Source organism: Homo sapiens, chromosome 4, assembly GCF_000001405.40.
Source record: "Homo sapiens chromosome 4, GRCh38.p14 Primary Assembly".
NCBI lineage: Eukaryota > Metazoa > Chordata > Mammalia > Primates > Hominidae > Homo > Homo sapiens.
This window is the reverse complement of record NC_000004.12, coordinates 12,214,427-12,286,515: the sequence shown is the minus strand read 5'-3', so window position 1 is coordinate 12,286,515 and position 72,089 is coordinate 12,214,427. Positions and strand designations below refer to the sequence as shown.

Genomic DNA, 72,089 nt, shown 5'->3' with positions numbered 1-72,089 from the left:
AATGCTTTGAGATGTGTGTATTCATCTTACAGAATGAAACCTGGAATTTATTCACCAGGTTGGAAACACTCTTCTTGTAGTACCTACGTAAAACATTTCCAAGTCTATTGAAGCCTATAGTGAAAAACCAAATATCCAGAGATAAAAATTTGAAACAAGCTACCTTTGAAAATGCTTTGTGATGTGCAGATTCATTTCACAGAATGCAACTGCTTTTTTTTATTCACAAGGTAGGAAACACACTTTTTGTAGTATCTAGGAAAAGACATTTTTCAGCCCCTTGGGTCCTATAGCGAAAAACCGAAATCTTGTGATAATTAGATACAAGCAATCTGAGAAAATGCTTTGTTAATATATGGATTCATCTCATAGAATGGAACTTCTGTTTTGAGTCAAAAGTTTGGAAACACACTTTTTGTAGTATCTACATGGGACACTTTCGAGCCTGTTGAGCCCTATAGGGAAACACTGAACTGCCCGCGATAAAAACCAGAAACAAGTTGTCTGTGAAAATGCTTTGTGATGTGTAGATTTTTCTCACAGAATGGGAACAGTTTTTTTATACATCAGGTAAGAAACAGTCTTTCTGTAGTATCTGCCAGGGGACATTTCTGAGCCCATTGAGGAGTACAGTGAAAAAATGATTAGCCCGGGATAAAAACCGGAAACGCTCTGTGAAAATTCTTTGTGATGTTTGGATTCATCACATAGAATGGAACCTTTTTTAAATTAATCAGATTGGAAACATTCTTTTTGTAGTATCTACGTGGCACCATTTCTGAGTCCACTGAGTTCTAGAGTGAATAATCAATATCCCGTGATAAAAACTAGAAGAAAAGCTATCTGTGAAAATGCTTTTTGAAGTGTGGATGCACCTCACAGAATGGAATCTCTGATTTAATTCACAAGTTTGGAAACACTCTTTTTATAGTATCTACATGGGACATATTCGAGCCTGTTGAGCCCTATATTGAAAAACCGTGATAAACATTAGAAACAAGCTATGTGTGAAAACGCTTTGTGACGTGTGACTTCATCTCATTTAATGGAACCACTTTTTTTATTCACAAGATTGGGAACATTCTTTTTGTGTAAGCCACGAAGGGACAATTCTGAGCCCATTGAAGACTGCAGTGAAAAACCGGATATTCCATGATAAAAACTAGAGGCAAGCTAACTGTGAAAATGCTTTGAGATGAGTGGACTCATCTCACAGAATGGAACCTGTGATTTGATTCAACAGGCTGGAAACATTCTTTTTGTCCTATCTATGAATTTGCGTTTTTGTGCCCATTGGATTCATCTCACAGAATGAAATTGCTTTGTTTATTCACTAGGTAGGAAACATTCTTTTTTCTAGTATCTATGAAAAGTCATTTCTAAGCCCATTGAGGCCTACAGTGAAAAACCGAATATCTTGTGATAAAAACTAAAAACAAGCTATCAGTGAAAATGTTTTGTGAGGTGTAGATTCATCTCACAGAATGAAACACATTGTTTGATTCAGCATGTTGGAACACTCTTTTTGTAGTATCACGTGGGACATTTCTGAGCTCACTGTGGCCTGTAGTGAATTAAAAATATCCATGATAAAAACTAGAAACAAGCTATCTGTGAAAATGGTTTGTGATGTCTGGATTTATCTCAGAGTGTGGAACTGCTTCTTTTATTCTCCAGTTTGGTAACACACTTTTTGTAGTATCTATGAAATGAGATTTCTGAGCCCATTGTGGCCTACAGGGAAAAACCGAATATCTCATGATAAAAATGAGATAAAAACTATCTTTGAAAATGCTTTTTGAATTGTGAATTAATTAATTAACCAGGTATGAACAATCTTTTTGTAGTATCTACGTGGGACATTTCTGAGCCCACTGAGACCTATAGTGAAAAACCGAATATTCCACAGTAAAACCTAAAAAGATATCTGTAAAAATGCTTTGTAATCTATAGATTCATCTCAAAGAATGGAACCTGTAATTTGATTCACCTGGTTGGAAACATTCTTTTTGTAGTATCCATGAAGGGTCATGTGAACCCACTGTGGACTATTGTGAAAAATTGAATATTTTGCAATAAAAACTAGAAGCAAGGTCTCTGTGAAAATTATTTGTGATGTGTGGATTCAACTCACAAAATTGTGCCATTACTTTGATACACCAGGTTGAAAACCCTGTTATTGTAAAATTTGCTAAGGGAATTTCTGAGACCATTTTGGCCTATAGTTAAAAACCAAATATCCTATGATAAAAACTAGAAACAAGCTTTCTGTGAAAATGCTTTTTGAGGTGTGGGTTTATCTCACAGAATGGAAACTGATTTTTGATCCACTATGTTGAAACACTCTTTTTGTAGTATCATGTGGGACAAGGACATTTCCCATCCCATTGAGGCCTGTAGTGAAAAAGCAAATATCCAAGATAAAAACTAGAAACAAGCTATCAGTGAAAAATGCTTTGTGAGGTGTGGATTCATTTCACATAATGGAACCTGTGATTTCATTCACCAGATGTGAAACACTCTTTTTGTGGTATCTACGTGGGGCATTTTGGAGCCCATTTAGGACTATAGTGAAACACCGAGTATCCCAAATAAAAACTAGAAAGAAGCTATCTGTCAAAATGCTTTCTGATGTGTGGATTCATCTCACAGAATGAAACCTGTGATTTGATTCACCAGGTGGGAAACACTGTTTTTATGGTATCTACATGGGAGATTTTCAAGCCAATCGAGCCCTCTAATGAAAAACCAAATATATCATGATAAAAAAATTAGAAACAAGCTATCTGTGAAAAAGCTTTGTAATGTATGGGTTCATCTCACAGAATGAAACTGCTTTGTTTATTCACCAGGAGGTAAACACTTTTTCTGTAGTATCTACGGAGAGGCATTTATGAGTCCATTTAAACCTACAGTTAAAAACTGAATATCCTGCAATAAAAACTAGAAACAAACTATCTACAAAATGGTTTGTACTGTGTAGATTCATCTCAAAGAATGGAACCAGTGATTTGATCCACCAGGTTTGAAACACTCTTTCTGTAGGATATACATGGGACATTTTTAAGCTCATTGAGACGTACAGTGAAAAACTGAATATCTTGCAATAAAAACTAAAAACAAGCTATCTTTGAAAATGCTTTGTGATGTGTGAATTCATCTCACACATCATGGAATCAATGTTTTGGTTTACCAGGTGGGAAACAAACTTTTTGTAGTATCTACGAAGGGACATTTCTTAGCCCTTTGAGACCTACAGTGAAAAACAGAATATCCCGAGATAAAAACTAGATACAAGGGCCAGGCATGGTGGCTCACACCTGTAATCCCAGCACTTTGGGAGGCCGAGGTGGGTGGATCACGAGGTCAGGAGATCGAGACCATCCTGCACAACACGGTGAAACCCTGTCTCTACTAAAAATACAAAAAAAAAAAAAAAAATTAGCTGGGTGTGGCAGCGTGCACCTGTAGTCACAGCTACTTGGGGGGCTGAGGCAGGAGAATGGCATGTACCTGGAGAGCAGAGATTGCAGTGAGCTGAGATTGTGCCACTAAACTCCAGCCTGGGGAACAGAGCGAGACTCCATCAAAAAAAAAAAAAAAAGAAAAAAAGAAAAAAAAAAACTAGATACAAGATGTCTGAATAAATGCTTTATAATGTGTGGATTCATCTCACAGAATGGAATCTGTGACTTGATTCACCAGGTTGGAAACACTTTTTTTGTAGTATCTACCTGGGACATTTCAGAGCCTACTGAAGTCTATAGTGAAACACTCACTGAGTGTCCTGCAATAAAAACTAGAAAGAAGCTATCTGGCAAAATGCTTTCTGAGGTGTGGATTCATCTCACAGAATGACACCTGTGATTTGATTCACCAGGTGGGAAACACTCTTTTTATAGTATCTACATGGGAGATTTTCTATAAGAATGAGTCCTATAGTGAAAAACCAAATGTTCTGTAATAAAAGTTAGAAACAAGCTATCTGTGAAAATGCTTTGTGATGTGTGGATTCATCTCACAGAATGGAGATGGTGATTTTATTCACCAGGTGAGAACCACTCTTTTTGTCATATCTAAGTGGGATATTTAGAGCCCATCGAGGTCTACACTGAAAAACTGAGCTCAATGTGGCCTTTAGTGAAAAACCACATATCTCTTGATAAAAACTGGAAACAAGCTATCTGTGAAAATGTTTTATGATGTGTGGATTTATCTCCAAATGGAAGCTGTGATTTGAATCACCTGTTTTGAAACACTTTTTTTGTAGTATTTATGAAGGGACAATTCTGAGCCTATTGTGGCCTATAAAGAAAAACAAAATATCCCACAACCAAAACTAGAAACAAGCTACCTGTGAAAACACTTTGTGATGTGTGGACTCAACTCAGAGAATGGAACCACTTTTTTATTCACCAGGATGGAAACACTCTTTTGGTAGAATTTATGAAGGGACATTTCTGAGCACATCAAGCCTATAGTAAAAAAACGAAAATTTGGCTGGGCATGGTGGCTCATGCCTGTAATCCCAGCACTTTGGAAAGCTGAGGCAGGTGGATCACGAGGTTGGGAGATCGAGGATTACAAGGTCAGGAGATCAAGACCATCCTGGCTAACATGGTGAAACACCATCTCTACTAAAAATACAAAAAAAAAAATTAGCTGGGTGTGGTAGCGGGCGTCTGTAGTCCCAGCTACTTGGGAGGCTGAGGGGGAATGGCATGAACCCAGGAGGCGGAGCTTGCAGTGAGCCGAGATTGCGCCACTGCACTTCAGCCTGGGCAACAGAGGAGACTCCATAAAAAAAAAAAAAGAAAGAAAAAAAAACTCGAAAATTTTGCTATAAAAACTAGAAACAAGCTATGTGTGAAAATGTTTTTTGAGGTGTAGATTCATCTCACGGAATGGAATCTCTTTTTTTTTAATTTACCAGGTTGAAAACACTCTTTTTGTAGAATCTACGAAGGGACATTTCTGAGCAAATTGTGGCCTTTAGTGAAAAATGGAAAGTCCCGCAATTAAAACCAGAAACAAGCTATCTGTGAAAATGTTTTTGTGATGTATGGATTTATCTCACAGAACGGAACCTGTGATTGGATTCACCTGGTGGGAAACAGTCTTTTTTCTAGTTCTATGAAGAAACATTTCTGAGCTCATTGTTGCCTACAGCAAAAAACTGAATATTCCGTGATAAAAACTAGAAACAAGCCATCTGTGAAAGTGCTTTGTTATGTGTGGATTTATTTCACAGTATGGAACTGCTTTTTTTCTTCACCAGGTTGAAAACTTTTTTTGTAGTATCTATGAACGGACATTTCTGAGCCCATTGAGGCCTACAGTGAAAAACCAAATATCTCATGATAAAAACTGGAAGCAAGCTATTTGTGAAAAAGCTTTCTGATATGTGGATTCATCTCACTGAATGAAACTGCTTTTTTTGTTCACCAGGTTGGAAACACTCTTTTTGTAGAATTTACAATGGGACATTTCTTAGCACATTGAGGCCTACGGTGAAAAACCAAATATCATGTGATAAAAACTAGAAATAAGTTATCTGCAAAGATGCTTTCTGATGTGTGGATTCATCTCACAGATGGAACATGTGATTTGTTTCTCTGGGTGGCAAACACTCTTTTTGTAGTAACTATGAAGGGATATTTCTACACACACTGTGGTCTGTAGTGAAAAACTGAATATTCCGCAATAAAGACTAGAAACAAGCTATCTGTGAAAATGCTTTGTGATGGGTGGAGTCATCTCACAGAATGGAACATGTGATTTGATTCACCATGTTGGAAACACTCTTCTTGTAGTATCTGTATAAGACATTTTCAAGCCCATCAAGGCCTATAGTGAAAAAACTAATATCCTGTAATAAGAACTAGAAACAAGCTATCTGTGAAAATGCTTTGTGTTGTGTGGATTCATCTCACAGAATGGAACCTGTTATTTGATTCACCAGGTTGGAAACACTCTTTTTGAAGTATCCTCATAAGATATTTTTGAGCCCATTGAGGCCTACAGAGAAAAAAATGAATATCCCACAATAAAAACTAGAAACAAGCTATCTGCGTAAATACTTTTTGATGTGTGGATTCATCTCACAGAATGGAACCTGTCATTTGATTCACCTGGTGGGAAACCCTCTTTTTGTAGTATCTATGAAGGGACATTTCTGAGCCCTTTGTAGGCGATAGTAAAAAAACGAATATCCCACTGTCTGTGAAAATGCTTTGTGATTTATCGATTCACCTCACAGAATGAAACCTGTGATTTGATTCACCTTGTGGGAAACACTCTTTTTCTAGTATCTACGAAGGAACATTTCTGAGCCAATTGTGGCCTACAGTGAAAAACCGAATACCCTGTGATAAAAACTAAAAACAAGCTATCTGTGAAAATGCTTTGTGAGTTGTGGATTCATCTCACCTAACCGAAACACTTTTTTTCTTCTTCTGTTTGAAAACACTCTTTTTCTAGTATCTACGAATGGACATTTCTGAGCACATTTAGGCCTTCAGTGAAAAACCAAATATCTCACAATAACAATTAGAAACAAGCTATATTTGAAAAAGTTTGGGATGGGTGGATTAATCTCCCTGAATGGAACAGCTTTTTCATTCACCAGGTTGGAAACACTCTTTTTGTAGAATTTACAAAGGGACATTTCTTACCACATTGAGGCCTACAGTGAAAAACTGAATATCTTGCAATTAAAACTAGAAAAAAACTCTGTTTGAAAATGCTTTCTGATGTGTGGATTCATCTCACAGAATGAAACCTGTGATTTGGTTCACAAGGTTGGAAACACTCTTTTTGTAGTATCTATATAAGACATTTTTGAGCCCATTGAGGCCTATAGTGAAAAAACTAATATCCTGCAATAAGAACTAGAAACAAGGTATTTGTGAAAATGCTTTCTGATGTGTGGATTCATCTTACAGAATGGAACCTGTGATTTGACTCACCAGGTTGGAAACATTCTTTTTGTAGTATCTACGAAGGGACATTTCCGAGCCCATTGAAGCCTGCAGTGAAAAACCGAATACCCTGAGATAAAAACTAGAAACAAGCTATCTGTGAAAATGCTTGGTGATGTGTGGATTCATCTCACAGAATGGAGGTGCTTTTTTCATTTGCCAGGTTGGAAACAGTCTTTTTGAAGAGTCTTGGAAGCCATATTTCTGCTTTCATTGAGACCAATACTGAAAAATGAATATCCCTTGATAAAAACTAAAACCAGATATCTTTGAAAATGCTTTGTTATTTGTGGGTTCATCTCACAGAGCATAACCTATGAATTGATTCACCAGGTTGGACACTTTTTTTGTATTATCCACTTGGGACATTTCTGAGCTCATTGAGGCCTATAGTGAAAAACTGAATATCCTGTGATAAAAACTAGAAACGAGCTATCTGTGAAAATGCTTCATGATGTTAGGATTCATCTCACAGAATGGAACCTGTGTTTTCATTCACAAGATTGGAAACACTCTTTTTGGAGAAGCTACAAAGGGACTTCTCTGATCCCATTGATTCCTATTGTGAGAATTCGAGGGTCCCACATTAAAAGTGTAAACATGCTTTCTGGGAAAATGCTTTGTGATATGGGGATTCATCTCACAGAATGGACCCTGTGATTTGATTCACCAGATTGGAAGCACTCTTTTTGTAGAATCTACAAAGGGACATTTCCTAGCCCATTGAGACCTACAGTGAAAAACCAAATATCCCACGATGAAAAGCAGAAACAAACTTTCTGTGAAAATGTTTTGTGATGTGTGATTTCATCACACAGAGTGAAACCACTTTTTTTATTCACCAGGTTGGAAACACTCTTTTTGTAGAATCTATGAATGGATCTTTCAGAGCCCTTTGAGGTTTATAGTGAAAAACTGAATATACTGCGGTAAAACTAGAAACAAGCTATCTGTGAAAATTCTTTGTGATGTGTGGATTCATCTCACAGAATCGATCTGCTGTTCTGATTCAACAGGTTGGAAACACTCTTTTTGTAAAATCTACGAAGGGGCCTTTCTGAGCCCTTATAGGCCTATAGTAAAAAACTGATTTTCCAGCAATAAAAACTAGAAAAAGCTATTTGTGAAAATGCTGTGTGATGTGTGGATTCATCTCACAGAACAGAACCTGGTTTTGATTCACCAAGATGGAAACGCTCTTTCTGAAGAATCTATGAAGGGACATTTCTGTGTTCACTGAGGCCCATAATGAAAAACTGAATATCCCACAATTAAAAACTAGAAACAAGCTATCTGTAAAAATGGTTTGTGATGGGTGGATTCATCTCACAGAATGAAACCTGTGTTTTGATTCACAAGGTTGGAAACACTCTTTTTGTAGAATCTACAATTGGACATTTCCGAGCCCACTGAGGCTCATAGTGTAAAACTGAATATCCCATGATAAAAGCTAGAAACAAGGTGTTGGTGAAAATGCTCTCTGATATGTGGATTCATCTCACAGAATGAAACCTGTGATTTGATTCACGAGGTTAGAAACAGTCTTTTGTAATATCTACAAAGGGTCGTTTCCGAGCCCATAGAGTCCTATAGTGAATAATCAAATATTCCATGATAAAAACTAAAGATGTCTGTGAAAATGCTTTGTGATGTGTAGATTCATCTCACAGAATGGAGCTTGTGTTTTGATTCATCAGGTTGGAAACATTCTTAATGAATAATCTACAAAGGCACATTTCTGAGTTCATTGAGGCCTATAGTGAAAATGGGATATCCTGTGATAAAAACTAGAAACAAGCTCTCTATGAAAATGCTTTGTAATGTGTGGATACATATTACAGAATAGAACCCATGATTTGATTCATTAGGTTGGAAACACTCTTTTTGTAGTTTCTACATGGGACAGTTTTGAGCCCTTTGAGGCCTATAGTGAAAAACAAATATCCCACAATAAGAACTGGAAACAAACTCTCTGTGAAAATGCTTAGTGATGTGTCGATTCATGTCACAGAATGAAACTACTGTTTTGATTCAACAGGTTGGAAACATTTTGTTTGTAGAATCTATGAAGGGGCATTTCTGAGTCCTTAGAAGCCTTTTGTGAAAAACTAAATTATCTCACAATAAAACTAGAAGAAGCAGTCTGTGAAAATGCTTTGTGATGTGTGGATTCACCTCACAGAATTGAACATATGTTTTGTTTCATCAGGATGAAAATACTCATTTTTAAGGATCTACGTAGGGACATTTCTGAGCTCTTTGAGCCCACGAGTAAAATACTATATCTCACAACAAAAACTAGAAACAAGCTCTCTGCAAAAACGCTTTGTGATGTGTGGATTCATCTCACAGAATGAAACCTGCATTTGGCTTCACCAGTTTGGAAACACTCTTTTTGTAGCATCTACGAAGGGACATCCGAGCCCATTGAAGCTTTCAGTGAAAAATAGAATATTCTGCAATAAAAACTAGAAAGAAGCTAATTGTTAAAATGCTTTGTGATGTGTGCATTCATCTCACAGAATGGATCCAGTGTTTTTATTCACCCATTTGAAAAACCTTTTTTTGTAGAATCTGCGAAGGGACTTCACTGAGCCCATTGATTCTTATAGTGAGAAATTGATTATCCCATGGTAAAAACTTGAAACAAGCTACCTGTGAAAATGCTTTCTGATGTGTGGATTCATCTCACAGAATGGAACCTGTATTTTGATGCACCAGGTTGGAAACACTCTTGTTGTTGAATCTGGAAGGGACTTTTCCTTGTCCTCAAGGCCCATAATGAAAAAATTGAATATTCCTCGATAAAAACTAGAAACAAGCTATCTGTGAAAATGCTTTGTTATGTGTGGCTTCATCTCACAGAATGGAAGCAGGGTTTTGAATCAGCAGTTTGGAAACACTTTTTTTGTTGAATCTACATGAGAAGTTCTAGGCCCATTGAGACCCATAACGAAAAATGGAATATTCCATGATAAAATCCAGAAACAAGCTGTCTGTGAAAATACTTCATCATGTGTGGATTCATCTCACAGAATGGAACCTGTGTTTTTATTCAGTAAGTTGGAAACACTCTTTTTGGAGAAGCTATGAAGGGACTGCTCTGATCCCATTGATTCCTATTGTGAGAAATCGAGCATCCCATGATAAAAACTAGAAACAAGCTGTTTATAAAAAGCTTTGTGAAGTGGATTCATCTCACAGAATGGAACCTGTATTTTGATTCACCAGTTTGAAAACACTCTTTTTGTAGAATCTACAAAGGGACTTCTCTGAGTCCATGAGGCCTAGAGTTAAAAATCATATATCCCATGATAAATACTAGAAAGAAGCTATCTGTGGAAATGCTTTGTGATGTGTGGATTCATTTCATGGAATGGAACCCCTCTTTTAATTCACAAGGTGGAAACACTCTTTTTGTATTTTTGTAGAATCTATGAAGTGACATTTCTGAAGCCACTGAGGCCCATAAGGGAAAATCATATATTCCACGATAAAAACTAGAAACAAGCTTTCTATGAAAATGCTTTGTGATGTGTGGATTCATCTCACATGATGGAACTTGTGATTGGATTTGCCTGTTTTGAAACACTCTGTAGAATCTGCAGGGAGACATTTCTCAGCCATTGAGGTCCATAAGGAAGAATAGAATACCCCACTATATAAACTAGAAAGAAGCTGTCTGTGAAAGTGTTTTGTGATGTGTGGATTCTTCTCACAGAGTGAAACCTGTGTTTTCATTCAGCAAGTTGGGAACATTCTTTTTGTAGAATCTATGAAAGGACATTGCAGAGCCCATTGAGGCCAATAAGGAAACATTTTATATCCTGTGATAAAAACTAGAAACCAGCTATCTGTGAAAATGCTTTGTGATGTATGGACTCATCTCACAGAGTGGAACCTGCATTTTGATTCACCAGGTTGGAAATATTCGGTTGTATAATCTACGAAAGGACATTTTGGAGCCCATTGAGGCCTATAGTGAATAATCAAATATCCTGTGATAGAAACTTGGAATAAACTATCTGTGAAAATGCTTCATGATGTCTGGATTCATATCACACAATGGAACCTGTGTTTTGAATCACCAGGTTGGAAACCCTCTTTTTGTAGATTGTACAAAGTGACATTTCTGAACTCATTGAGGCCCATAAGGAAATGTCAAATATCCCTTGATAAATACTAGAAACAAGCTATCTGTGAAAATTCTTTGTGATGTGTGAATTCATCTCACAGAATCAAAGCAGTGTTTTGATTCACCATGTAGGAAACACTCCTTTTTTGAATCTGCAAGGGAATTTCTTAGCCCATTGAGGTCCATAAAAAAAAAATCGAATATCCTGCGATAAAATCTAGAAACAAGCTATCTGTGAAAATGCTTTGTGATGTGTGTTTCATCTCACAGAATGGAACCTGTATGTTGATTCACTACGTTGGAAACACTCTTTTTGTAGAAGCTACAGAGGGACTCCTCTGATCCCATTGATTCCTATAGTGAGAAATCAAGTATCCCACGATAAAATCTAGAAACAAGCTGTCTGTCAAAATGTTTTGTGTTGTGTGGATTCATCTCACAGAATGGAACATTTATTTTGGTTCACCAGGTTGGAAACACTCTTTTTGTGGAATCTAATAAGGGACTTCTCTGAGCTTACTGATGCCTGTAGTGAAAAATCAAATATCCCACAATGAAAACCTATTAATTTTCATTTTAAATTTGTAGTTTTAATTGAAATACTTGTATATAAATGGGGTACAAAATATTTTCGCTATGTATACATAGTTGGATGATTATATTAAGCTAATTTTAAAAACTAATTAACATAACTAATCTAATTAACATAACATCACCTCACAGACATCATTTTTTGTAGTGACAATATTTATTATCTATTAATTTAGCAATTTTGATATGTACAATACATTATTATTAACTATGGTCATCTTGTTGTGTAATCAATCTTGAAAACCTATTCCTCCTACCTGGACCAAAGGAACTTCAATCAATTTCTCCAAACTACTAACAAACAAAAACAGCCAATATCATACTCAATGGTAAAGTCAATTTGTAAAACCTGTATGGCACTTTCTACCAAAACTGTGCATACTCACACTCTCTTATTCATCAGTTTCACTTCTAGGTGTTTATGCAACAGAACACTGTTTTTATGTTTACCACAATTAGTGATAGTTCAGTGCTACTAATATAGCAATTCTGGAAACAACCTAAATGCACATCAGAAGTAGAATGTGTAAATAATTGTGGTACATTTATGTACTGGGGTAATACTCAGCAACAAAAATGAAACAAACAAATGAATTAACCAACAAAAAGTACTACTTAACAAAATGACTTGGATGAACCTAACAGACAATGTTAGTTTCAACCAGATATGTATATTTCATTTACGTGAATTTTACAGTCAAAGATAATCAATGGATGTAGAGGTTAGAACAGTAGTTGCTATTGGGATGACTCAATGAAGGTGTGAGAGAGGCTTCTGTGATGTGGTTAATTATCAAGGTCTAAAAATCTGAAGGCTGATTACATGGTTGTTTACTTTGTGAAAAAGTGTTAAGCACTAAACTTAAAATTTGCACACTTTTTCAAATGTATAATTCAATATCATGTTATAAAATTAATTATAAATTTTAGCTCTTAAACTCTTCCCTCCTTTTCGCATGACTTCATTATTAGAATATATACACACATAAAAATGTAGATTCTGCAATGCCTCAATGTTGTCCCTCTTCATACCTCATTTACAAGCTTTTGGTGTTTAGAATTAATTTTCCTGTATATGCAATATGGCTGCAGGGAGACTATCCACGTATTTACCCTATAGTAGACTCTAAAACCCACCCATTGTATGTATGCGGCCCTTAGTAACATTCTTTGCTCACTTCCAAAGACCAACTGTATGTCTCATATTTATTTTGATGAATAACATTTCCATTTAAAATGAGAATTCTACCCTGAATTCCCAACAACTTGAAGAGATGACTTCCTTCTGCCTGGTTCTTGCCAAATCCCTCACCGAAGACTGCAGTATTATATCCTCTAGCCACAGTCTGGAGCCCTGTTCCAATTAAAAACCTGGAATTTGTGCACAGGCAAATTAACAAACAGCCAAGGCAAATCCAAATTTTGCCCTTCCACCTCGTAGGCACCACAATTTACCTTATGGGTGATTTCCTTCAAAGTTCCATCTCTATTCAGGTCTCTTTTTCTAGGTATGATCTTCTGGATAATTTATTTTGCCAACTTTCTCTGGCTAATGTCTCCGAGGTTCAAACAAGCCAGGCACTCAAGATCATGCTAGTTATAAACACGTTGATATTCTCCTACCCCATTTCTTAGTTTTCAGCTCTTCTCAACTCTTTCCCATGCATTTCTTGAAGCTTTTCAATGATAATTCGAGCCCTTTCTAGGTTATTCACAATTTGAATTAGAGGGAGATAAAGATAAAATCTTACTAATGTCAAAAAAAGTTAGGAAAATACCATTTTTTCAAAGTTAACAGAGTATAAATCAAAGAAATGCAAATGTGGAAGGCAAGAACCTCAGTATTGGACAAGTTATTCTACCTGACAGGTCTATAAAATGAGAGAGTGCCAGAATTGGGGCAGGATCTGGTGAAGGGAATAACCTGATGATTTATTAGTTTCTTCTGAGCTGTCATCTCTGAGTCTCTGAATCTAGATATAAAAGCCCAAGTACACAATCTCTTGTTTCCCAGAACAGAAGATTTTTAATAGCTAGGCTTAGAAGCGAATAGCATTGAAGCCTGTAACATTTACTGTATTCGTCTTCAGGTTATTCACACTGCTGTTATTCAAATAATTGTTTAGCCTAGATACTTTGAAAATGAAAGTAATCATTTAACAAGGAAATTGCTTTCTTACGTTCTATTTAACGATATCTTGTATATAAAATGTATCACTTAAAAATTTATTTTATTCTATGGAGAGGTTAATGGATTATACTATCCCAAGCTTCTAAATATCATCATCTAAAGGATATCAAGCATCTAAATTTAATGTATAATAAAATACATTAAAGGGATTATTTGGCAATAATTACTTCTCAATAAGAACCTAGATAAAGGTAAAGTTATGATGATGTTTAAAAATAATTAGTATTCTAGAAGATGGAAGGAAGATAACACAGATACCCTCCTTATTTTTCTCTTCTCCCCTTCCTCTTCTACTTTTTCTTCTCCTCCTGTTCTTCCTCCTACTTTTTTCCGGTCTTAAATCAACCTCATTCTGCTAGTACCAAAATAAATCAAACACTGGAAAAAGGAATGAATTTGTTGTGGTTATTCTGTCTTCTATTTTGGTGCTAAAAATTTTACGTTTTAGTGCTAAAATCTCAGCACATTAACAGCATCAGTAAAAATAAAAAATGATGGTGCTACATCATTATCATCGCCATCAACACCATCATCGTCATCTCTGATGTGGGCAAGGGTGACGTAAAAAAAGTGTGAGTAAGAAAATTGGCATGATCCTTATAAAAAGCCTTTTGGATCTCTGTATTAAGAGAAAAACACAATCTTAATAAAGTGAGACATAATGTATTTATGAAACTCTATGCTAAAGAAAGAAGTCTTAAAGACAGAAACATCTTTACATTCAACATTTAACATAAATATTTGTAACACCAACAAATGTAAAACAACTTAAATGGATGACAAATTTTGAATAATTTAAAAATTATATATGATATATACTTAATGAAATATCATACAACATTTAAACTGAATGCCTATGAAGAGGAAGTCATAAATTATAAGCATTTTGCATTAAAGGAAATAGCAGGATAACTACTCTATATGATGTATTATTATAATCGTATTAAATTGTTCAGAAAAATGAATCAAAATATATTAGCACTGTAGAGTTTAGACTTTGAGAAAGTTCTTCTCTCATAGTTCTACCAGTTTTCTTTAATCAACCCAAATTGAGTGTAATAGTAAAATAAAAATAAACATATATTTGGATGAAGTTATTTTGGAAACTTTGGAGGCTGGTGCTTTTCAGTTAAGCCAGTTTACATATGCTGTGAGCAAAGGACTCCTGTGCCAGGCTCTCTGCTAACCACATAGGGAAAGAAGAGATGCTCGGGAATGCTCCCTGACCTCAACCACCTGATGTCAGGTAGGGGAGGTGATGTGAACCCAATTAAATGTCAAGTGATCCCAATTTTGAAGGATTCAGAAAGATAAATTTAAACTAAGTTAGTTGAGGGCACACCAAAGAGAAACATCAGTGTTAAAAAGCAGACTCAAGCTTGGAAATAGTTGCGAGATTCGAGAAAGTATTTGTAAGGTGGCAGGACTTCCACCTACATGACATGGGAAAATCAGTTCTGGAGGAAGGCTTTTCACAGCAAATTCTCAAGCTAGACTTGAGGGCTATGCTCAGGGAAAACAGGGCAGATTGGTTTGATGGGAAGCATTCTCAGGGAATATAGTCTCAATGAAAGTTGGAGATTTTGTGTGTGAGTGCACACACACACACCACTAGCATGTAGGAAAAGTGGAAAAATTTTGCTATGTTTTGAGAACACAGAGGGGTCACTTTAAGAGAAAGTGGGACAGACAGTCGGAGGAGGAAAGGGGGCGGAAAATTCCTTCCTCTGGTAATTCCCAAACTTCACTCTGAGGTATCTGCATAATTTAGCTACTTAGAAATCATTTTCCTCTGGGAAAACTGAGAAGGTCTGTCTGTGGAATGGAAGACAGGAGCCCTGGAAGTGACTCAGTTTGGGCCAAAAAAATGTATGCAAATATAGTGTGGAATGTATTAAGGCTATAGAAACAGGAAGCTGATTTATCTGACAAGGGGCTCTTTTGTGTTTCCTACATAGTTTTTTTTTTTGCTACACGGAATGTGAACATGGTAGCCAGAACTCTAGCATTCACTTTGTCACTTTGGACTGCTAAGTAAACTTAAAATAGAATCCTATATGAAGATAACGAATTAGAACACAGAAGAGGATGGAATTCACCATCCAGTCTTAAGTAGCTCATTTTTCAAATTTCTTTTATGGAAGAGGAAAAGTGTCTCCTTTGAGCCACTGTTATTTTCAGTGTTCCATCCTATTTTACATCGATGAAGTTACTCCAGGCAGAAACTAACATTTACTGAGCTGTGATTTGTTTTAGTCACTATGTTAAGCTGTATATATTTCTGCCTAACTATTTCAATCTCTGTAATAAGTTTTACAATAATACTGTAAAGTATATTTTAATTCTGCTATTTTATAACATAGAAGACAGAGTATTAGTGAGGCCAATACATGTCAAATAGCAAATGAGTAGTGTGGACAAAAAGCAAGTCCCCATCATTGTGTTATCAAACTTATGGTCTTTATACACATGTATGCTATTTTTAACTTGTACATGTGCACATACATGCACACACATGTCTCGCTCTGTCAATCAGGTTGGAGTGCAGTGACACGATCTCGGCTCACTGCAACCTTCGCCTCCCAGGCTACACAGGGTTCAAGTGATTCTCTTGCCTCAGCCTCCTGAGTAGCTGAGATTACAGGCATGCGCCGCCATGCCCGGCTATTTTTTGTATTTTTAGTAGAGATGGGGTTTCACCATGTTGGTCAGGCTGGTTTCAAACTCCTGACCTCGTGATCTTCCCGCCTCGGCCTCTCAAAGTGCTGGGGTTACTAGCGTGAGCCACTGCCCCCGGCCTATGCATCTTTTCTATTTCAGATCTTTCTGGTAACTGTCTTTATTTTAAAACTCAAGTCAACTTTTTTTCCTTGTGTTTAACTTTTAAGTTAATTTTAATGAAAAATATAATAAAATATTCCACCTTCCAGGCACATATATTATTTCTACTTACATTTGATTGGAGAAACTAAGTCTAACTTCAACAGATGAAGGAAGGAGCAAGTCTTCCACATGTCTGTGATAAGAGGGATTGAAATATTCCCAAACAGCTCTAAGGATTAGCAAACTTGATATATTAGCAAATCAGCTTGATAAAATGTTGTATCAATTTATACTCCTAGAAGCAATCTTAGTAAGTGTCCCTTTCTTTCTTTTTTTTGAGACAGAGTCTCACTCTGTCGCCCAGGTGGGAGTGCAGTGGTATGATCTCGACTCACAGCAACTTCTGCTGCCCGGGTTCAAGCAATTCTCCTGCCTCAGCCTCCCGAGTAGCTGGGATTACAGGCACCTGCCACTGCTCTTGGCTAATTTTTGTATTTTTAGTAGAGACAGGGTTTCAGCATCTTGGCCAGGTCTTGACCTGACCTCGTGATCCACCTGCCTTGACCTCCTAAAGTGCTGGGATTACAGGTGTGAGCCACCACGCCCAGCCGTGAACACTTCTTTCTTTCTTTTTTTTTTTTTTTTTTTTTTGAGTTGGAGTCTTGCTCTGCTGCCCAGGCTGGAGAAATGCCTCTTTCTAACTCTTGTCCAACAGTTCTCTGGTTTTCAGTCCAATAGGTGAAATATGATATCTCATGTCATTTTTTATTGTGATGTTTTTCATTTCTTGATGATTTTTAAGATGAAATATTATTTAATATCTTTGAAAATCACTTGTATTTTATTCACAGAGATATAACCTTTCATGTTCTTTGGCTATTTTTCCTACAGGATTTCATCCTCTATAGCATGGTTGTTTAGAGTGCAGACCCTGGAGTCAGACTATCTAGGTTTTAATCTTGACTGGAACATATAATCAACTATCATGTTATCACAGTTGTGTAATATTTAGTAACTTTCTTAAATACATGATGCCTCATATATATAAAATGGACTTAACCAATATACTTCAAGCGTTGGTCTGCAATTAAAGCATTATACATATATAATTGGGGCTCCACATCCAGGAATATCTGTTTATTCAAATATTCTCTTATGAAAGCATTTTTGTTACTTTGTTTAAATACCTACGAACAGTTTTTTCTAAAGTTTGATTCCAAGTCAATTAATTTGTTTTGGATATTCTGATAAGTTTTTAAAGTTATTTTTGATTTCTATCTTTATTATCAGTCTCTAAAAAATCAAAACTTTATGTACCATTATTTTTCAGCTGAACATCTTAGTGAACTCTTATTGTTCTTAACTATTTTTATTTATTTTGAAACTGTATTTGCTTTCCATATATGCGTCTACTTAATTATATTTTGTCACTTCATTTATACTATTTACTTTATATCTTTCCTAATACATTTTCAGATTAATATACAAATGTTAATAATGTGTAGCCATTCTTTGCTTTAACTGTTTGAATTCTCTCTAGTGTGTCATATTTCACCATTAGTTTAAATATTTATCTAAAGTTGTGCTTTTTGTATTAATGACATTCTTTTGCTATGGTACTAAGAATTCATTGCTCTGTTTTGTTTTGCCTTCTAAACCAATATCTGCCTATTCAACTGTATGAGGTTTTTTTTTTTGGATATTTATCAAAACAATCAATCAACTTTCTTTCTTTTACTTATTAACACAATGGACGAATGACTGATTAATCATCTTTGCACTGTTTGAGTAAACCCTACTTAGGCAGAAGGTAGTATTCTTTATTATACAAATAGGTGGATGTTATATGATTTTACTCAGAGTTTTGTACTTGTTTTCATAAGTAAGATCAATTTTAAATATGTTTTATGTGTTATTCTAGCCACTATTGTCAAATTTTATAAAGTAACTGGATAGACGTCTTTCTCTACAGTTTGGATTATTTTAAGTAACATAATGATTGTCTGTTACTTCACTGGTAATTACATGATTCACTTGTGAAACACAGCTTTTTGGTGGATCATTCTTGAAGAATTTTCTCCAAATTTCCCACATCAATTTGTATTTTACAACCACATTTTAGGACATATGGACAACTTATATATATATTTTAGAAAATATTAAATTTATTCTATTTTATCAAATATACGTTATATTTTTCAATTAAATATTAAGTGCTTCATGTTTGTTGTATCCCAAAGAAGCCTATTCATAATATATTTGTTGATTCTGCTATATTTCTTCTGATTCATTTTTATTCTTGATGAATGATATTTTCTTGCTTTTTTTAGGATTACTATTTTATACAAACACAGAAGTTCTTTAAGTCCAAGTTTGACTCATAAATTTACATTCTTTATTTAGTAATAAAAACAAGAATATCTGGGGATTTACTCTGAGTACCACTTTGACTGCCTCATTATTTTTGTATACGTTATTTCCATTGTCATTGCTTTTAAATATTATTAAATTATCGTTCTCTCTTTTTCACCAAAGAGATTAGGAAGGAAAAGATATTTCTGTTTGTTTTCTTTTAATTATTCTTATTATAGTTATTTATATTACTATAGCTAATCTATTATTTCAGTGAAGAGCAGAGAAAGTACACTGTGTTATTTCTATCTCCTGTAATATAATGAGGTTTTTCTTTTAAGTTAATATGTGATTGGTTTTCGTAAGTTTTCTGTAAGCACAAGAAGATGAGTGTTCTTAATTTGCAAAGTGTGTATATTTGGATACATAAACATGTGTATTTGCGCGTATGCATGTATGACTACATCTATTACATTATAATTACTGAGATTGTATATACTCATTTTTTATAGCATGTCATGGATTATGAGACACATTTAATGCATCCCTGAAACTACTTTATTTCAGTGATTCTCTGATTATATTTCAAGCAATTTTTCTCTTATGCCTGGTAGCAGTTGCTGGCTGCAATGCATAGTCTAAGAGTAGACATCTGCCCATTGAGACAATTTTCTATTTCCTAGACTCAGGTATATTATTTTCCTACTGCACTAGATTGAACTTGAAATTATTTTCCCTAAGTTAGTTGAAGTTAAGTTTTGTCTTGCAATCAAAAGAAAACTGAACAATAAAACTTGTTCCCATTTTAGTTTCCAACAATTACATCTCCATAAAAGATCACTTTTATTCTCTTTATTAACGTTATTGTTTTAATCTTGAATTCCACTTACCTTGAATTAATACTGTATTGTGATAATATAACATGGCCCATTCTATTACATTTAACCTTTCAAAATCGGTTTGTTTAAAGTATACCTCTAAGTAATATTTAAATTTTGATAGTGCTAATTTTTAAAAATTGTGAGTATAGTCCATTCATTTTACTGAAAAACAGATGTATTTGGATGTTCTTTGAGCTATTTTCTATTTTTAATGCTTTAAAGAACTTCTCTTTGTATTTAATATTTGCTATAGATTTTGAGTTTCTTTGCTTTATATGACCCCATCTCAAATATGCAGTCCTGTTTACTTCAACTAATAATTGTGTTTGTTCTTTTTAAAATATTTTATCTTATTACTAAAGTTGTTAAATCAGGCACAAAAGGTTAATTCATTGTATCTGTGATAAAGAAAATCACTAGCAAGTACTCCTTCCTACGTCTCTATTTTCCTGTCCACCCCACAGATGCTTGGTATACACAGGAATTTTTATTCTGATAATAATTTTATTTCTAAAAAATATTTTATATTTTTTATTTGAGGGTTGTAATTTTTGGATATTTTATGTTCTTTTATATTTATAGTCAGTCTTTACTGGAAATTTGAATTTTCATTTTTTGTTTTCCCTCCCTAAATTCCACCAAATTTTGTGGGGCAAATATGTATTTTTATAACTTTTATGGCCATAGTTCTTTTGTTAAATCCCTTTATTTAAAAAATTCTCTGACACTTGTCTTTCATAACTTATTATTTTAATTAAAAAAGTGTATTCTTCGATTTTCTTAGGAAATCATAGTGATTTTTTTCCAAAGTTATTTCTGTTTTCTAAACTAAAAATTTCAATAAATAAATAAGATTATTCCCCTCCCCTCCCCTCCCCTTCTCTTTTCTTTTCTTTGATGGAGTTTCACTGTCACCCAAGCTGGAGTGCAGTGGCACCATCTCAGCTCATTACAACCTCTGCCTCCAGGGTTCAAGCGATTCTCCTGCCACAGCCTCCTGAGTACTTGGGATTACAGGCACACACCACCATGCCCGTCTATTTTTTGTCTTTTTAGTAGAGACGAGGTTTCACCATGTTGGCCAGGCTGCTCTTGAGCTCCTGACCTCAGGTGATCCACCCACCTTGGCCTCCCAAAGTGCTGGGATTACAGGCAGGAGCCACTGCACCTGGCCATGTTCTTGGAGATAGAAACAGAGATATAGACCAATGGAACAGAACAGAGCCCTCAGAAATAATGCTGCTTATCTACAACTATCTGATCTTTGACAAACCTGACAAAAACAAGCAATGGGGAAAGGATTCCCTATTTAATAAATGGTGCTGGGAAAACTGGCTAGCCATATGTAGAAAGCTGAAACTGGATCCCTTCCTTACACCTTATACAAAAATTAATTCAAGATGGATTAAAGACTTAAACGTTAGACCTAAAACCATAAAAATCCTAGAAGAAAACCTAGGCATTACCATTCAGGACATAGGCATGGGCAAGGACTTCATGTCTAAACACCAAAAGCAATGGCAACAAAAGCCAAAATTGATTGACAAATGGGATCTAATTAAACTGAAGAACTTCTGCACAGCAAAATAAACTACCATCAGAGTGAACAGGCAAACTACAGAATGGGAGAAAATGTTTGCAACCTACTCATCTGACAAAGGGCTAATATCCAGAATCTACAATGAACTCAAATTTACAAGAAAAAAACAACCCCATTAAAAAGTGGGCGAAGGATATGAACAGACACTTCTCAAAAGAAGACATTTATGCAGCCAAAAAACATATGAAAAAATGCTCATCATCACTGGCCATCAGAGAAATGCAAATCAAAACCACAGTGAGATACCATCTCACACCAGTTAGAATGGAGATCATTAAAAAGTCAGGAAACAACAGGTGCTGGAGAGGGTGTGGAGAAATAGGATCACTTTTACACTGTTGGTGGAACTGTAAACTAGTTCAACCATTGTGGAAGTCACTGTGGCCATTCCTCAGGGATCTAGAACTAGAAATACCATTTGACCCAGCAATCCCATTACTGGGTATATACCCAAAGGATTATAAATCATGCTGCTATAAAGACACATGCACACATATGTTTATTGCGGCACTATTCACAATAGCAAAGACTTGGAACCAACCTATATGTCCAACAATGATAGACTGGATGAAGAAAATGTGGCACATATACACCATGGAATACTATGCAGCCATAAAAAATGATGAGTTCATGTCCTTTGTAGGGACATGGATGAAACTGGAAACCATCATTCTCAGCAAACTGTCGCAAGGACAAAAAACCAAACACCTCATGTTCTCACTCATAGGTGGGAACTGAACAATGAGAACACTTGGACACAGGGTGGGGAACATCACACACCCAGGACTGTTGTGGGGTGGGGGGAGGGGGGAGGGATAGCATTAGGAGATATACCTAATGCTAAATGATGAGTTAATGGGTGCAGCACAGCAACATGGCACATGTATACGTATGTAAGAAACCTACACGTTGTGCACATGTACCCTAAAACTTAAAGTATAATAATAATAAAATAAAAATAGCAGTCATCATCCTGGTCCCAGCAGGAGGAAGAGGGGGCCCTCCTCTCTGCTGATCTCACCTCCTGCAGAACGAAGAGCTGAGGTGTTCCAGTTATGAACACCCCTCTGCTACCTACACTATGTCCACCAAGAAGAGTCAGGAGGAATACCAGGGCTTGGCTTGTCCAGGATACAAGAGGGTAACTCAGCCCTATGTATGCTCAAGAGAAAGCAAAGCACCCCTTCCCTCAATTTTACATTGCAACGGTAAGGAAAGAAGTATCCTCAGAAGCCCTGTGACCCCCTCATTAGCAGCTTCCTCTTCACTCTCCACCATGGGGTTGTCATGGCTTATCTCCTACGTCCTCTTCCTGGATCAAGTCAGTCTCCAGAAGAAGCCCAAGATGCCTGCGCATGCCCTCATCCCTGGAACCCATTCCCTGGCTCAATGTTAAACCACCTTGCTGACCACACATTCCTCTTCTCAGTCTCCTTATTTTTCTTGCCATCACATGGCACCCACCTGCAAATTATATATTGGATTCATTGACTGGTCTCTCTTCATTAGATCATGAGCTCCATTAGGAGATAGACATATATCTGTGCAATTCATCATTGTATCACTCGTGCCCGGGGTCATCCCAGGTTCACAGTAGGTATTCAATAAATATTTGCTGATCAGCAATTCAATTAATGAATTTGTTTCTTATGTATCCCCTTTTAGTTTTTAGATTATTATTATTATTATTATTATTATTATTATTTTTTTTTTTTTGAGACTGAGTCTCGCTCTTTCACCCAGGCCGGACTGCAGTGGTGCTATCTCGGCTCACTGCAAGCTCCGCCTCCCAGGTTCATGCCATTCTTCTCCCTCAGCCTCCCGAGTAGTTGGGACCACAGGCACCCGCCACCACACCTGGCTAATTTTTTGTATTTTTAGTGGAGACGGGGTTTCACCGTGTTAGCCAAGATGGTCTCGATCTCCTGACCTCGTGATCCTCCCGCCTCGGCCTCCCAAAGTGCTGGGATTCCAGGCGTGAGCCACCACTCCAGACCTTTTTAGATTATTTTAATGTGGTTTACTTTATACTGTATTTTCCATGTACACTTTAATAAAGTCAGGTTTATTTTGAACCGTTAGGAAAATATTGAGTGTTTTTCTTTGAGGTCTCTTGCTATTTATCTGGATTATCATGAATCTTTTTTTTTTATGTCTTATATGGCCTGCAGGGTGGCTCTTTTATTATCTTTTATTACTTAATACTTTCCAAGTTCTGGCAAGACATGAGACAGACTGCACAATGGTCAAGTCTAGTGGGGAATTGGACCCTGATCAGTACAGTCTGTCATTATTTATCATTATTGTTGGCCTCAAGGAAATGGCAGCACTAGAGGACATAGGCCTACTCTTGAATTTTTGTTCATCTTAGTCTTTTTATAGGAACATGTATTCTATGTTTTATATTGTTCCCAGTGATTCTGGGACTCATAGGAGTATCTAATCCTATTGCGGTTTTTATTGAATTCAGTGTCTTCTGTAGAAATAAGAAACTGTGTTTGAAAAGCTCTACTTCCTTTAGATTTCTTGTCTGGTGACTTCAGAATAAATTTCCAGACTGAAAACAATGGGTACACAGTATCATAATTTCAGTGGCAAAGAAGGAATTTGCTTATTTGGTTAGTTCATTCAGTTCCAGGCAAGAGTTTTGAAATTATGTATCTGTTCTCCTTTTGTTTGTAGGCTTCTAGTCTTGGTACCTGGTTTCCAATCCTCCAGTTCTTTGATAGCAAAAAGAAATTGCAGAAACAAAACCTCAGCATCCTCATGAGCACTGCATAGTACCACATCTCAGCCTCTGCAGGGATGTCATTTTGTGTGAGCTACTTTGTCTCTTGTAGCTTCTCACAAAAATGATAAATTTAAAGAAAAAAATTAAATTCATGCTTTTTAATTTAACTTTGTGCATATCCAGAGACATAGATTAGAAATGTACAATGAGTTAGCTCATTATATGAGGAATATTTTAATCCCAAAGGAGAATGTCAACTCTAAAACTAGGTTTTTATATTTTATTTTCCTTTACCTTGCCTAAATACACAAAATGACTAATATTCTGTGTGTGTTCATGTAAAATCTTCACACCTGTATGACATATTCTAATCCTTGACTTTTCTGAAGGTGCTAAAAGAAATTATGTTTCAGGCCTCTACTGATTATCATATTTTTTCAAGTTACCTTGGTGATCTGAGTTTTTAAATTGTACTGTTGAAACAATATGCATTTGCTGATTTGCATGACAAATAAATTACCAGTGTGAAATGTTCAATGCCCAAAGAAATTTAATCATGGCGTTTCAGATAAATTATAGTTACAATGTCATTTCTGCTCAAAAAGTAACTCATAATTTCTGTTCAGTTCAACAAATTTGCTGAATATTTATCCTGTATCCAACATTTTGCTTCTTACAAGGGACAAAGAAGGAAAAGAAACAGCTCTTTTCCAAAACAGACTCATGGTTTGATGTATCCATACTTTACTGCTGACTTATTCTTTACTAAGGTATATGTCCTTAATGTCACAGGGAAACATTCTACAGCAAACATCTTCAGATTATGAGATCTCTTCAGGCCTAGTCTTTTCTCTTCTGATAGACAATTTTTATACCCATGGGATACCCCAGGTCTTGATCTGTCTGCCTTATACTTCAGTTGTCCCTCTTTGCCTAATCAAAATATAGTATACATTTCTGGGGACTGAGCTTGGCACTGTAGATGCAATGTTGAACAGGACAGACACAAGCTCAGCCTTCCTGGAAATAAAGTCTCATCACCAAACAACGGGGCTAGATTACATGATTTCTTGATCCAGTGAGAAGGTGGTGGTGGTAGTTAATTATTCTAGCACTTATATGCCAACACTAGATTTAAAAAAAAAAAAAGATATTAAGCTGCTTAAATAACCCATAAACAGTTAAATTCTAAGTGAGAGAATTGGACATTAATAACAGACATATAGACATTCTATAAGTAATAATTTTGTGACTCAAAGGGTGTTGGGAAGAGAGAGAGGGAGAAATATAGGCCGTCTTGAGGATTTTTGTCTTAATTTCCTGGGTAAATGGAAAAGCTACTAACTAAGTAGGCAATGACAAAAAGAAAAAAATGTGGAGATAGGGCATGATTTAGGGAAACTATATGCCATTTTAAACATGTTAAATTTGAGTTTTTGGAGAGTCATTTAAATGGCTACAATAACAAGAGTTAAATTTAGAAAAGTCTACAGCTCAAAGAGGAAATCAGAGCTGGAGATGATCAAGTAGAGCTCATCCGCATTCAGTTACTAGTTATGCTGAAGAGCGAGTGTAGTGGTTTACGAAGATCATGCCAAGTGTGAGCTGTTATCATTGGTCCTATTTTTACACATGAGGACCCATATACCCAGAACAATTAAATGACTTGACTGTCATCATATAGCAAAATAGTGCTAGAGCTAAAATCCAGCATTATTATTTTTTACTATGTTACTTTTAATTCTGAAAGACAATCTGAAAGAGAAGGATGATGATAATAATCATCATCACTGGTAGATAGGTAACAGAAAGATAGATAATAGATCACAATCATCAAAAAATTGCTATGTTCTGGTACTATAGTAAGTGTTTTACATACATTATCTCATTTTATATTCACAACCATTTTTGTGCTAGGTGTTAGTTCCTTAATTATATACATTTTACAGATGAGAACATTGAAATTCCAAGCAGCTGAGAAACAGAGCAGCCTCAATGCCAACTACGATTTGTCTAAGACTCAAATAATTCTTTTGGCCCTCATATCATGCTCTCTTTCCTCCCACTGATTCATGTATTCACTGTCCAACCTGTCAGCTAACAAACCAAAATGATATCAAGTTGATTCCTTTTGGCATTAACTTCAGTAGAAAGATGTTCGCTGCTCCCAAAGAAATCACAGCTTATTGTAGAAAACTAAAAAATGAGGAATTGTTCTGGAATCTGCTAATAAGCCATTTCTAACAAACTACTTAAATGCCCAAAGCAAAATATTTTGCCTAGGAAAAGCAGGATTACTATTATTTTTTAAAGCAATGAAAAGTTGATTTCATAATGATTCATCATGAAAATATTTCCACTAAACAAAAAGGTCAATAAGGAACTTACTATTTGCCTTATCAATGATTCTCCTTTATGATCAAGTTTCTATCAGAACTTGATAACATAGGCAGCTCCTCTTGGAAAGGAAGTTTTCAAGAAGTATTTAATGCTTACATAGTAGTTTTTTTAATTTATTACTGCATAAAATGTAATTATTTGCATCTTGTGGTGGTGGTTACTGGGATCTTGCTATTCAGTGGAATAGTCCATCATTAGCTATGGGTTTTCTTCCTTTTTTTAAAAAAAAAAAAAAAACTTTCGTTTTGAGTTCATGGATACCAGTAAGTACAGGTTTGTTCCATAGGTGAACTTGTGTCATTAGGATTTGTTTTATGGATTATTTAATCACCCAGTTGTTTTTCCTACTCTTCTCCCTCCTTCCCCATCTACCCTCCGAAAGGCTCCAATGTGTGTTGTTATCCTCTATGTGTCCATGTGTTCCTATCACTTAGCTCTCACTTATAAATGAGAACATATGACATTTGGTCTTCAGTTTCTGTGTTAGTTTGCTAAGGATAATGGCCTCTGGCTCCATTCATGTCCCTGCAAAAGACATGATCTTGTTCTTTTTTATGGCTGCATAGTATTCCATGGTGTATATGTACCACATCTTCTTTATCCAGTGTATGAATGTTGGGCATTAAGTTCGTGTCTTTGCTATTGTGAATATGCCACAATGAACATATGTATGCATGTGTCTTTATAATGGAATGATTTATATTCCTTTGTGTATAAGCCCAGTAATGGGATTGCTGGGTTGAATGGTAGTCCTGTCTTCAGGTCTTTGAGGAATTGCAACACAAATGAGATCTAATTAAACTAGAGAGCTTCTGCACAGCAAGTGAAACTATCAAGAGAGTAAACAGACAATTTACAGAATTGGAGAAAATTTTTGCAAACTATGCATCTGACAAAGGTCTAATATCCAGCATCTATAAGGAACTTAAATAAATTTAGAAGAAAAAACAACCACATTAAAAAGTGGGCAAGAACATGAACAAACACTTTTCAAAAGAACACATATATGTGGCCAACAATCCAGTGATAAAAAAGCTCAACAGCATTGACTATTAGAGATATGCAAGTCAAAACCACAATAAGATTACCATCTAACACCAGTCAGAATGGCTGTTTTTACAAAGTCAAAAAATAACAGATGCTGGCAAGGTTGCGGAGAAAAAGGAATGCTTATACACTGTTGATGGGAGTGTAAATTTGTTCAGCCATTGTGCAAGTTATGGGTTTTCTGATGCAAAATGTCTGCCTCCTACTGGGGGACTCCTACTTTAGTATTACAAATACCCACATTGCTCCAACCATTCTTCGGAAGATTTATGTCCCAACCCTTTTTAGGTACTTTCTTTTTAGAAGTGTGACCACCTTTTGGCACCAGTTCTAAATGGCAAATCACAGAGGCAGACACGAGAAGCTACTGAAGACTGTGTGGTGATAAGATCACAGCGCAAGTGCCATGTTCCTCTTGACATCTCTCTAAAGAGACATGTGTAGAAACTTGTACTACACAGGGAAAGGTCTCAGAGCTGTCAGTACTGAAGGAACAGCAGAGAAGCAAAAGGGATAACCAGAATCCTCCTGTAGAATGGCCTACATAAAATGCCAGTAGTTATTAGCTTCAAATCTGAAGTCTGCCCAGTAATAAATTGAAGCTGGGAGGCAAAGTGAGAGTAGAATCACAAAGCAAATGGCTTTGCGATTACTAGAGAACCAGTAAAAGCACAAATATAGTTCCAGGGAAAGTTGATCCTATATTATTATGGTAGATCTGAGCATCTTTAGAAAAATTTAGATACCTATTTCCAAGAGAGTTCTCTCCTTAGTTTTAAGGACACAGCAGTACTCTAAATCAACTGTCTGACTGCACGTTATTTATTCTGCACTTCAAGTATGATTCTGTTGTAATGATTTTGATGCTGTAATCAAGAGATTAGAATATATTCATCAAAATAAGATTTCTGTTGCTAAGAGATCCCTCAGCAGGCAGAAAGAGTGCCTGGTTATGTGTGTATAATTTGTACCATTTATTCAGCACTTACTTTGTTCTGGGTATTTTTCATGTAATTCTTAATACAGAATCTAGAGATAGTAGGTATTATTTAACTCATTTTTATCAATAAAGATTCCAAAGCTTAGAGATAGCTTAAGCAGCTTGCAATAGTCCAGAAATAATAAGTTGTGAGCCCAGAATTCAAAGTAGGTCTTGTTCTTTATTACTATCATGCACCACAATACTATTTTTCTGGTTTAATTTTATTTTACAGTGCATCTGACCAAAGTCATATACTGGCCCCTAAAAATAACAGAATCAAGCAAATTAAAAAAAAAACCTCTAGATGTACTAGAAATTCCACTACTTTCTTCAATCACCCCATCTTATTCACAACACTAAGCTGGAGATTACTTTTGCTAAAGACATGAAGTTAAAATAAAAATAGATTTGTTACATCAAAGTAAATAATTTTTCATTATAAGAAATATTTCAAAGTGTGCTATAGGCCCTTTGAGGATATACCAAAGTTTTGAGTGATGATAGCATATTTAACCTTGTACTATTACTACTGTTGACAGTAATACTAGTATCTATTATTAATTTGTAGCTTAAAACCTTTTTTAAAAAATTTCATTGCCTTATAAAATCAAGTAAACTCTCAATGGTCTACTTTGAAAATGATTCATTAGAACATTCCATCATCTCAAATTAATTGGGTAAGTAAATACAAAAATAAATATAAATAATTTCCTATTAAGGGGAAATGATACATCTTAATGTCTTTTGTAAACTCTAAAGTTCTTATCCAATGTAGAAACAATTATTAATCTTAAAATAAATCCCATCTTTTCCTAGGGAGAGGACTCAATAATATCTGGATAGGTGGTGGCTTAGCCTCTTCAGATGAGGAATCTTGATACCTTATGAAGCAGTCGCATCGTAATTTACAAACATCTCTCCATTTGAGACAGAATGTCTTTGTGTTACATCAAAATCGATTTTGGTATATTCTTGGGTTTTAGGAAATCCATCAATACCATTCTTTCTTTCTCAAGTATAGAACCTACTAAGAACTAGAAGAAAGAATAGATATAAAACTATGTTTTATTATTGGTAAGTATTATAGATATTACTGGGAAATGCTGCTTGACCCATGACCACACCTTATTTCCCTAATATGATTTCTCATCCTAAATTGAATCCTGGCCATAAAGCTGCATATTTTCAGGGATATTTACCCTGTGTTGTGAGAAATATATATTACAGGCAAAGAGATCAAAGAAGGAGAATGAGCTTAAATTTTCTATCCCATTCTATCCCTCTCTCCAGCCACACACTGTCACAAGAGAAGGCTTAAAAAGAGAAAGTGTGGGAGAGTCTCAGCATATTGTATGTACCTCATGTAGAGTGGACTATTTTTAGGCTCCCTTTAAACAGCAGGAAGGAAAGGTAAGGGGTTCTCTGTAACTTCGTAACTTCCCAGATTTTGTTCCTTAAACTGTTGATCATATCCATAAACTTTATGGCTAACCAGACATGTGGCTCTCATCCTCACGGGCTAGAACTACAGTTTTTAGTGTAGTTTGTCTTCATTCATGAATATTTTCTCCTAATTCCAAGCAAGTCTTTTTGTTTTTCTTTCTGGAACCACTGGTGGACAGTTTATCTTTTACCCTCCCTGCCAAAGCTAAATAGCACAGAAAAATATTTAAAGATAATTTTAAAAGTCTATTATACCCAAGGCCCAAAATGTGTTCCTTGTTCTATTGGACACATCCACTCTGCCCAATATAAAATCCTATAGCGTTTAAGCAACAACTTCATATGTAAACTTAAAGGTACTTATTTAACACAATATTTCTAACACAGAATACCTCCAAATATGCATTTTAAGTATCTTTCCTCCATCAAATCCTCAGTGAAGAAAAAAGTGCTTAAAGATCTTATTTCCTTTCTCTTTTAGTTTTAATTAACAATATGATTCTCTATTCACTCTTCATGCAGTTCCAGTCTTACTCGGATTCCCATAATAGGTGATGCTGCTTCCCAGTTTCTGAAGTTGAATTAAGTCAACAGCAACTCCCTCCTGCATCTCACTTTTAAGAATTCAGATGTTAATATTATAAAACATTATAGACTTCCTCATAGCCAGTTCCACAATCCTATATTGACCAAACACAAGCAAAAACATAATAATATTCATCCCAACACTATTTAAAGTATTTATTCACTCATTTCACAGGTATTTAATAAATGCCTACTATGTGCCAGTACTATGCCAGGAACTAGGGCCACAACATTGGACAAAACTGACAGAAACTGTTTTATTCATGGAACTTACATTTGTAGACAAAAAATGTGAAAGATGCACATAAGGAAAATACACACATGTTAAATGTGGAACCATCATGCCTTTTTTCATCGTGCCAGAAAGAAAAAAAAATGTACAAAGCTGGAAACGAGTCAGAATATATGTTGGGGGTGGGAGGTGGATAAGATTTTAGATAAAGGAGCCAGGGAAGTCCTCACTCCTCCACACATAAAAGAAGGAGATGCACAACTGCAGATAAATACCAAATACATTTGCACAGATGGCCAGGGGGAGGAGAGGAATCAGAGTGGGGACAAGAGATAAAGAGAGAAGTTATAGGGGGAAAAAAAAACCCTTCCTGGTACCTAAAAAGATAGTGTTGCATGGACTAAAGAGTATAATTAACTCAACTATCTGCATTCAAACTGAAAAGGAAAAAGAAATCTTAGACCCTAAAAGCAGTACAATTATGTAAAATTAATATCAACGTCCAGTACTTGGGGCAACGCAGGGCCACGTCACTGGCACTCATCAAAAAAAACCATTGGAGACTCAGTAGTCAAAGAATCATGAAGACAGATGCTTTGCTTTCTCTCACCAGGATACCAGTTAGTCTGTGATACATATCCAGAAAGTGAAACCTGTGAACTTGAGCTCTATTGAGGGAAATCGCCCACCCACAGAGAAAAGCGTTGACTATATCTGGGGTGAAAAATTCCCCATGCATACTCTCATAGACACCAGAGACATTTCTCCATTTCTTGGAAAAAGTTGTTGGCAGCCCCTTCAACACATTGTCTTGCCTTCCCCTGCCATTTAAAGCTCCCGATGTTCATTTCCCTTTGGTGTCTGGACTTCTGGTGGCCTGGCTTCTCATTGAATGTGGGCTCCTTGATGGTCCAGACTCTATCTCCTGAGCAGCCACATTTAGCCCCATCTCACAGTGGATTCTGCCCACAGCCTTTTGTCATAGACTCTCTCAGGATTTTGAAAAACTGCCTGCTGGGAACAATTCACTCTTTTTCATTATATTTTATTTCTGGCAAGCATCACTCTCAGCAGAGTCTATAACTAAAGCCACTGGGGCTAGTCATGATGCTTGTGCCCTCGGATGCCTGAGTGAGTGTAATAGCTTCAGTCACTGTCCACACGACCACTGTGAGGATCAATAGCTTCACTGTGAACTCCTCAAGACCTTTCTTTCTGCTGTTTTGGAGTATTTCAGGCTTTGAGTAGCATTTCAGCTGTATCTTTTTGAGCAGAATAAGATAGGGCCCTCATGTCCTATTTCCACCTAATTTTCTTGCCTCCCTCTGCTCCTTTAAAGAAGGTTCAATAGTTTAGTCGAACTTAATGATTTCTTCTTCTAGTCCCTTTCCTTCCTATTATGCTAGCCCAGTTTACTAGATCTAAGCATCATTTTTTTTTCCTTTCATCTGTCTTTTGAGGCACAGGTAGTTGTTCCTATAGCATCTTCTGTAGATTTTTGTCATAATGAGAGATACAATGATTTGTGGATCTTAGAAAAAGCATCCAGAACAATTCCATCCAGACAATCCTGTCTTCTCTCAGCTTCCTAAGGAGCATAGCTCTACACTGGTAGTACCCTCCTTTCAGATTAACATCTAAACCAGGCCTGTTCTTTATTTATCTCTGTCAATCTAGGTTCCCTTAGGAGTGGCATTTGTTTCCTGTGCTTTTCTTAGACTCTCAAACCCTATTATACTCACTCAAGGCAATGGCTGTGTCCCTAACTACAACTGTGATTTTCTAACACTCTAGATGGCTTTGAGCAGCTATTGTTTTTCTTCTTGATGTTTCCTTCTCAAATCAGTGCGAGTTGCTCATCACCACTGTATACAGCTGTTCTGATCTTTTCTAGAAGTTTTCACTTGTGTTATGACACACTTTTAAAAGCCCGAGTTAGGCCCTGTATCTGGTTTTCCTCTGGGGATGTCTTTGCACTCTGCTCACTGAAATAAAGCTGCCTTTTTATGTATGATTGAGAGCAGAGGTATCATCCTCTCTGATATAGTATCAACTCAGGTACCTGCCTCTTTTCTAAACTACCTTCAACAAGAACATTTGGCCTGCAGGCATCTGTCTCCCTTCTTTTATCCTATTTCTCCAGCATGGCCTCAGTGATCCAGACTCAATTATCTTAATGAAAGAGCACCTTCCTTTCCACACAAACATATTGCCTTCTTTAGCATGTCTGTCATTCTCTACTGCCCCTATTATAATAGAAAGACAGAAGCATAATTTTAAACCAGTTCATTTCTGGAGCAGACTCATTTCTTAGAGATGAAGTGGGTTATAAGCATAAACCTTTTTGTGTTTTTTTTTCTTAATTTTTTGAGTTCACCATTGTTTCACTGAGTTACTCTCTACCTCAATCCAAGAATATGGCATAGTTCTTATATAGTAATGAGCTTATTCCTTTTTATTTATTAATTGGTTAAAACCACTACTTTGTTGTCATGAATTTGTGTTTTTGAAATCTAATACCATTTTCCAGGCACGTGTCCCAACTCTCTCTGAAAACAAAAGCTAGATCCCATGCTCTACAACTTAAGCTGAACCTAGCTGCACTTATGTATTTGCAGTGTTAAATTGCTTCCTGGGGATCTTTGGGCGGAGTGGAGGACAAAACTTATAAAGAGAGCACAAACGATCTCATCTACTAATGCCTAAAACATCTCTTTCTTGAGAAATCTTAGTTGGGTTCAAATCATTTCCCTGTTACCTACTCTCTGATTTGGCCTTACTATGTAATTCAAGCCAAGGTAAGTTACACTGGCCTACATGCTAAGGCCCCTGGGAGGTGCTTACAAAAAGCCAAGGAGGGAATCACTTAGGGCCTCACCTTTTAAAAATAGCTCCATGTTCATAACCAATAGCAATTTGGGTAGCTGTGATCTACCCTATTCAAAAAGCCTTTGGAGATCTGAATTCACTGAAACTTAAATCCTAAGGCATCTCATCCTGACTGAGGCAAAAGCCCCCTCAACACATCCAAATTTTCTATGCATAATTTTAGTCCCTAATTCTTAAGATTCTAAGCCCATGATCCCTTATGTAATGTGCCATCATCTCCTACTCAAATGAGGACCCATTTGTGGAAATTCAGTAAAGGAGTCAAAATGTTATCTTTGTGATTAATAAAGCTGAAGGGAATACAGTCTTACCTCTGCTGTCAACAGTCTTCCAATATGCCTTCTACTTGTGAATTTATCTTTCCCCTACCCAGTCCTTGAGAGTGCTAGAAAAGTAAAATTCCTACATGTCTGAGAGCCAGACTTAAAAAGAGAGGAGAAAGGAGTGTGATGGTTAATTGTATGTATCAACTTGGCTGGGCCACAGTGCAAGATATTTGGTCAAACATTATTCTGGATGTTTCTGAGAGGGGTATTCTTGGATGAGATTTAAATGAAATTGCTGGACTTAAAGCAAAGCCAAGTATCTTTTATAGTTTTGGTGGGCCTCATTCAATTAGTTGAAGGCCTTATTAGAAGGAAAAGACTGACCTCCCCTAAGCAAGAAGAGACTTTGCCAGCAGACAACCTTCAGACTTCATCCTCAACATCGTGTCTTCCTGGTTCACCACCAGACTGCGTTTGGATTCAAACTGTAACTCATTCTGAAGTATCTAGCCTACGGACCTCCCCTACTAGATTTTGGACTTCCTGAGCCTCCGCAGTCGCATGATCCAGTTTCTTAAAATAACTCTCTTTCTGTATATACACCTGCTATTGCTTCTGCTTCTCTGGAGAAATCTGACTCAAACAGGGGACCTAGAAGGAAATGCTGCTGCACACTCTTGGTTTATTTTTGAGACCCATCATCTCATCAGACTGATGAATCTTCCTCTCTCCCTCACCAATGAGAAAATAAGTGGAGAGATAGGATGGTAGTGTTTTTTTCTACATTTCTCTCCTGGATTAAGAGGATCATGGAAACAATAAAAGTGGGGAATGAGCTTCTCCTCAATTTATATCAATTGGGCCCTAGATCTTTTTCCCGGAATGACACAGACTCCATTTAATCTTTTACACACAAGAGTCTCATATGGATTATTTTTTTGCCGATTTTGATCTTCATATGTCTTTAGCCACTTCCAGACTAAACAAAGGACTTTCAACCTTTTGCTTCTTTTGCTAAAACTGATTTACATCACTATGAAGTCACACCCCAGGTGCAAGGAATAAGGCCTCAAATGTGGGTTTTAATTCAGTCAAACCAAATTTCAAACCACAGATGCTCCTGTTTATTATCTCTTTGACTGTAAGTTGCAGAATTCCTGTTACATTTTCCTCTGATTTAAATTTAAATAATAACACCCTACCTAACAGGGTTTTTGTGAGAATTAAATTAGATCATAAAGGTGAAACTTTCTCGTACAGTGTCTACAGCACCATTACAAGTAACTTCTGCATTTCTGAGGTTACTGTAAGATGCTTTATGATAAGGGAATCCAGGATTTCCCAAACTCTGCCTTATCCACGTGGCTGCTGTTCTTCTCTGTTGATATTCGAGGAAGATATCTGCAAAGGGAGGAGAGGAAACCACAAGGAATTTAGACTTTAAAATTATCAGAGAGCTTTTGCCTAAAATCTAATGCAGAGTTTTGGGTCAACTGGTGAATTGGGCTAAAGGAAGTGCCTTAGGCTGAAAGCCTCTGAGTGTCTCCTTTCTTTTCTTTTCTTTTCTTCTCTCTCTCTCTGTTTGTGTGTGTGTGTGTGTGTGTGTGTGTGTGCGCTTCTTTCTCCTTCTTTCTCTCCATGTAAACAAAAATGGTAGCATCAGCCTCATCCTCTGTATAGAAATGGAAGATACGAGAGCACCAACATGTAGACAGGAAGAAAGAGTGAGAGAGATAACACAGGCACATTGCTTTTGAGCCTGCATGGCACCTTGTCTTAGGCACACAGAGAAAACCATCCATATGTTGATGTGTATGTGTGTCTGTTCCATAACCACACTCACTGGAAAACATGTACCGGACAAGGAGTTCTGTCCCATCAACTTTAAAACTCCTGAAGAATTGTTAGAAAGGAAGTGATGCACTATCTGTGCAAGGAAGGAAAAGAGTAAGTGTCCTGTTTATCTTGTTTACCCTCTGCTTGAAGTCTTCATGTGTAAGAGGTACAGCAAAACATTCTGATTTTCTTTCCTGAAATTTCTGTTGGAGTCTCCTATCCTAGGATTTTACTCAGTAAGCACACAAATTTAGAGAATAGACGTTCTATTAGGCTGTTTGATGTATGTGAATTAGTTTAATTAAGATAATAAGAAAACCAGTTAGGGAAATTGTACAGTTCAGGATTGTGTGGCTTCAGCTGCAACTGAATGCAGGTGTTTGTGATGCAGTCACATCCCTGCCTTTTACAATATCTCTTAGCTTCATTTTTCTCTGTGTGTTTCAACTTTTGGTACTCCTGCCACATGATGGAGCAGGGCCAAAGATCCACTATCTTTGAATAATCTGCTATCTTTGAACATCTATGCCCCTTCCCCTAAAAAAGGAGTCTCAGTGACAGTTTCTAACCAGTATCTTTGAACATCTATACATTCTCCTCCAAGAAGGAGTCTTATTGACTCTGTCTAACCCATAAGATTCTACTTGGATCAAATGCTAGGTCCCTCTAAGAAATAGGGTTCTCTCTTTGGATAAAATAATGAATGACTATCATTTCTTGTACCCTAGTTATGTTTAGGGAATTACCCATATAACGAATTCCATGTCCGCATGATGTTAGCCTAAAATGCCCTCTTCTAGCATCCAGGGAATAGACATGAGTATTACATTTCACCTCTCAGACTCATCCATGTAAGATTCATTCAGAATAGAGCAAAGGGAGGAAGTAGGTGCTATGAAGAATACAGCAAGGGTACTGGTTGACACCACAAATGTCCATGTACCTTCATCAGTATCTTCAGACTTTGTTTCTGGCCATGCATTCTCTTGCATGAATGACTGTGACATTCTCACAGATAATTTGTGCCACCTCACAAGAAATTCAAGGTTTGTTGTCATTTTTGCTAAATTAGAAAGAATTGGTTCATATGTTTGCAACTAATAACCCTGATTGTTATTTATAGCTAACCTGGGTCAGCAGCCCATCCTGTTGTTGGGGAAGTAGCTTGATAGCAAATTGACATGATTTGGGAAAGAGTCATTTCTCCAATGAAGGCAATGCTGGACTGTCAAAAGACTCACATAGGTCTGACATTAGGTAGCAGGAATCGTCACTTGTGGAGTTATTCATTGATTTGTTAATTAATTAAAATCTCTGTGGATTGGCTGGGCACGGTGGCTCATGCCTGTAATACCAGCACTTTGGAAGGCAGATGTGGGCAGATCATGAGGTCAGGAGTTCGAGACCAGCCTGACCAACATGGTGAAACCCCGTCTCTACTAAAAATACAAAAATTAGCCGAGCGTGGTGGCGGGAGCCTGTAATCCCAGTGACTCAGGAGGCTGAGGCAGGAGAATCATTTGAACCCGGGAGGTGGAGTTTGCAGTGAACCGAGATCGTGCCACTGCACTCCAGCCTGGGCAACAGAGTAAGACTCTGACTAAAAAAAAAAAAAAAAACCAAAACCAAAAACAACAACAACAACTGAAAACAACTCTGTGAATCATTCTCCAATGAACGAATGTGCTTATTTTATCTGCTTGGCTGGTTCCCCACTAGCTCTTTATGTGAAGCCAGTCAGCACAGATATGCTGCTGGGACAGGCACCTGAACCTGCCATGAAGTTCAGAACCACAAGCTCTGATTTCCTTTTTCTCCTTCACCCATAAACTCCAACTTTGGTTCCTTCTACTAATACCAATTTTTAATTGCCTTCTTTGATTCTTTTCTATTTTGATGGTTAATTCCTTCTTTGGCTTTTTTTTCAACTCATTTGCAATTCTGCATACTGTCCTGATTTGTGCATTTCACACAGAGGGTCAGTAGGAGCTCTTTTGTCATCTTGGCCTCATTAGACTTCATTCCTGAGGTCAATTCCCATTCTCCATTTCTGTAAGGGAGAGATAGTTCCTATATCATGTCGGCACCCTTATCACTATTGAAATATCCACCATACATTCCAAATGGGAACTGAGGGATTCTGACCCATTACCTTGTCTTTCTCTGTATCCCAAAATTGAGCATTGTTAATATTTATGGAGGGCCCATCAAAGGCGAATATACAGCTGGTATCTTAATACAATTGGCCATTGAGTTATTGCTGAAACCTCATTCTTTTTCAAATCAATTTTCTACAAAATTTTGTATGATCTTGTGTCAGTTTTCAACTCAGCTTTTATAAGCCCATTAGTGATGTTGCAGTTTCCCCTGGGGGTTTACTGGTCCAAGGTATTCTTATGTAGCAGATGTTATAAAGCAGCTGGAAGATGCCGGTTTGCATAGACAAGGTAAACCATATGTATAGGAAATAGAAACAGTGAATTTTGTAATAAAGTAAAACTAAATTGTTTGCGAGTCAGTGTTACTCTTTAAAATAGGATGATGATAAAGGGAGATGCTAAGAAATGGCGGTTCAGCCCTGCCTCTAAGTCTGTGTTTGTAACTTTGAGCTGATCTTGTCATCCATTGAGATCTCAGCTTCTTTGACTGTAAAATGAAGAATGTAGATTAAATCAGGTGTCAGAAAACATTTTTAATGTAAATGTTTTAGGCTTTGTTATTTGTTGCAACTGCTCAGTTCTACCCATTAAATGTGAGAACAGCCATAGAAAATATGTAAGCCAGTGAACACGGCTATCTTCCAATAATACTTTATTCACAAAACAGTGGACCAATTTGGTCCATGGTTCATAGTTTGCTGATCCCTTTACTAAGTGATCTCTAAAGGTCACATCTGCCCCAATATTATCTGCTCTCAAATGCATATGACCTCTCTGGAGAGCAAGATTTCCAAAGTAATTTTAAAACCAAATTCTAGAAATGATACATTACTTACATTTAGTTGTCTTTTGGGATATTTTTCATGATCCCTAGACCTTCCTTCTGGTTCTTCAATACTACCAGCCCTTCATTTTCATGCATATGTGCACACACACATACACATGCACAAACACACATGCACACATTTCCCGCACAAGTTCAAATTGTCCTGTTCTCAAAATGCTACCACTTAAAAAGCAATGTCCTAAATGCGTTCATAACTTAGAGGCAATTTTGATAACTTCTAAGATACAGACTGTGTCCCTAACAAGGTGACCTATTAATAATATCATTTTTTTCATCAATTCAGCCAATATTTATTTAGGACTTATTGTGTACTCAACACTGCTTTGAGTTTGGGATAGAATAGTGACAAAACACTTGTGACCCATATCGTCGTGGTCTATATAGTCTGGCATAATTGATTTAACATTTCAACATCACACCTGCTTAATAAGGTATATTAATGCAGTGCTAAAAATACAAGAGAATGAATTGATGTTCTAGTTTTAATTTAACACCTGGATGATGTTAGCTCAGTTCTTTATGTTTTATGAGCTTCACTTTCCTCAGCTGTAAAATAAGAATAGTTACAAACTTACCTTACATTTTCTTGTGTGATTTTAGAATTCTTCCACCTGAAAAGATAGTTATTTGTATATGCTCAATTCTGTTTGAAACATTTAAGGCCTAGTATCATAGGCTTCATAATAAATCAAGCAAACACATCAAAGGAATAACTTTCTGCCAAGTTTTATTCCGGAATCACTAAAATAATGTCCTTTAGCACTCTGGGAATAAGTTGCATTTGGTTTGATGATTTTTTTCTTTGCATTAATTCTTAATCTTTCAGGTATTAGGTGGATGGCAAGGTGATAGCTGTTTTAGATCTTCAAAAATTGAAGAAAAGGAAAACATTTATAATTTACATTATGCTTGAACTGCTCCCACCCACTTAACTGCTAGTTTCAGGTTTTTCATTATCCTTACTAGTAATTAACTTACCTGAGGATAATCAACACATAATAAAGTGTTACAGCAGAAGAAATTAGGCTCTACGCATTTCCTAGAATTATTGTGAGAATAACAGAAATAATATATTCAAGATGTACTCATCTCTCTGGAGGACCACACCTTTATTAGTGAATGTTCTGCAAAGAAACAGAACCAATGGGAGATAGAAAGATACATGAACAGATAGATAGATAGATAGATAGATAGATAGATAGATAGATAGATAGACAGATAGATAGATAGATAGACAAATAGGTAGATGGAAAGAAAGAAATAAAGAAAAGAAAGAAAAAGAAAGAAAGGAGGGAGGGAGGGAGGGAGGGAGGGAGGGAAGGGATTTATTATAAGGAGTTGGTTCACATGGCTATGGAAACTGAGAAGTCCCACTATCAGCTCTCTGAAAGCTGGAGGCACATGAGAGATGGTTATGAAGTTCTAGTCCACGTCTAAAGGCCTGAGAACCAGGGAAGTCAATGGTCTAAGTTGCAGTCTGAGTGTGAAGGTCCAAGAGCCAGGAATGTCAGTGTCTGAAGGTATAAGATGATGGTTGTCTCATTTCAAGAAGAGAGAAAATTTACTCATCTTCCACCTTGTCGTTCTATTTTGACTTTCAATGAGTTGGTTGATGCCCATTCACATTGAGAAGGGTAATCCTTTTTACTCAGGCTACCAGTTCAGTGCTAATCTCTGAGAAATACCCTGCCGGACACATTCATAAATAGTTTTTTTTTTTTTCAGCTACCTGCGCATCCTTTTGCTCAGTCAAGTTGACACATAAAATTAGCCATCACAACACCCTCGTTTTGGCCATTCAATTGCATTTCTTATTGGAGTGATTTCTCCATCCTTTCATGTCTGGACTCACATGAAACTGTTTACTGCACACAGACTTGCTAATGTAATAGGTCTACAGAATAAAAATATTCGGTTGCACTCTACAAAGAAGGGAAAGGTAGTTGTGTAGAATATGAAATGGGTAAGAAAGCTTGGGAGTTTCCCAAAAAGTTTTTTCTTCTTGAATGAGACTCTGGATTGAAGCACCGAATTCTGAATCTCTTCTTTGAGGCCTTCGTCCAATACTCAAATTACCTCTAATTTAATCAATTGCTTTGGAACAGATTCACCTATTCAAAGCAAGTGCTACAGCAGATCGCACTTTGATGTGCTGTGGTTTATCCTGTTCCTGGGTCTTTACTAGGCTTTTCCATAGAACCCTTTCTCCATCCCCACCCTTCAGTTTCACAACTCCTGTTTATCCCTTAGACCTCAGTTTAAACATGTTTTTTTCCAAGAATGCTTTCTTGAGAACTTTAACATATGCCAAGAATAATTTTCTTTAACTAACTCCAACCCGTTTTCATCAAACTGTTCTTAACCGTAGATATGTTGACTCAGAACAATTTTTAAGAGCATTTGTTTCTTCATCCATCCCCTCCCTCAACAAGCCTGCCTCCCTTAAGTCTTCCCATCTCAGTAAGTGGAAACTTCATTCTTGTAGCTGATTACAAACTTGGCAACACCATTAGCTCTTCTTTTTTCGTTTGTATCTCACATTCAATCTGTCAGAGAAGCTTGCTGGTGCAGCCTTCAAAATAAATTTAAAATACCACCAATTTTTGCCAACACCACTGCTATCCTTTTTCAAACCATCATCACTTCCTGCCTGGGTAAAAGTAATGTTTTAACTGGTCTTCCTTCTGTCAGTTTTGCCCTCTGTAATCTTTTTTTTTTTTTTTTTTTTTTTTTTTTCAGACAGAGTCTCGCGCTATTGCCCAGGCTGGAGTGCAGTGGTGTGATCTCGGTTCAATGCAACCTCCGCCTCCCGGGTTCAAGCAATTCTCCTGCCTTAGCCGCCTGAGCAGCTGGGACTACGGATGCTTGTCACCACACCCAGCTAATTTTTCTATTTTTAGTAGAGACGGGGTTTCACCCTGTTGGCCAGGATGGTCTTGAACTCCTGACCTCGTGATCCACCCACCTCAGCCTTCCAAAATGCTGGGATTAGAGGCATGAGCCACCGCACCCGGCCTCTGTAATCTATTTTTAACACAGAAGCAGAGTGATGATTTCGAATGTAAGTGATATCATGCCACTCTTCTGCCCAAAATGACAACCAAATCCTAACAATCAATTTACGAAGACTTCAATGATCTCACAGCATCCTCTGTTCAACTTTGTCTCATGTCCTGGTATTTTATCCTTTCTTCTACCCTGCAACCATACTTACCCTTTGGCTAGTTCTTGAGGATACTAAGAACTCACTCTTCCAGGGATTTAGCTCTGTGGTGCCCTCTGTCTTAAACACTCTTGGCTCAGATACCAACGTGACATATCTCTCACTCTTTCAAGGATTTATTTAAATATCACTTTATGGGTGAGAATTCCTTTGCCTGCTCTAATTACAGTTGCAAGAACATGTACCATCAGCCTGGTTGTTCCTATTCTCCTTCTCTGAATTTTTAAAAAATCTACAACATTCTATATTTTTCTTCCTTATTTTACTGTTTTCTAACTTTTCCAAATAAACCATGAGAAGACAAGAATTTTGCTTATAGCTGTGTCCTCAGCAGACAGAATTTTGCCTGACATGGCAGGAGGCATTCAATAAATATCTGTTTAATAGAAATTTCAGATCTGAGATAATTGCATGAGCTATAAATTGTTTCAAAAATTACATATAGATGTATCAGTTTTTTTCCCAAATTGGCCATGTCAAACACTTTATCAGCGTGATTTGTTTTTACTGGTAGTGATGTTAAGAGAGATTCCATTTGACCTATTTATTTTGGAAGTGATTCGACTATGAGTCCACTGTCTAAAGAGGTTCTAATCAAGTTAATTATTTTTTTTATCAGAAATCTTCCGAAGTTTTCCTGGTTTGTGGTGTTATTCCTGTATAATAAACCTGGGATGGCAAAAAAATGATATAAATAAGCAAAGCTGGCTTGCTTCTACCCTTGTTTCTACATATTTCTACATGTTCTACCCTCATTCTTACTTTCCTGTGAATGAGAAGGAGCTTTATCAGTGCTGAAGAGAAAATTGAGAAATCAAAACATGTCCTTAGGTTACCTCCCTGAGAGTTGAAGCTTTTAGTAGGAAGAGTAAAGAAATGTAAATATAAGAGGATTTTAACAATGGTTCTTCACATTCCTTTCACTTTACCTCTCAAGTATGTGGTGAGAGCCTTTTTTTTTTTTTTTTTTTTTTGAGACGGAGTCTCGCTCTTTGCCCAGGCTGGAGTGCGGCGACGCTATCTCGGCTCACTGCAAGCTCTGCCTCCTGGGTTCACGCCATTTTCCTGCCTCAGCCTCCCGAGTAGCTGGGAATACAGGCGTCAGACCCTTTGTCTTGGTAAAAACTCCAAAGTCCTGGCTTACCTGGAACCAGAGGATGGACTATGAGAACAGAGATCTGGAGAAGGTGGGCAGGACTTCCTATAGCGGAGGCTAAAATCTTTCTGACAACTTCTCTGTGATTCAGGAAGCTTAACAGAGTGGAATAAATCTAAGAGTTTGGGGAAAAAGAAAAAAAAAGCAACAAAAACACTGTTAGTGATAGAGTGTACATCCATAGGAAATGAGTACGTGAGGAGGCATGTATACCTTGGAAATTTGATGTCTTTGCCTACTCTTACTCTTCAGCCTGCATAATCATTATTGTCTATTGTTATCAATTACATAGTAATAAGGGGTGAAATGATGTTGAAAAGTCAAGGGCTTCTCAGTTAACTAGAGCTGCCTTACTGGTTGGGTTATTTCACTGTTCGACTTATACATTTCCTTTATTGTTCTTTGTTCTTTATTTTATTGTTTTTTGCTTGTTTGTTTGTTTATAACATATGAGTTGCTAAACACCTAAAGCTTACAGTAAAAGAGCCAGAGAGGCAACATGAGCTCTATTTCAGAAATGAGTTCTTATCCTTGGTTTTACGTCTTGTTATCTGTGTGGCCTTGGGAAAGTTGCTTAACTTCATACTTCCCAGGACCTACTCAGAAAGGGGCAGGAACATCAGTTAATGTGTTAACCATCAGTTAGTGTGTCACTCTGATTTTTCAAAGAGAAACTGCTTCCCAGCGGTGAAATTCAGTCTCACCTGCAATGTTGTGTGTATATTTAAGCCAGTTGGCTTGGCTCTTGTGTGATTTTTATGATTGATGAGTTTTCCTATTTTCATCATGATGTTCCTCTGAGAGAAGAAACCAGAACTGAGGCCAGATTGATAACAATCTCATTATGGCCTTATTATTGTTCTGGTCCTGGAGATCCATAACTTGGTTTTCTATTAGCCCATTACTCAAATGAGACTGTTGGAAAGCAAAAGCTTCTGTTGTGAGGCAGCATGAGCCACCTGGCTTTTGGAAATGCCTGTTTGGATGCACTGAAGATGAGAAAGCTATGTGGAGTGGCCAGCACAAAGGATGCTTTTTCTTCCTTGTGCATCTGTATTCGTGTGAGGATACAGTCTCCCTGGAAAGAGAGATGCATAAGACCTATTAACATTTAGAGGATAAATGCACACTCACTAAGAGGTAAATATGCCTATTAACGTAAGAAACATGCATCAATTTCACTGGCAATCTCACACAGGCAAACACTAATGTTGTGAGGACAGAAAGATCCAAGGGCGGCTTGAAATGGATAGGTTTTAATTTAAGAAACATTATAAGGAAAAAAAAGTTGTGACCTTAAAAAGATGAAGAAAACTTGGCATTGGAATCTGAACAAGATATCTGCAGGTTTTCTGTTCCTGAGATTTCAAGAGCAGGAAAACTGAGTAAGAAAAGGAATGAGAGAAAATCTACCTTCTACATTGCAGATTGTGCCATTATCCATTTAATCCTAAATTTAGGATAAATCATAATCTCCTTGCATTAGTTCGCTAGGACTGCCATAACAAAGTTATGCACAGACTGGATGGCTTAAACAACAGAAATTTGTTGTCTCACAGTTTTGGAGACCAGAATTGTTGATTTCTTCTGAGACCTCTCTCCCTGCGCTGTGGATGTCAGTCTTCTCCCTGTGCCTGTGCATCTTCACTCCTTAGTTTTTTTCTGTCTTTGTCCTAATTTCCTCTTATTATAAGGGCACCAGTCATATTGGATTACGGCTTGCCATAATGATCTCATTTTACCTTAATTAATTCTTTAAAGACCTTATATCTAAATGTAGTCACATGCTGAGGTATATTCATGACACACATGCTGGGGATGAGGACTCAGCATATGAATTTTAAAGGGACACAATTCCATCTGTCACCCTCCTCCATGAAAAATCTAAGTGATGGGTCCTCTTAGCCCATTTTTCAGAAGAGAAAAATGAATGTTCTGAAAGGTTGAAACGCTGTCATATTCAAACAGCTTTAAAAAATACAGAGAGTAGCTGAATCACAGAAAACAGTGACTTGCTCTTTCCTTCCCTCCAAGATGTCCTTTGCTTCCTTGATTAACATTTAGGAAGAATGGACCTAGAAAAGGGAAAAACATAAAAACACAAAATCATAATGCTGCTCCTCCGATTTCTGGGTTTTTATGTAATTATAATTACTAGTATACTAAGAAACAACCCATGATCTTGAAAGCATTCATTTAATTTCTCACAAAACTGTCTAAACAATGGAACTTAAAATAAGTGAACAAATATTTGGTTAAAATATTTGGATAAATTATGTATCTGTGAATATTTTCCACGTGCATACTTAAATATGAAATATTAAGATGTGTGAGGCATGTCATAAGAACAAATATGTCTTGTTTGAAAAAATGCAAGTAAATAATCTTATTTTCAGTTTTGTAAGTTTAGAGTTTTTCCTACGAAACTTCAGTCTTTATGGAATCCTAATACGACGTTCTTATTTCTATATGGGATTTAGCTACTATAAATTGGGAGAAATTAAGAGTGACATCTATTTATCTTGACATTCTATATATAGTTTTTTCAAGGTAAATCTATTAATACTGCTTTATTCAAAACATAATATGGCACAATCAAAGTTGTATCAAAGTCTGTTAGGTAGATTCATGACAAGTCATCATTACTAAATTGTTCACAGTGGTAGAAAGGGGTGATGGAAAGATGACTTGAGTAAAACTGAGGAATCCTTCAGTTTATTTTAAGCTCAGCTACAAACCTGTCTGATGATACTGAGCAGGCTACGAAAGCTTTCCAGGCATCAGTTTACTTACTAGTAAAAATAGAAATCCCCAACATGTAATTAGCAAATTAGATCATATGTGTGTAAACTTCAAGAATGTATAAATGTAAAATATTATTGCTATTATTATTATTTTTCTTTGTCTTTCCTAAGGAAGAAAATTGTCTGCTTGTATTCTAAGCACTTTGTAAACAAACACTAGGTATTCAATGAACAGGGAGCAAAATCTAGTTCTCAGCTAGCTGATAGAGTGAGGGAGAGAGACAGGGTGGGTGGTTTGTGATTAAACACTCCAAATGTTCCATGCTAAAATAGATATCAGTGTGGTATGCCCTGGGAGCATAATAAAGGACACCCCTGATGGAGTAAGCAGGGATGAGGAGGGAGTCAGAAAGTTTCCTAGAGATGACACTGAAACAAAGTTAATTAGTATGAGCAGGAGGTAGCCGAGTCAATCAAATACTTTTTCATACAGAATACATTCCATAAGCGATTGCTTTATAACCAATTAAACTCTTCACACAAAATATAATGGGAGACTTAATTATGTTTTGATATAATTTGTGATTTTTAAAAATAAATAAATGGTTGGTTTCTTTCTACAAGATTTCCTGTGGATTTTCAAAAACTTTCAATTATTTCTAGATATTAATATTAATACTTCTAATGTGGTGATTCTGACATGGCAGGTTGTATTTCCAAAAACAGTCACAACATTTCCTATTTTGCATCTTCCTCTACAATGTGACTTTGGCCCTCCTTTCATGGAAGGATGAAGCCTCTGCTTCTTCCCTTAAATGAGAGTGTGCTTCCAAATCCTTTAACAGATAGAGAATGCCAGATATGATGCTGTATAACTTCTCAGGCTGCCTCATGAAAGGTGATGCACCTTTGCCTTTTTCACTGAAATACCTGTGCTTGGAACACACACACTTTAAATATGCTGCAACTGTTAAACTGTGAGGAAGCCAAGCTACATAGTAGGCAAACGTTGGGGCTCTGAACAGCAGGATTAGTCTTTGATCTTCCCAGGCCAGGCACCAGCCATGTGAGTGAACAACCCTTTCGATGGTATTCTTTCCAGGCTCAAGTTTCCCCCTAGCTTTTGAGTCTTTCAGCCATAGTCCCCAACATCAAGTAATGTAGTGTAGACAAACTATGCCCTGAGGTACATTATGAATTCCCAACCTCTAAAATCCAGGAACATAATTAAATGTTTGCAGTAAGCTGACACGTTTTGGGCCAGTTTGTTATGGAGTGAAGAATCAGAATAAAACTTGACACCAAAATTGTGATGCTGCTGTAACAAAAACCTAAATCATGTGGCATTAACTGTGGCCCAAACAGTGGGCTGAATCTTGAAGGGCCTTGAGGAGAATATCAGAGAACACTGGAGTGCTAGGGAGGAAATTGTTACAGGAGGCTGAAAACAAGGTAATTCTTGAAGTGCAGTAGCAACAAGTTTTGGTGGAGTCTTCCCTGTGATGATGTGTAAAATAGAAAATAATTTTAATTAACTAGTGGATTTGACTGAGAAAACTTCCAATATGGAATATGAAATAAGATGATTATTTGATGTATTTTAGCTAACATATGGATAGAGAGAAGTGAGCCAACAAGAAATTGTCGGGTTTTAAAGCAACTAAAATTTATAGGAATTATAAAGGAGCCAGGATTTGTTGGGTTATTAAAAACAAAGAACAAAAAACAAAAATGCAAAATCATGTGATAAAGAGCCACTGGGCAAAAATAAAACACAGAGTACTTGCAGAATAAATATAAAGCCAAGGTTATTATTGCAGAAATCCTTTGTAATACTTTAGAACTATATTAGGTGGTACCTCGTAGAACCTTTAAAATAGACTGAGGCCTTCTAAGGATCTCAACATTGTGCTTTACAGACCATCTCTCTTAAACTATAGGGCTTCTGAGAATCTGAAGAGCCTCCCAGAAACCTAATCCAGAGAAAATTTGTAGAAGTATGCTTAGTCTAATGGAATAAATTATAAATCAATATACAAGAAACCCAAAAAGTTTTATTTTCATTTATTTACTAATTTTTACTAATTTGACTAATTTTATTTATTTACTAAACTAATTTATTTGGAGACAGGGTCTTGCTCTCTTGCACAGACAGCAGTGCAGGGGCGGTACCAGTAGAGCTCATTGCCCAGGCTGCAATGCAGGGGCAGTGCCAATATAGCTCATTGCAGCCTTGAATTCCTGGGCTCAAGAGATCCTCCTGCCTCAGCCTTTGAGTAACTAGGACTACAGGTATGTGCCAACGTGGCATGCCATTTAAATATATGTGTATGTGTGTCTCTGTGTGTGTATATATATATATTTATATATATATATATATATACACACACACACACACACACACATATATATATATATATATATATATATTTGTGGAGACATGATCTCCATCTCATTATGTTGCCCAAGCTAGGCTTTAAGTGATCCTTCTGCCTTGACCTCCCAAAGTAGTGAGATTACAGGCATGAGCTGCCACACCTGGCTCTAGAAAGTTTTTAAGAGAAAAGGACTGAAAGGAACAGATAGTATAAAGAGAAAATAGACTTTTGAGAAACCAGATTTTAATAGGCAGAAAGTTGGCTGAGAGGGACACTTAGTTACAAACATGCATCCTATCTAAAAATGTAGAAAACTGATTGATTTGGAAGGTTGGGGCACGACCACAGAGTGCAGAGCCAAGAGTCAAGGGTAACAATTAAAAAGGAGTAGCATGGAATTCTAATCAAGAACTGATGATGTGTGCTTGCTTGCATTTTAGAAATTGTTATTATCTGGTGTCTTCTATTTTGTGTGCCTTTGAATGAAAATGACTACAGTGGTTGTCACGTGCCTGTCCCACTATTGAATTGTGTGTGTGTGTGTGTGTGTGTGTGTGTGTGTGTGTGTGAGAGAGAGAGAGAGAGAGAGAGTTGGGAGGTATATAGTCTCCTGTCTCTTTAGTTTACAGATTTTTAAATTGATAGAAACTGCACTAGAGTTGTCGTACAAAAGGGGCTTCATCTGAACATGGACCTGGTTTTGATAATGAAATCTTAAACTTCCATCTGATTCCATAATAGTAGAAAACTTGGAAGTGTTGGGGAGGGCGAATGTATTTTCTAAGTTGAAGGGATGTAAATTGTTGGGACTAGAAGTCAAATTGGAGAGAGTTGTATCTTCAAAAGATATCTATAACTGTATTGCACGTATTTATTTATAGTGTGAATTTGCAACTTCTCCCCTCAAAATGAGGAAAGAAAAAAGGCCTTGTGATTGCTTTGAGTATGGCAGAAATGACATTCTTCCATTTGCAAGATGTGATCCAAAAGGTGATGCAGATTTTGCTTCACTTATTGGAAAACTCATACTTCAGTCCCTTCATGAAGGCAGTCTAACTGCCGTGGAACTGCTATGCTGAGAAAATTAAGCTACGTGGTGATTTTGCATGTATGCATGAGAGTAAGCAGTTCTAGCCCTTGATTCATTCCATCCCAGGCACCGGACCTGTCAGGGAAAGAACCTTAAAATGATCTCAACCCCCAATCATCACATTATGGTTAGTCTTTAATTCATCCAAGTAGAGGTCCCATATGTTATGACGCAGAGACAAGCATTGTGTAATGTCCATGTGGCTGTCCTTCAGAATGTGAGACTGTAATTAAGAAATTTCAGATAAAGCCACTAAGTCTGACTTGATCTGTGATGCAATACTAGTAACCAAAATGGTACATTTTAAATAAAAATGTATTATATTTCAAACCTATATCCATATTGTAAAATAAATCCACACATATCTAAGAATATAAAGCCAAAAGTAAAAGATCTCTTCACACATACCCTCAGAACAAAAGGAGTTAGTACTCTTGGTAAAAGTAGTCCCCGTTTGAAGCTAGATGTGCATTCTTCCAGATACTTTATACACTTACATATTTTATAGATACTCTCTTTTGAGGGATAATAATAATAATTTGTGGAATACTATTCATATGGTTCAAAATTTTTGCCATTTGAATGTAACTGGTTATGTTGGAAATCGTAACATTGCAGCTTATGTATAAATATATATGATTGCTTTTAACATCTAAATACAGAAATGAGATATGACTTTCATGGACATTAGCAATTTTTTTCTTCATAAGCCTCTTAAGATACTAATAATATTCTTTATTACTTTTTGGTATAAATGAGTATAATTAAGGATGAACTAATCATATAATAATTGCTATAATAATTATTATATTCACTGTTTTAGTTGATTTTGAAAGATTAAACTTAGAACATTTGTGTCAGCTTTAGGCACTGTGTCTACTAAGCTTAGAAGTTGGTTCTGACCTAATAGAGTCTTTATTGTGGATGTTTATAATTTGTTTAATCATTTTTGAATTGAATAGTTTTTTTTGAAGTTTCTACTGTGAAAATAATTTTTTTTGTTAAAAATGCTGCAGTTTACATGCTTGTACCTTTTCCCCTTTAAGTGCATGCATAAATATTTCTCTAGAACACATATCTGCAGTTACATTTTTTACCTTGATAAGTATGTGCATTTTTAAAATTTTAATAAATACTCTCAAATTGCCTTCTCAGAAAACTAGCAATTTATAGTCTTTATAACAGTGTTTATTCATTGACACACAAAGTGTGTTTGTTCAATTGACACACAAAAATCAACAGCATTGTAGTATGCCAACAGCAAATTCATTGAAGGAAATCCAAAAAGCAATGCCATTTGCAGGATCTACAAAGAAAATACCTAAGAATAAATTTAAACAAGGAGGTGAAAGACCTCTACAAGTAGAACTATAAAACACTGAGGAAATAAAAAGATTACAAAAAATGAAAGATATCCTATGTCCCTGGACTGGAAGAATTAATTTTGTGAAAATTACTGTACTACCAAAACTAATCTACAGATTCAATGCAATCTTGCAGTGTCATATACCAATGTCATTCTTTATAAAAAAGCCTAAAATTAATATGGTAACAGGAAGTCTAGAATAGCCAAAGCAATGTTGAGCAAAAAGGAACAAAGTTGGAGGCATAACAGTACCTGACTTCAAAATATACTACAAAGCTATAGAAAGAAAACAACATGTTACTGGCATAAAAACAGACACATAGGCCAATGGAACAAAATAGAGAACTTAGAAATAAATCCATGTGCTTACAGCTAACTGATTTTTGCAAAGGCCTCAAGAACATTCAGTGGGAGAAAGGACAGTCTCTTCAATAAATGATACTGCAGAAACTTGATATCCATATGCAAAAAAAGAAAACTAGACCCTTATATCTCACCATATATAAAAATCAAATCAAAATGGATTAAAAACTTAAATGTAATACCTGAAAGTATAAAACTACCAGAAGAAAACATTGGAAAAATGCTTTAGGACATTGGTCTTGGCAAAAAATTTTTGGATAAGACCCCAAAAGCACAGATAACAAAAGTAAAATAGACCAATGGGATTACATTAAGCTAAAATGTTTCTTCACAGAATAAAAACAGTCAATAGAATGACGAAACAATCAATCTATATAATGGAAGTTTTAATATTTGCAGATTTATCCATCTGCTGAAAGATTAATAACAAAAATATATAAGGAACTCAACTCAGTAGCATGAAAACAAATAATCCAATTAAAAATGGGCAAATGATCTGGAAAGACGTACAAATGGACAATGGGCATATTAAAAAATATTCAGTATCACTGATCATCAGAGGAATGCATATTAAAACCACAATGAGATATTTTCTCACCCCAGTTAAAATGGCTATTATCAAAAAGATTTTTAAAAGGATGCTGGTGAGCCTTTGGAGAAAGGGGAATGCAAGTACACTACTAGTGGGAATGTGAATTGGTACAGCCACTATAGAAAACAGTATGAAACTTTCTCAAAAAAAAAAAACTAAAAGTAAATTTACCATGTAATCCAGTAACCCTCCTGGTGGATATATAGACAAAAGAAATGAAATCGGTATATAGAATAGATATCTGCATTACCATATTCATTAAAGCACTATTAATAGTAGTGCTTTATTAATAGTAGGCAAAATATGTAATCAACCTAAGAGTCCATCGACAGATGAGTGGATAAAGAAAATGGGGTGTGTATATATATAATGGAATATGTATTTGTCCATTTTCATACTGCCATGAATAAATACCCAAGACTGGGTAATTTGTAAAGAAAAAGAGGTTTAATGGACTCATAGTTCCACATGGCTAGGGAGGCCTCACAATCATGGCGGGAGGTGAAGGAGAAGCAAAGGCACATCTTACATGGCAGCAGGCAAGAGAGTGTGTGCAGAACTGCCCTTTATAAAATCATCAGATTTAATGAAACATGTTCAATATCACGAGAACAGCCTGGGAAAATGTGCCCTCATGTTTCAATTACCTCCCACCTGATCCCTCCCATGACATGTGGGGATTATGACAGCTACAATTCAAGATGAGATTTGGGTGGGGACACAGCCAAACGATATCAGAATATGATAAAGAATAAGTACCTGTTATTTGCAGCAACATGTGTGGAACAGGAAGCCATTATGTTAAGTGAAATAAGCCAGGTATAGAAAGACAAATATCACATGTTCTCACTTATATATGAGAGCTAAAAAAGTTCATGTAGTGAAGGTAGAGAGTGGAATTATGGGTATCAGAGAGTAGAAAGGGTGAGAGGTGGTGAAGAGAGGTTGGGTAATGGGTACAAACACACAGTTAGATAGAAGGCAAAAAGTTCAAGTGTTAGCTAGCATGGTAGGTTGACCATAGTTAACAGTAATTTATTGTACATTTCATCAAAGCTAGAAGAGAAGTTTGAAATGTTACCAACACAAATAAATTGTAACTATTTGGAGTGATGGGTATCCTAATTGTCTGAATTTGATCATTACACATTATATGCATGTCTCAAAATATCACATAGATTCCATAAATATGCACAACTATTATGTATCAATAAAAAAGCAAACAACAATTTACAAAACCTGTACAACATTATTTTATCTCCATTAAATATAATCTGCATGTGTCTCAGTTTTGTTTTGGTCCTTGAATTATCTGTTTCCGTTTGTTTTAGAAGATGGCATTGAGGGCAAGTTGCCCTTCTGAAAAGTGATTAAGAAACTGTACAGCATACCTAAGCCTGGACTTTCTACTAATTCTCGTATCAGAATAAATGTTTTCAGGTGCATTTTCATATACTGGGCAATTGGTATAACTAATAATCATGTTTTTAATGGTCGTTGGGTAAACTTATAGATGTTCACAAAAGGGAAATAAAAAGAGTAGGTACTTTTGTTTTTGTTTTCATTATATAAAACAAATAAAATCAGCTTACATTAAGTACTATGCCATGGAGATTTGAGTTGAAAATTCCTTTGTGTGAAACTTCAGTGACCTCTAATCTGATCATAGATTTGGTCATAAACTCTTTCATGGAGATAGGCCCGAAGTACACTTCTAAGCCTACCTTTTTCATCTCCTTCCCTTGTCTTTCCAATCTCCATCTTTTACTTTCAATCCCCATCTCCAGGGAGGAGAGAACAGAATGTCATGTGATTTGTGGGCTTGCTTAAACAGTCTTCTATAATGCAGACATGGTTGGTATAGAACTAGGGTTGTGGCCTTGAGTGCAGCTATTTCTAAGCAAATAGTGAACTTTGTCATCTTAAATGCTCATATTAACAAATTAGACACAATTAACAAATTAGGGAATCAAAAATATGCCCTTTTAAAAGGATCTTCAACATATTACTAAGTACGGTTATATAAACATCTATGGCTGGAAATCAATGACCATAATTGGAAAATATGAAATGGAGTGATGGGCCTGCTAGCATGAAAAAGTGTCCATGAACCCAATGTCCCAAGATTTGCCAAGAATAAGAGATGCACAGGCTTGGGGGTGGTTTCTAGTAATATTATTATTATTAAAATTAAATGATATAGCAAACTTATATTTTGACTGCTATTTATTGAGTAATGAGATAAGAAAGTAGGCTCAATTTGCCATCTTATGTGTATCAACCCATTAATGATAATTTATCCCCTGAGAGTTCCACGTTTTGATCACATTATTTGCTAATTTTACTTCGAGGAGCCTCAGAATTCTTTAAACATTGTTAGTGAATCCACAATTAAAGCAGATTCCAGTCTGTATTTAACACAACCCACATTTATAAACTTTTCAACATGTTGTTTTGTTTTACCATTTAACATCTCCTACTGGCCTCAAGATCACCTAACATAAACAAATAGGTATTAAATATTGATGACGTTCTTATTGAGAACCAGGTAATTTCACAGTAACAATAATTTTCAAATTTCGAGTTTCTCTCTTTCTCTTCCTTTTTTTTTTCTGAACCACAGAAACTTTCATGACCATTACTTACTTGAAAAGGGATTGTAAGCATGGAAAAGATGTATGTGATATCTCATAATTTAGATTTGTATATTTTTACATTATATCTAGAAATATTTACTCAATAAATATTAGGACCGGGAAAAAGGGGGAGTTTTAAATACTGCATCCAATGTCCTCATTTATAGCTGAGGAAACTGACATGCAAAGAGGTGAAATGACTTGTCCAAAATTCCTCTGCCTGTAAGTGGAAAAGCCAGGGAAATAGCTCAGGTCTTCTCTGCAGTCTAGAATCTTTCAGTATACTGTGAAATTGTTCTAATTGCAATCCAAAATCATACACCAAAGACTTGTGTCTCTATGTGTGTGTGTTGTATGTCATTTGAAAGTCAGTTGCTAAATACTCATCGAACTAATCAAAAAATGGCAGCTATGGTAATGTCTATGTGTCTATAAATATGATGGATACATAACCTTGTGTTCTTCCTGTTCCATGTGCCTGCAGCAATTGTCCTCAAAATGACCGTGGCTTCCCACAGCCTTCTCCCTTTAAAAGCTCTGCCATTTTTTCCCCACAGGAAGTTTTGTTTTCTCTTACTATAGCAGAACCACGTGGCTTGAGATTGACAAGTAACCTCTTTGCAGGTGTCATTTCCCAAGAATCAACAGCTCTGCCACAATGTTTCCAATTATGTTTGACAGCGTCCTTGTAAAAATCTGTCAACAACCTATTCAGCTTGTCACATACAAAGTACACTTTCCTAGTCTGGTCTTGTCTCCCCAGCAACAGGTATTAGGTCAAACCAAACTACACGGTCATCATGGAGAGTTAGAGCCTTACAAGGACCACCCTAGAGTGATTTTAAAAAATCACTTTTGGGCCAGACGCGGTGGCTCAAGCCTGTAATCCCAGCACTTTGGGAGCCGAGGCGGATGGATCACGAGGTCAGGAGATGGAGACCAACCTGGCTAACACGGTGAAACTCTGTCTCTACTAAACATACAAAAAATTAGCCGAGCATAGTGGCACGTGCCTGTAATCCCAGCTACTCTGGAGGCTGAGGCAGGAGAATCGCTTGAATCAGGGAGGAGGATGGAGGATGCAGTGAGCCAGATCGCATCAGTGCACTCCAGCCTGGATGACAGAGCCAGACTCCATCTAAAAAAAAAAAAAAAAAAAAAAAAAAAAAAAAATCATTTTAGGATGAAACAGAGTTATTAAGGAGACATTGCTGATTAAATTCACTGGAAGCCCATGATAGGGAGTGCCATTGAGGTTGATAGCTCTGAATACTCTGAAGAAGGCTGCACTCATACATTAATGTATTCAGCATAGTCAGGGGTTACATCTCAGACTGCTGACAGAATCTGCCGATTTGATAACTGAGCAGCCATCATTGTACACTGAGAAATCCTGGAAGAAGGAAAAAGTGCCAGGAACTATAAAGGTGAGAACGTGTCCTGATTTTTTAGAGAGGAAAAAATCAGGAATGTGTCCTCATTTTTTAGAGAGGAAATTACAGATTTTTGTCACTGTCTAACGGAGGCAATTAAATTAATGTTGTATTTGAACACTTAGGATACATAAGATCTCTCATACAGGTATGTGAAGATATCTATTATATGGGTTGACTCACAATGCATGAAATTAATGATCAATGAGAACTAACATGAGTTAAGAGCCAAGTGTTGCCAAATTTCTTAGTTGTCTTTTTTATAGAGAGTAAATAAATATTTCATAATGGAATAAACATGGTGAAATGAGAGCTGGATAATATATTTATTTGATTTCAAGGTGGTGTCATAGCGCTTTCATCATAAATGGAGAAAAAAGTTCAGTGTTAACTTTAGCTATGTTCTGCTGAGAATTTTATGTGATTTAAATGAAGCCATATGAGATCTATTTAGCAAACTTGGAACAAGTTTAAGATCTGTATTTACCAGAATTACACTCCATGAAGGCAGGGCGTTTTTCTCTCTGATTCACTGCTTGATTCCCAATTCTTAGAAAAGTGTTTGCCTGATACACATACTAAATATAATTTCATTGAATGAATGCAGAAAGCCTGGGGAAACGGAATACTATGTAAAAATGGGTGTCATCAGGTAAACAGGAACTCCAGTCCTTCTCAGGTGTCATTTACCTGATCATAGAGTTTCCAATGAGTTGGTTCATGTTGATCTCGAATTTATTCTTGGCTGCCATATTTTCTTGTGTTTCTACTCTATATGTCTTAGTAGTTCAGCCTACTACAACAAATCACCACAGACTGGGTGGCTTAAGCAACAAACATCCATCACATATCTGGAGGCTGGGAAGTCCAAGATCAAGATGCTGGCAGATCTGGTGTCTGATGAGGGCCTGCTTTCTTATTCATAGACAGCCATCTTCTGGCTGTGTCTTCATATGGTCAGAGGGGCAATGTGGCACTCGGGGATCTCTTTTATAAGGGCACTAATCCCATTCATTAGGGCTCCACTCTCACAACTTAACCTAACCTAAAGTATCTCCAAATACCATCACACTGGGAGTAAATATTTCAACATAGAAATATTGAGTGTGACACAAACATTTAGTCTAGATCACGCCTAAATGTGACTTAGTCTCTGAAGAGAGTAAATGTCTATAAAAGACATTACTGCCACTGCTTAGGTGCCTAAATGCAATCTCTACTAATGATTCCTGGGTTGAAGCTGTCAGCCTCAGAAGCCAAAAAGGGAAAGAGAAGCGTAGGAAAAATGCCTGCACAACTTCCAACTTTTCATTGCATGAAAAAACTTTTGCAATGGGGATTTAAAATGCTCAAGGCTGGAAACACCAGTGTTTGGACAGAGTGCTAACTCCTCAGTGTGGAAACAACCTCATGGCAGTGAAACACAATACGTTTTTCACATAACTTTATTGTAAATGCAAATATTACGTATCATATAGCACCGCTACTGTTGCAGGCATTCCTACCTCCACCGTGACTTCCTGTGAAATGCAATTGCACCTTCCCTGTAAAAATTTCCTTTTTCGTTGCTATGTAGAAAATCATTAACATAGCCTAAGTGATACTGCTATTCTTAGAAAGACTCCCTTGCCAGGTTGGCCCTCGGGTGGCATGTGGTAACTTCAATTTCCCACCATTCTAGGAACTGATAAATGTAGCTCCCTGTGCCTAAACCGTACAAACATTATGGTTTATGCTGAATACTTGCTTTCTTTCTGAGAGTCTGCAATACTGATACATCTGAGGCTGAGGGTTTTTACATGACCAGCTACCAATAGACACTTCAGGCACTGAGGTTGTAATGCATTCCTCTGGTAGATGATGTTTTACATGCATTGTGACAACTTGTTGCTTGAGGTATTAAGTGTGTCTTGTGTGAGTACACCATGAGAAGTCTGTTGGAAGCTTGAGTCTAGTTTTCTCTGAATTTCACCCCAGGTGCAAGAAAAGGTGACTTTTCTCTTTGCTGATTTTGCTTTGTATTCTGTTGCTAGAATAAGTCATAGCCATGAACATAATTATATACTGATTTCTATGAGTGTTCCTAGTGTATCATTAAACCTAGCAGTATTTATGGGGACCCCTGACACAATTGCCAAGAAATGAAGCACATTAACCGTACAGATTTTATCTGAGACTACATTCTGAGCGTCCCTGGAAATTATCGTAATCCAATTCTTTTAATGTCTACTTGCTTATTTAAAAATACCCATTTGACATTTTAAAATAACTAAAAGAGTATAATTGGAATGTTTGTAACACAAAGAAAGGATAAATGGTTGAGGTAATGGACAGTTCATTTACTCTGATGTGACACATTGTGTGCCTGTATCAAAATATCTTGGGTACTCCATCACAAGATATTATTTTTTACTTTTATTTTTAATTAAATTTTTCTTTTTTACTTTTACTGTTATTATTTTGTTAGTATTAGTATTTATTTTTCTACCATTATCTTATTGGATCATACTTGATTTTTACCTCACATTTGTTTGCTTGTTAATTTTTTTTACTTTTAATTTTATGAGTATATAGTAGGTATATATAATTATATATTACATGTTAATATAGATTATACAGAGATAATATATATAGTAGGTGTATATATTTTTATATATTATATATTTATACATACACCTACCTTATACCCATTGATATGGTTTGGCTGTGTCCCCCTCCAAATCTCATCTTGAATTGTAGTTCCCATAATCCCAACCTCTCATGGGAGGAACCGGGAGCAGATGATTGAATCATGAGGGAGGTTTCGCCCATCCTGTTCTTGTGATAGTGAGTTAGTTGTCTTGAGAAGTGATGGTTTTATAAGGGGCTTCCCCCTTCGTTGGACACACATTCTTCTCCTTGATGCTGCCATGTGAAGAGGAACATGTTTGCTTCCCCTTCCACCATGATTGTAACTTCCTGAGGCCTCCCCAGCCATGCTGAACTGTGAGTCAATTAAACCTCTTTCCTTTATAAATTACCCAGTCTCGGGTATCTCCTTATTAGCAGCAGGAGAATGGACTAATACACCCATAAAATTAAAAGTAAAAAAATTTAGCAAAACAAGTTAACAAAGGCATTTGTGGTAAAAAATCACATATGATCCCACAAGATAATGGGAGACAAATAATTACTAATAAAATAATGGCTAAAAGTATTGAACTTGTCTATTTAATTCATTGAGCTGATTAGTACAGCTACATCATTATTCTTCATAATTCCTTGGACACTATGATTAGTCTTTAGCATGCATTATCTCATTTAAGCTTTACAAAACTTCGATCTTTAAAATCATAAGTTTAGAAATGAAAAAACTAAGGCACTGAGAAGATAAACACCATGTCAAAAATCCCATAGCTGAAAATTAGTGGAGTGGAGAAAAGTAGTGGAGTAGTGGAAGCAATAGCTTTGTGACCTCAGAGTCTTGGTGCTCAACACTGCATAGGCTCAAATTTTCTGATCTTTAGATTTATCCTCCAATCAGATCATTACTTATTTGCCTTAAACCAGTCATGATACTCCTTGTAGGTCTCTTTTAGGATAATTCATTTTTTTTTTCACAAAAAAACTCCTGAGTTTGTTAACCATACGAACATATATGATGTGCACACCCACCCGCAGTCCTCCAGATACCAGAAATACGTCTGAATCACAGGAACAAAAATGAGTCAAGCTTGTGTTAGGGACAAAACTAAATTTTTTATGAAAGCATTTGAAACTTTGCCGTAAAGTTCATTATGTTCTCAACTTGCTGTTGCCAAAATCGTTGAGAGCAGGGATTAGATCTTAGATATACTTAACTCTTTAGCAGCATGCACAGTTTCTGGCACATACTAGGAACTTAATTTAAAAATAATGTGGTTGGCAACTAAACAAATGAGTGTTGGGCTACAGAACTTGCTTGAGGATTTGGTCAGATGGAACACGGTCCAGAGAGTTGTGTTTGGAGTCACAATTTGGATTAGAGGTTTGGACAGCAAGTGGAAGTGTTTCCACATAATATTCACAGCTGAAACATATGTTACAAATCCATAAAAATAAACGTGGCTAGAAACCACACTAAGGAAAAAAACTTATTTGCAACAATAGGAAAAGTGGCTGAGTGAATTCATATTATTGATCTATTAGGAGGAATAAAGTACATGTCTTCCATAAGCATTCAATAAGAAAAAGCAAGAGGCAGTTTTATAGGTATGAAATGATTACATTTTTATTAAAATACACAAATATGCGTGTGTGTGTGTGTGTGTGTGTGTATATATATATACTTATTTAAGAAAAGGAAAGATACATATTAATGTGTCAAGAAAGGTACAGAGATTTACCTTATACAAATGGAATGGAATGGGTTCAGGGGAATCTTTAGCTACTTTCATAAATATAAATATTTATTTCTAGCCATGGTAAGATTATGGATGATTTTGGTAGTTTATAACTATTTTTACCAATATACATACACATAAACATGTTGAGTTAGACTGATACATCTTGGTACATAAATATATTAATGTTATATCAAGTGAATAAATTTGGAATTACAAAGGAGCAGCTTGCTGATTGAGACTGTCTGTGTGTATGAGAGATACACGTGTATATATATGTGGAAGGTACACTAAACTGACATTTTTGGGGTGAATTTACGTAGGACTTTTATTTTACAGTTTGGCTATTGTAGAAAATTGCTTGCAGTGAACTAGTTTATTTTATCATGAAATAAAGAAAAACAAACCAAAAAGGCAATATTAGGGTTGGCATAGCAGAAGCAATAATTCTGCTGTAATGATGGCTAGGAAGTAAATGCTGTCCTTTTATTTATGGAAGCAAAGGTCTTCTCTAGGTCCAAAAGGATGAGGTAAAATTCAAACTTCTAAGCCTGGCATTCAAGAGCCCCTGCAATCTGGCCTCAATATAGCGTTATGACCTTGAGTCCCATATGTCTCATAAATTCCATTCTATGAAATTGTTTTGTTCATATCCTCAGAATGCACTTTGCAGAGTTCTACTTCCACAAATATCCTCATACCAAATTTTATTACCTGGAATGACATTCCTTCTCCTCTGTACCTTTCAGAGTCCTATATTCTATCCTTATTTGAATTCTTTCTTTTCCTTAAAAGCCATGTTTTCCCTGAAATCCAGTGTGGAGTTCCAATCCAGCTTGTGCAAGCTAAAGAGAATTTATTTCACCCACAACATTCATTAACACCCTAGAAACAGGTGATGAGATGCCTTAAGCCTAGCCCCTAATAATAAAAATGTCCCAAAGTTAATATATATTTGTTATGTCCCACTTCAATATTTCCCATATACATATGCATACAGAAAAACATAACGGGAACATCTACACACTGGAACAAATACTTAAGAACACTGCAAAGAGAGAGAAAGAAGTGGAGGTTTATCATGTTTTACTTCAGGGATTCCACAGTTCTATTACACTTTTTTGAATTATTGTAGATTATTAACATATTGTGATTGAAAGCATCTCCCAATTAGCCCCATGATATTCCCCAGAGAAAGCCAACTTTCCAAACTGACCAGTTGCCAAGTAAACAACGTATTAATGAGAGGTCAAGAGTCGAAGCGTGGAAGTCAGATGAAATCCTGGGTTTGGAATTCACTTCCTCTGCTTACTAGCTGTGTGGCCTTAAGTGAATTAAGTAACTTCTCTGAACCTCAGTTTCTTCATTTATAATTAGCATTGGTAATACTACAGACTGCACAGAACCACAAAAACCCTAGAAGAAAACCTAGGCAATACCATTCAGGACATAGGCATGGGCAAGGACTTCATCTCTAGAACACCAAAAGCAATGGCAACAAAAGCCAAAATTGACAAATGGGATCTAATTAAACTAAAGAGCTTCTGCACAGCAAAAGAAACTACCATCAGAGTGAACAGGCAACCTATAGAATGGGAGAAAATTTTTGCAATCTACTCATCTGACAAAGGGCTAACAGAATCTACAAAGAACTCAAACAAATTTAGAAGAAAAAAACAAGCAACCCCATCAACAAGTGGGCAAAGGATATGAACAGACACTTCTCAAAAGAAGACATTTATGCATCCAAAAGACACATGAAAAAGTGCTCATCATCACTGGCCATCAGAGAAATGCAAATCAAAACCACAATGAGATACCATCTCACACCAGTTAGAATGGCGACCGTTAAAAAGTCAGGGAACAACAGGTGCTGGACAGGATGTGGAGAAATAGGAACACTTTTACACTGTTGGTGGGACTGTAAACTAGTTCAACCATTGTGGAAGTCAGTGTGGTGATTCCTCAGGGATCTAGAACTAGAAATACCATTTGACCCAGACATCCCATTACTGGGTATATATCCAAAGGATTATAAATCATGCTGCTATAAAGACACATGCACACGTATGTTTATTGCGGCACTATTCACAATAGCAAAGACTTGGAACCAACCCAAATGTCCAACAGTGATAGACTGGATGAAGAAAATGTGGCACATATACACCATGGAATACTATGCAGCCATAAAAAATGATGAGTTCATGTTCTTTGTAGGGTCCTGGATGAAGCTGGAAACCATCATTCTAAGCAAATTATCGCAAGGTCAAAAAACCAAACACCGCATGTTCTCACTCATAGGTGGGAATTGAACAATGAGAACACATGGACACAGGGTGGGGAACATCACACACCGGGGCCTGTTGTGGGGTGGGGGGAGGGGGGAGGGATAGCATTAGGAGATATACCTAATGCTAAATGACGAGTTAATGGGTGCAGCACACCAACATGGCACATGTATACATATGTAACAAACCTGCACATCGTGCACATGTACCCTAAAACTTAAAGTATAATAAAAAAAAGTATCATATAATACGTGCAAAGTTGATGTTGTGACAAATCCGTTCCCTACCATTTACGGGCTCGACTGTCCAAACTTCAGCTACCAGCCCCTGCTGTTCCTTGGCTGATATATTTAACTGTCTGTTCTGCCTGCAAACAGGGCAGGTTGCAGGTTTTCTGTTTCATCAGCAGGACTCAACTACGACTGCTGGGCACTGGCAGTTAAATGCCCCAGTGTCCTCTTCGTTAGGCAGGATGCCTGTAAGGGTCATATCTTATACTTTGTTTCAGGTTCCCTCAGGGAAAGCAGGCCCACTGTAGTAATTGTCTGACAATCTACCTTCCGTAGCCTTTTTACCTATTGTCTTATTTTCCTATTCCAATACTTACATTTCTTGGAATCATCTCTTTATTAAACGACTTGTACTCAAATCCTTGTTTGAGCGCCTGCTTCTAGGGGAACCCAAATAAGACAATCAAGGGCATGGCATAGAATAAGCATTTGGCAAATGTTACATTCTATTCTATGATTACTACTTCTAAACTATTTACATTAACAATTCATAGTATGCTTTTCACGTGATTCACCTTCCATACATCGAAAGAAGACGAGCCTGGAAGTATAGTAAATCCTGTATAGAAAATGGAGAAAAGTAAAGGCTTACAATTCTAATTATCTAATGATGACAGTGCTGTCAATGAAGCTGCCAAAACTACTGTCAGGGAAAATGGAATGTCCCTTTTGTTACATGAAGAAAAGAAAGGCCCAGGGTACATAGTACATACCAAACAAGTTAGTTCTCATAAATATTTCCAGTAGTTCCCAGCTTCTTGCCATTTGTGTATTCTACATTTGAAGCCAAAAATACTAATTCATCCATTGAATATCTGCTCTGGAATGTCATCTCTCATACTGGTTTCTCCTACAACACCATGTATTTGTTATACACCATGTAATGACTAGCATGACTAGACTGTTCTTCATTCATAACTATATTCAATCGAGCAAAAGGTAATTGATAATTCTTATAGTGAATTACAATGATATGTAAATATTATGATTTACTAACTTCTTTTACATCCATTCTCCCATTACAGCCTTTCAACTGTGCTATGAAGCAGTATAGGTGTGTATTAGTAGACTCATAAAACAGATGAAGAACCCATGATTTAGAGAAAATAAATTATTTACTCAAATGCCTAGTCAGAATGTTGAGTCCTTGAACTGGATGTAACATTTTTTAAATTATATTACTCCTTTTAGAAAACTGACTTAAATCGTCTAAGAACCTATCTAATACTAGTTAAACAATGAGTACAAAGTTGTCTAAAAGTTTTAAACACACATAGATTCAACAAACTTTAACCTTTCTGACCCTGACCTCCAGATCCAGACTGAGTTCAATGCCGATATTCTTACTTAACACTCCTGTCACACCATCTTTTTCTGGCCTGTACCTTGCAGTGTTTCCACTTGTTCATGCCAGGTGGAGTAAGACAGAGACCATAGTTTGTTTGCACATGGTGGTATACCAGTTGTCTGGGGCAGTGCCTGGTACTGAAGTAGAGGATTTCTAAATATTTGTAAAATGTATTACAGATTAATCATTCTGCACATGTGCCACTTTTCTTGTATGGAAGTGCTGATTTATGAATATGTTTTCAAAAGCAATTATAGTTTCCCAACAAGTATCTACTGTTATGCCTACTTCCATTATAACCGAAATAAGGTTAAGAAAATGTTTTCTGTTAAGGAAGAAAGTATGCCCAGTGCTTATGAGATCAATGGGACTGTGTATTGTTGTAGAAAGTGACTCTGTGGTCAAAATACTAATTTGAATTCCCAGTCTGCGTTTCTACTTTTCTACTGTAAAATGTTGATAATGTAACAAAATTTAGGAGTTTCAGTTTCATTTTCTGTAAAATGAAAAATGATATTAATTTTTGTTGGGATTAGAATAAAATGTATATTAAATGACTTCGCATTAAAAGCATTCAGTAAATGGGGCAATTATTCTTTGATCTTCATGTTTGATCTTTCTTCATAGTATTTATAAACTAGCAAGTCTGTTGGTTTATATGACTATTGTCTGTCTCATCCCCAGCCAGAATGGAAGCTCTGTGGCAATAGAGACTGTTGTATACACTGCTAATTTCCTAGTTAGAACAGTGCCTGAGACAGAGTAGGTGGTTAATTACTATATATTGACTGGAAGGATGTCACGATTTTATAAGTTGGTGACTCATTAGGCATGCTCACTCTACGCCAAAAGACATGGATAAATTTGAAAATATCATTATGCTTTATCCAGCCAGGGTTGGACTTTATACTGTGAAAATTCACAGGATTTTAGGTCTCCTGGAGTTGAGTTAAGATCACAATGACTCGTCTTTTGATGAATCTCAAAGTGCACAGGATAGTCGTTACTCAGGGAACTTTCTACTTTGGACACTTCTGCATTGCCCATTTTCTTTTTAGGGCACAGTTACTCATTCTACAAGACACACTTTAAAATGAAGAAGCTGGGGCTGGGTGTGGTTGTGTAATTTCCCCAAAGGTACCCAGCTAATTAACAACAAAGCTTGATTCAAAACCAGTCTCTTGATTAAGATTTGTGCTCCTCCTATTCTGCCAACCAGGTGTGAATTAGTAACAGAGTATTTTTAAAAAATAGTATGTGTGTCAGTCACTAGTATTTCAAGTACTCTGGGAATCTGCTTAAATATAATTCTTAGGGTAACTTCCTTTTTCCTTCTTCCCCAGTTTTTTCTCTTTTGTTTATGTATTTTGTTTATTTTTATCTCTTCATATCTCTTGCTTTTTGAATGGTACCTTAAATGACAAGTTTTCATTTTTATGAAAAAATATTTTCTTCAATTGAATAGAATAATCTTGATAAATACTCACTCAACAACACTAATAATTTATTATAGCACTTCTGCAATGACAATTCAAAATTATACATATCTCATGTGCAAACACAAGTAACTTATGATCATATTTACATAGTTCATACATAAGCAGGGAACAACAAAAAGAAACTGTAATTTATCACTATGCCTGTGGCCAATATGTTGAGACACAGCTTTGTGTTTTGAAAATCACAATGTGTATTTTTAGAGCATATCTAAAAAGTGTGTTCCCCTTCTAATAAACTTTATCCATTCTTAAGGCAACATTCACTTACAAATATTCTACATTTTCTCCTCTAAAGTTGCAGAGGTTTTTTTTTTTTTTTTTCAACATGAAAATCTCATTTCCATAAGAAAAAGGCAGCTGTGTTCCTAATATAGAACTGAAACATGACTGCTTTAAAAGTGGGCCCTGACACATTGATTCAAACTTTTCCCATCTTCACTTGTTAGCCATTCAGTGAAAAGGCAGTGATGGATTATGGAAAATGTAAGAAGTACTAAAAATATATTTTTCACCTAAGCACACTGTTTTCTTAAAAATAAAAAAAGCAAAATAGTGAAACAGTTGTCTTTACTCAGTACTATTTTTTCCCTATCTTTTTTTTCATTTATTTTTCTATAACTGAATCTTCATTCCAGTTGAGATTTTCATCATGTTTCACAGTCTCTAATGGAACCAGCTTGACCAAGCTCACTTTGAAAATTGAATTTCAGAGGGTAAATTCATTATAAATTGAAATAGGACATTCTAATTAAAATGAATACTTTTCAAAGGAATCATCGATATTTCCCAGGTGATCCTTTCTTGCTGCCCTTATTTCTCTTCCATAGTACATATTTTATAGATGCTTTAAAGCTGTAGCTCAAATTAATACATCTGTGCACCAATACTTGGTGGAGCTATTCATTCTTAACTGTAAATAATTTTGGAGTATTAGAAATGACACAGGCAACTTTGAATAAAACTCATTCATTTTACAAAAGAGGAAACTGAGGCCTATAGAGGGAAACATGAATTTTTGTTTGAGAATATCTATATTTGAAATTTTGTAGTTCTGATAATATTAAGGAGGATGACCATAATAATGTTATGGCTGTTTGACTGCAATTCAGGATAAAGCAATCAAGAAAAACATCCAAGTGAATTCTATTGACTAGCACACTCATCCATCTGAAATTGACTTCATAGGCAATGCATATCAATTAAAGAATGCAGGGAATAAATCATTTTCTTTTCTTTGTTGGGAGTTATTTAAGTATTATTATTAGAAGCCAAGTTATTGCTAAGTAGCTTCACAGAATTAATTCTTGAATATATATATACATATAAGTTATTTGATGCTCAGTCTTAAATATCATATAATATATATACATATGTATTAATGTGAATATATAACTATATTGTATATATTAATGAATATATAACTATATTCATATGCATTAGTATGACTATATATAATTATATCCATATATGATATGAATAATATTTGTATATATTAACATGAATATATATAATTATACCTATATATTAACATATACATAATATGAATATAAATATATTCAACTCATAAGAGTTCAAATAATGAGGATAAACTGCCCAGAGCTTCACAGTAATTATGTAGCAGAATATGAATGTCCAGCAGCTTCTAACACTGTAGGAACAGCACTTGATGACTTGCCCCTATTTAGGGGTCAAAACTAATTGTTTTGTCCTTATATTGGGACAGAATGTGGGGGTTGTTCCTATATTGCTGCTTTAAAAATAAATCTAAAATATGGACTTTATTTGAATTGAACAATTTTTCCATTAATGTCCCTTATCGTTCTAGGATTTAATCCAGAATCCTACACTGAATTTAGATATCATATATCCCAGCTTTTTTTTTGTCTGAGACAATTTCTTCGGTTTCTCCTTGCTTTTCACGACTTTGAGATATGTGAAAAGTATCTATCAGTTATTTTGTCAAATGTCCCTCATTTTGGATTTGCTCAAAGTTTTCTCATAATTAGATAGAGGTTGTACATTATTGGGAATGATACCAGAGAGGTGATGAGTCTTCCTCATAAAGACTAATTTTCAAACAGTAACCAAACCAGTTTCTGAAGCTTTATCTAAATATTTCAGATGGATCATTCTTTATTTTTCTCTGAGTGCCATCTGACGTTTTATCTTCTAGTTTTGGGAGAGATTAATCTCAATTACATATAAGGAAACTGAGGCCCAAGAAGATGACAGGACTGAGCATCACATAACTCATGAACAGATTTATGCCTTAAATTTCTTTCTTCAGAGCTTTAGCTCACGGACTCCCCAGCAAAGTTCACTGTGAAAACTTTAGAGCCTCATGACCTCAGGGTGTCCTAATAAGATTCATGTGAACTCAACATTTTCTTTCATTTCCAGCCACAAGGCCCTAATTAGACATGTCACTTTACAGCTTCATATGTAAGATTCATGAAGAATGTTTCCTCAGAAATTCACCATCAGTGCATTGGGCTTCTATCTTCTTTCTTCCTCTGCTCCTAGGGAAATTTTGTCTCCACATGGCCATGAGGGAAATGAGTGCTTCTTACCCTAATTGGAATAAGGTACGCCACCACTCAGAGTTGAGCATTCTTGGTGTGTCTTCTCTATAAACCTGACTCCTGAATAATGATTTGGCTCTGCAAAAATTGGTGCCTTGGAACCCTGCTGAGGTGCTGCCATCAAAACAGAAAAAAAAAATCAAACGTTACTCTGAATGGAGTCTTAATAACAGTTGGAAACTTCAGCCTCCTGCCTATAATTTATTTACAACGAATCTTTTTGAAGGGAACTATCTTGGAGAATTCTATGTGGCTTTGATGTTTGCAAAAGTAACCCTGTAAAGACAGATGGGAAGAAGATGCATAGAAACACAGATAGATACACCTACAGGTAGAAAATAAAACAGATTAAAATAAGAAATCTGTCCAGTAACTCGTATATGAGCTTTTCGTTCTTACATTTTTCCTATGACCAAACCCCTACCTTGACCCTAGTCACTGTTTAATCATCTGTGGCCAGTGTTTTAGCATAAGTTCTTCCATAGACACTTTTAGAAAAGGATTTTAGAGAAAGTAGATTTTGTTCTGGGGGAGAGGGTTTTGATGTTCAGAGTATGATCCAGAGAAGGAAATACAGCTAATAAAGGGTACGTTACAGACGGAATTGTGTTCCCCAAAATTCATATGTTAAAATCAGATTCCCGACGTGACTGTGCTTGGAGACATGGCCTTTAAGAAGAAAATTAAAGTTAAATGAGGTCATAAGGGTGGGGCTCTATACTACAGGACTAGTCTTTATAAAAAGAGTAAGAGACCAAAAAGAGACCTCTCTCTCTCTCATTCTGTGTGTGTGTGTGTGTGTGTGTGTGTGTGTGTGTGTGTGTGTGTGTGTACATGTCCACAGAGGAAAGGCCATGTGAGGACACAGCAAGAAGCTGGCTGTCTGCATGCCAGGAAGAGTGGCTTCATCAGAAACCATCCCTGCTGGCGCTTTGATTTCAGATTTCTTGGCTCAAGAACTGTGAAAAAAATAAATGTCTGTTGTTTAAGCCACCCAGTCTGTGGTATTTTCTTATGGCAACCGGAGCTAATTCAGGGTACATCATTAATCCAGCTATCACAGTGGGCAACTGAAGTGCAATTTCCCTGGGGAACTTCAAGAATTGCTGCGCCTAAGATTTGCTTCTTCCCAAGGGATGAGGAATGTTTCTACATCAACTGGAATATCTCTACCCCAACTCCTAATAGGCGTGGGCTAATGACTACTCCCATGGGTCATTAATTTCCCCAAAATTTCATTCAGAGGCACAGTGACTATCTGCAATTTTGGAAAGAAAGGGAGACCTTAAGAATGCATGCAGATATTTGCAGTTGGAAGCAAGTATGAGCGTAGTGAAAGGGGCTGTGGAAACAAGCAGGGCTCTAGCAGTGCCTCCCACACCCAAGAAATAGACTCTACTCTTAATTCTAGGAGAGTTTTTGCTTCTTAGTTTATCCTACAGGGAACAGGATGCCAGAAAACTGTAGTGTGTGTGTGTGTGTGTGTGTGTGTGTGTGTGTGTGCGCGTGCGCATGTGTACATATGTGATGTGTGTGCATGTGTGTATATTTGCACACAATATATGTGATATATTACCACATTGCTCCAGGATAAGGCTAAAAATGAGGTCATACTACCACTAATAGACTTTATTGAGCTCTCAGGTCCACCTGCCTTCATTATCTCCAGCCCCAGCAACATCCTCATCTACTTTATGGCAAATTCACAGAGTGGTTCACAGATTCTTATGAGTGTTCTGTCCCTAATACAAACCAACCATCATGCCCTTCTCTTCTGCATTCCATGGCTTTGGTAAGAGCTTTTTTTAATTATTATTATACTTTAAGTTCTGGGATACATGTACAGATCATGCAACTTTATTACATAGGTATACATGTGCCATGGCGGTTTGCTGCACCTATCAACCCGTCCTCTAGGTTTTAAGTCTTGCATGCATTAGGTATTTGTCCTAATGCTCTCCCTCCCCCTGGCAGGCCCCGGTGTGTGATGTTCCCCTCCCTGTGTCCATGTGTTCTCATTGTTCAACTCCCACCTATGAGTGAGAACATGCGGTGTTTGGTTTTCTGTTCCTGTGTTAGTTTGCTGAGAATGATGGTTTCCAGCTTCATCCACGTCCATGTAAAGGACATGAACTCATTCTTTTTGATGGTAAGAGTTTTGACTGAGGCCTGATGCCTTTGAAACTACGATGATGTACTTGCTCAAAAGCAGTTTCAGAAGCTGTCCACGGGATCTGCTCTTCTTCAAATCAGCATTTACATTATCTGCATCTTTCCTTCTTCCCCTGACTCTGTTACCTAAGCACCATGATGTTACAGTAACATAAAACGTGGACTTCGTCACACCACAGTTGTAAGTTACTGCAAAAGCCCTTTACATATACTTTTAAAATCAAATACAAAATGGTATAAAGTGATAACACTTTAACTTTTTAAAAATCAGATAAGGGACTGGGCACAGCAACTGGCACCTGCAATCCCAGCACTTTGGAAGGCTGAGATGGGAGGATCACTTGAGCCCAGGAGTTTGAGACCACCCTGGGGAATATAGTGAGACCTCGTCTTTACAAAAAAAAAAAAGTTTTAAAAATCAGCCAGGCCTGGTGTCATATGCTTGTAGTCCCAGCCACTCGGAAGGAAGACTGAGGTGGGAGGATCACTTGAGCCCAGGAGGTCAAGGCTGCAGTGAACCATGATCATGCCACTGCACTCCAGCCTGGGAGACAGAAAAAGACCCTGTCTCTGTTTTTTTTTTAATTGACTTTAAACTCTTTTAGAACTCAGTTATAGATAGTAAGAAATTCAAAACATTATAATATACTATGAATGAAGTATCATATTATAATAAATATAATATGTGACTAATATAAAAGTTTCCATTTAGAATAGTAACAAAAAGTTATGCAGGATCTACGAAAATACATTTTTAAATGCCTCTGAAGAACACACAAAAAAATGCTTCAGTGGGATAAAAAGGCAAACTATATTTTTGGGTATAAAGACACAGCATCTTAAAAATGTCAGTTCTCCTTCAAATGAATGTATTTTTGTATCCTGATAAAAATACTACCAAGATTCAATTGGAACTAAGTAATTCAAATCCTTAAGGTCAAATGGAATTTTTTTAAAAAATTATGAATAGTTAGAAAAAAATGTTTAAGAAGAAAGGTAATGAGAGTGTCTAGTCATTATAAATTGCCGTGAAGCTGTAGAAAAAGATAGTTTAAAAATTGTTGAGAGAACTGGATAGCCATCTGAAAAAGTTTTAAAATTAGAATATTTACTTTGTACCTCATGAAAAAGATTTAAATTAGGAAAAAAAAATACTTGTTCCAAAAAATTAAAAAAATCATTTGATGTGAAAAATTCTAACATAAATCCTAAAGGTTGTCAAAGAAAATAGTGTAAATACCACTACACATAAACCAAAAGAGAAAATTCTGCATTTAAAAACCCTATAAATATTAAAGTCAAATGACAAATAAAAAAAGATTATATGAATGCTTCCACATAGTGAAGTTTAATTACAGACCAGTTAGTTTAATTTAGTATGTAAATGAGCACTTAAAATGAAATAAGAGGAAGATCAGCACCCATTTAAAAATGAGCAAAGAACATAAACAGATAGTACACAAAAAAGACAAGTGGCTTTTAAATATGTAAAAGAAAATGTTTACCCTCAGTCCTGAGAAAAATCACAAGATATAGTTTTTATCTTCATGTTGCCAATATTAAAATGCTTGGTATTAGCGCTAATGAGAGTGTGCAAA

At 36.4% G+C, this 72,089-nt stretch overlaps 1 long non-coding RNA gene across 1 annotated transcript, besides 1 other annotated feature; it reads right to left on the bottom strand.

Annotated features, from left to right (window-relative positions):
- Positions 1-35,229: 35,229 nt before the first annotated feature.
- LINC02270 (long intergenic non-protein coding RNA 2270) lies at positions 35,230-63,065 on the bottom strand. Its single transcript, NR_125910.1, has 4 exons — positions 62,888-63,065; positions 43,338-43,464; positions 39,546-39,581; positions 35,230-35,529 (listed from the first exon to the last, which is right to left on the bottom strand). It is a non-coding gene; the product is annotated as a long intergenic non-protein coding RNA 2270 (long non-coding RNA).
- Positions 42,767-43,350: an enhancer, noted in NCBI's record as "NANOG hESC enhancer chr4:12244790-12245373 (GRCh37/hg19 assembly coordinates)". NCBI's record gives its function as "activates a minimal SCP1, AML or CMV promoter by ChIP-STARR-seq in primed H9 embryonic stem cells {active_cell/tissue: H9 hESC(primed)}" and the evidence as "EXISTENCE:reporter gene assay evidence [ECO:0000049][PMID:30033119]".
- Positions 63,066-72,089: the final 9,024 nt, after the last annotated feature.